Source organism: Coenobita brevimanus, chromosome 8, assembly GCF_032717465.1.
Source record: "Coenobita brevimanus isolate Jiangsu-jjx chromosome 8, ASM3271746v2, whole genome shotgun sequence".
Classification (NCBI taxonomy): domain Eukaryota; kingdom Metazoa; phylum Arthropoda; class Malacostraca; order Decapoda; family Coenobitidae; genus Coenobita; species Coenobita brevimanus.
In genome coordinates, this window is record NC_136961.1 from 39,856,982 (window position 1) to 39,929,070 (window position 72,089).

Here is a 72,089-nt window from a genome sequence, read left to right on the forward strand (position 1 = left end):
ACCTAAGTGTATGGTCAGGTATATAGAGTTTACTTTTGTAAAAAAGGATGAACTGTTAGGCCAGGGTTCATTATTGATCTGTATGTCACATATTTTGGTGCTGAATCTACTTTATCACCAATTATCCCCAAAATATATTCCATTGGGTTAGAGGTAGTATCACAATTAAGAGACTTTATTATGAATCTATATCCTACTGTATTGTATTGTCTGCATAAGTCATATGCGTAACCAAGTGGTGCATCTGTATCACCAGACATGATTCTTTCTGCATAAAACGTCTTCCTCTTCTTTGCAATAACAAACTTTATTGGAAAAATTCCCGACTCAGCCAAAGTTAGGTCTATACCTGTATTAATTCTTACTCCCAATAGGCATTTTACGAGCTGATTGTACTGTCGGATTATTCCTTTTGGGTTATCTGTCAACCAAGTCTCTGCGCTATATATAAGTGCAGAAGTTACTGCTGCATCAAATAGTTTACGCTTGTATATAAATGGCATGTCAGTATTCATTTCACAAAAAATGGAAAACTTATTAACAAGAGCTGAACTGCCAGACTCATGACATGAAAGTACAGTATTAGTCTTTCCATCGTCTGTGAACGAGGCTCCAAGGTACAAGTATATTGAGCTATATTTTATTTCTAAAGTATTGGTATAAAAAGAAGCCTTATCCCTGTAGTCATAATTAATCACAAAAAACTTAGATTTCTTTTCATTCAGATACATTCCATATTCATTACAGTATTTACTAGTATATCAAGTTTTCTCTGACACATCTCTCTAGAGGTGGCAAGAATGACGGTGTCATCCATTAGCAGTAAACTATGTAAATTACCTAAATATCCATCAGCTTGAATAGTTTCTTTTAGCATCTTCACCAACTTGTCTAAGTAAATTACAAACAACAAGCAACTGGTCGGGGCACCCTGTCGTACCCCTATAGTGGCAGAAATTATAGATGATTTCAGAACATTCTGTGTACTCTTATACATAGACTTTACTGCACCAAGCATCCTTCTCCCACAAACTAGCGATTTCAAGTGACTTATCAGTTTTCCTCTAGCTACCTTGTCATATGCTTTACTATAATCCACAAACATAATATATAGTTTCTTTCTTGTACTTATAGCAAAGTCAGTTAGCAATCTTAATGTCATTAACTGGTTTGTACATCCTCTACCCTTCTGCCCACCTGCCTGACATTTATCTATCGAACATCATAACCTGAGTCTATTGAGTAATGGGGGAGGCGGTGGCTCAATCGGTAGAGAGTTGGCCTGCAGTCCTGACGGACCCGGGTTCAAATCCCGCTGAGGCAGGGAACGGTTTAAGGATTTGAATTTCATAAAATCAGACTTTACTGATCTACCAGAAGACCCGCCGACATGCCGTAAAAATACCCCCGCTAATACCAATACATCAGTCCTATATGAGACAGCCCTAGCATGTATTCAGTATGGACGATGGGTGTTAGCGCCGAAGTGGTGACATGTAGAGGTGCGCGGTATGTAGGAGGACTACTGGGCCTTGAAATCAGGCTGTGAAGCCTATGCCTAGAGTCGGTCACATAAAAAAAAAAAAAGGGTATCACAAATTTTGGCCATTGTGTCCATAATACTATCTATCTATCTATCTATTGCCAGACGCCTCAATCCCGTTTGGGGTGGCCACAAACAAATCGCCTCCAAGTCGCCCTGTCCCCCGCCATTTCACTACCCTGCTCCCAACTCACACCCCCCTCTCTCATATACCTCTCCACCCCATCCCTCCATCTCATCCTCGGTCTCCCCCTCCCTCTTCCACCCTCCACCTCACTCACATACACTCTCTTCGTCAGTCTTTCACCCTCCATCCTCTCCACATGGCCAAACCACCTCAGTGTGTTCCTCACAACGCTTCCTATCACATCCACATCAACACCACAACGCTCCTTTATATCCTCATTCGTCAGCCTGTCTCTCCACGTGACTCCACAGGCTCCTCTTAAATAACTCATTTCCACTGCTCTCACTCTTGACTTGTGTCCTTCCAACAATGTCCAAGCTTCACTTCCGTACGTTAGAGTTGGTATCACAATACTGTCATGTAGTAACTTTTTTACTTCCATGCTCACTTCCCTGTTTCTTATCACTGCTTTCAAGGAACCAGCAACCTTTCTTCCCTGCTGTACCCTTTCAAGCACTTCACCCTCCAAACCTCCATCCTTACTCATCACACTACCCAAATACTTAAACGTACTCACATTTTCCAATTCCTCACCATCCAACCTCGCTATAGATTCACTGACTTCACCTCTCTCAAAGACCATCACTTTACTCTTCCCTACATTCACCTTTAGGTTCCGTTTCTTACACACTCTCTCAAACTCATCCACCAAGCCTTGCAGCTCCCCTTCGTCTTCACTCAACAACACAGTATCATCTGCAAACAACAGTACAGGGAGTTTCCAAACACTATCCTCTCTCACCAGGGCCACTCCAACATCCACTACCCTACCTTGTACCTCTTTTATTACCCCATCCATGTACAGATTGAACAACCATGGCGACATGACACATCCCTGTTTCAAACCAACTTTCAAAGAGAAAAATTCACTTAGTTCACCATCCACACGCACTGCAGCCTTAGCACCATCGTACATACTCTTCACAGCATTCAGCAACTTCCCATCTACTCCATATATTCTTAACACTTTCCACAATCCTTGTCTATCCACCCTGTCATATGCTATAACACAATCAAACTTATTACCAGACTTGAATATTGTCACTAGGCTATTGTAACACCAAGTTATGGGGTAACACATACCCAAAAACATGACATTGAATAAATGCAAGAGAAACAACAGCCATGTGCCTGGTAGCCCACACACACAAAAGAAAAAAAAAATCTGCGGTAGGTTCTTGTTATAAATCGTTTTTCTTTAGTTTTCGTTGTCTCGTTACCCCTTAATTAAAATGGCTTCCATTTATTACAGTCTTGCTAACTCGGAACGAATTTTTAATTTTCTTTCGAACTGAAAAAATTAGGTATAATCTTCATTAGCGAATTCGGTACTAGGCGACTCTACCAGTATTAATAAAATTGTGCGGTAATAGACAGAATAATCCAGGGGTGATACAGTGGTTAAGGGGTAGATTACAGGAATGTTGGTCGTAAAAAACTGACGTATTCAGTCCGTTGATCATATATATATATATATATATATATATATATATATATATATATATATATATGTAACTGCTGCTACTTCTTGACGATTTTTGTCCCCTTGTGAAAGTTCTCTCTCAATAAAAGAATCCATGAAGGCTATACCTAATTGCCTTCCCCAAAATGAGAAGCAACGTCACCAAGTGGCAACAATAAACTGTACCTCTTTCACCTTACTTGGCCATGGTTTTCGTGCTTCTGCAGTGACTAGCAACATATTCTAGTATTGATCTCTTATTCAGCCTCAGGATTCAACATTAACAGATAGTAATTTTTGGCCAAGTTTGAGTAGTGTTATAGGGGTAGGGTAGTACTAGTAGTAGTAGTAGTATTGTTCCCTAGGCAGTCTGGCCGAACAGCCCCGAGTCCCTTAGGAAGGCCATGGCCGAGACCGGGCTTTCCCACAGAGCTCTCAAAGAATGTATGTTGTGTTGTTGGCGTAGGTGATTGTGTGCAATGCAGTCTTCCATAATGTGCTTAATAGTATGGGGTGCTGTGTTGCATCCTGGACAGGCATCAGCGACGGAGTCATCCAGCCTCTTCTGGTAACTTAAGGGGGCTGGATGGTGCCCACATCTCAGCCTGGCCAGGTGGACCCTGTCCTCACGAGGAAGATAGGATTCAGAAGGGTGGATGTCAGGAGGCCGTGCATGCAGCTGTGTGTTGTCTTTAGTGACTGAATGGAGTGGCGAGTGATCTGAGTGTGGATATGCTTCTGGAACCTGGTCTGAGGTGAGCGAGGGGGGAGAGATGAGAGTATTTGTGTATGGTATCGTGTGCTGGGTGTTGTTTTGATGTTCCTTGGTGTGGTGGATGTGCTGCCATGTACTGTAGTGGATGTTGTGGGTTTGTGGAGGCTGCAGCAAGAAACTGGGTGCCTTTCATGTCTAAGTGATCCTTGACTTTGAGGACTTTGGTTTCTTGATGTAGGTGGTCTGTGGGTGTAGTAGCTGTGCAGCCTGTAATTATTTTTAGCGCCTTGTTCTGTATGGTCTGTAGAGTGTTGTAGTGTGTTTTGGTGAGGTTAGAAGCCCAGGCAGGGCTTACATAATTTATCACTGAACGTATGTATTGTATGTATACTGTGGTGGTGGTTTCTTTGTTGTGTCCGAATGTTGTATTGGCAAGTGACCTCAAAGCATTGAGTCTTGGTGTTATTTTATTTTTAATATTTGTGATGTGTTGTTTAAATGACATTGATGTATTGTACGTTACACCTAGGATTTTGTGTGTGTGTGTGTGTGTGTGTGGTAGTGGAGTGTTGTTTATGGTGAGGTGTGGGATGTGACTGTGTTCTGCTGTCCAGTTTGTGAGAAGAGTCACTGTAGATTTGGCTGGGGCTATTTTGAGCCTGTTTGTGGTGAACCATTCGTGTAGTGTGTTGAGGTAAGGTTGAATGATATGTGCAGCTGTGTTTGCATTTTAGTGCATACATGTAAGTGTTATATCATCTGCATAGGAAGCTATGTGTAACTGTGGTGTGTGGGGTGTCGGTACATTGTGCATGTATTGGTTAAAGAGTGTAGGGGACAAAACAGATCTTTGGGGGACGCCGTTTGTGAAGTTTCTGATGTTAGAAGACTGACCAGCAAATGTTACGTGTGCACATCTGCCTGCTAAGTAGTTTGCCAGACATCTTTTTGTGTTATTGTGCATGTTTGTGTTGAGTATTTTGTTCGTGAGGTTGTGGCAGGAGATGGCATCAAAAGCTTTGCTAATGTCTAGTGTGATTAGGAGTGTTCTGTGTGGTGGCCTAGCTGAATTCATGCCATCGAAAACTCTGCATAAGATCTGTAAGAAGGGTGTTTGTGGAGTGTAGTGGCCTAAAGCCATGTTGTGACTGGGCTAGGGTGATTGTGAGGTGTGACTAGTTGTAGTACCAGTCGTTCAGTGACTTTAGAGGGGGTGCAGAGGAGTGTGATGGGGCGATGTGAGGAGGGTAACGTGGGGTCTTTGTTGGGTTTAGGGATAGTGATGATATTGCCATGCTTCCAGATGTTGGGTATTATGTTGTGTGAGTAGCTGTAGTTTGATATGTTGGTGAGTGCTTGTATGCCTTGTGGTCCTAGGTGTTTATGGTGAATGTTGCTTATGTTGTCTGATCCACATGCAGATGAGTGCTTGAGGTTGTTAATGATGTGCTTCGTCTGGTTGTAAGTGAAAGGTGCATAGTCTGGCTCTGTGGGGAACTGTCTCTTACGTCGGATGATATGTCGGTCTTTGGGATGGGGGTTTAGATGGCTGACTTGTGAAAAGTGATTGATGAGAGTGTTTGCTTGTTGTTTGTTTGAGGGTATGGTGTCTGTTGTTGTGATGGCAGCATGTGATTGTGTGGTGTTGCTGTTGGAAAGTGTGATGCTGTTTAGTGTTTTGTAGAGTTTGCTGATGTTTGATTTGTGGTCAAATGTTTGGAGGTACTTTTTCCAGTTTAGTGTTTGCTATTCTGATATTTTATTGTTTATTTGAGTGTTGAGTCCTTGTACTTGTTGTATGGTGTCTTGTGTATGGGGTGTTGGGGAGTGTCGCAGTGTCCCGTTGTCTGATGGGGCCTTGAATTTCTGGTGTGAAGTTGGAGTTGTGTCTCTTTCTGTTGCCTCTAGGGATGTGTCTTTTATCTGCATTTTGTATAATTGTATTGAAAGTGTGCACAGCGGTGTTGATGTTCGTGATGGGTGTACTGTTTAGTGTTTCGAAATGTTGTTCTGTTTCAGTTACAAAGGCCTCCCAGTTGGCTCTCTTATAATTAGTGTATGGGTGTTTGTGGCCAACTGGGGTGATTCTGGGTTTGGTAGTGATGATGATTGGGAGGTGATCAGAACCTAAGGTTTTGACCACTCTTCATGATGTAGTGGGGGCGAGGTTTGGGGAGCAGAAGGTGATGTCTGGAGATGATGGGAGGAAGAGGGCTTGGTGTGGGATATGGGTATGTTGGTCTAGATTGTTCAGTATGAAAAGATGATCTATCTGGGAATGTAGTACCAGCCCTCTGTCTGTGTCAGGGTTGTTGACATGCCAGGCCGACGACTTGGCGTTGAAATCACCACCCAGGATGATGGGTATATTAGTGATGTGGTGTATCTGTGGAGAGTAATTGTGTGGTACTGTGGGGGATGATTGGAAGGAAATGTATATGTTAGCGATTGTTATGTGTGATTTATTACCAATGCGTATTTTAATTGATTGTATTTCTGTAGTGGTGTCATGTGGGGGCAGAAGTGACTTTGTGTGTGCACTGGTATCTGCAAAGTTGATGGATTTGTGTACCAGGGTGATGAGTCCACCGCCACCGCCGTCGGCCCAGTTTTGCCGAATGGTGGTGAAGTTATGAAATGTCAGTGTTTTTTGTGCTCTGTGTAGTTTTGTTTTTTGTAAGATGGTAATGTGTATGTTCTGTTGTTTGATGAATTGTGTGAGTTCTTGTTTTTTGGTGTTTATGCCATCTATGTTTAACTGAAGGATTTTTATGTTGTGTGTGTGATGTGTGTTGGCTGCTGCAGCATGGGGGATAGATGGTGTGGGTGGAGGGGAAGGGGTAGGAGGAGGTTGTGATGGAGGTAAGGGTTGAGGTGGATTAGGATGGGTTGGAATGGGAGGAGTTGGGGGACTGGATGGTGTGGGAGGGATTGGTGGGTTTGGCTGTGGAGGTGTGAAGGAAGTAGGAGTAGGATTGGAAGGGGGGTTGGTCGGTGGGGGAAAGGAGCATAAGGAGCAGGTCCAGGTGTTTGTGTAATGTTTTCTGGATGCAAGTGTTGTGCAGGTGTAATGGGTCCAGTTCTTGCAGGAATTGCACTGAACTGAACCCTTTGTCTGTCGGCTCGATGTGAAAGGTTTTGAGCATGTTGGACATATGTATATATTTGTTGGTGGGTCCTGGATTGCTCTCAATGTCCCCGCTAGAAGAAGTCATTGAGAAATGACAGCTGGGGAGTCATTTCTCGGTGTAGAAAAAACGGTGTTGTTGTGTGTGTTGTGTTGGGAGATGTGGTACTTGCCCGGGCGACCGAAGCCACTCCCAGGTACTCGAGCCCCGTGAGGGGCCGGGGAGGTTTGCGGTGGTTTGGCCCCCATGCTGTCCTCCTCTTCTCTTCGACAGCCTCTGGGGGGTAGACCCACGACGAAGATGCCACCGCTCCAGGGGTAGGGTTATAGAAGTAGACTGTAGCACCAGTCGAGCAGGGCAGTACTCCCAAGGTGGATGGAAAGCTGATGACAGGGAGAGCTAGAGCTCCCGTTTCGTCAGCCCTCGGGACTAGTTCCTGACCATCTCCCTTTGCTGAGCTTTTTCAGTGTCTCAGTAACACAGACAGTAAGCTAACATGCTCTCCAATACAAGTTTCTCTTACTGTCAACACCAAACTACGTGCACAGTACACACTGCACTTCCTTTTCAAAATTTGAAATGAAAAATGGCAACCAATAACCAAGTCTCAGAGTCCCCAGGGGGGGGGGACCATAAATGCCCCCACCATCCGCCTCTCTCTCGGTGACAACTCAACGAGCCGCCTGGAACCGCTGTCTGACTCACTTCTTCATTTCTGCAACATTCGCGGCCTTCCCTCTAACTTTCACTCTGTTGAGCACCACCTCTCCTCCTCTAAACCTCACCTTCTCTTCCTAACTGAGACTCAGCTGTCTGAGGCAACTGATAGCAAACCCTTTTCTGTATCATCCTACTTTCTCTATACTCATTTCAAAGCCAAAGCTGGCTGTTGTGAATATGTACTCAATGACTTATCTTGCTCTCATGTTCCTGAACTTGATTTTTCTGAATTCTCCACTCTCTGGCTTCGGCTTTCCTGTCATTATCTGACTATATATATCTGTGCTGTTTACTTACCCCCTAATTCTACTGACTACGAAAAATTCTTCGACTATCTTACATCTACGATGGAACACATTCTATCCATTTCTCCTTTCTCTGAAATCTCATTCTAGGAGATTTCAATGTTCACCACCACCTTTGGCTCTTCTCTCCTTTCACTGATCCATCTGGTGAACAAGCCTACACCTTTTCTATCCTTAATGACCTAGAGCAGCTTGTACAGCACCCTACCCATATCCCAGACCGCCTTGGAGAGAGCTACAACATACTTGACCTCTTCCTTACAATTATTCCTTCAGCTTACACTGTTAATCTTTCCTCTCTGTTGGACTTCTCCGATCACAACCTTATTACCTTAACCTGTCCTATCGCTAAGGTATGGCCTGTGGACCCTCCAAAGAAACGTCAATTGTGGCACTTTGGGGCTGCAGATTGGGAGGCCCTTAGGCAGCACTTCTTTGATTTTCCCTGGAATGATTATTGATTCCATGGCCGGGAGACATCTGAGAGTGCATTGGCATTACGGAGGTTATTCTCTCGGGCATGGAAGCATACATTTCCTTCTCATATCCTTTAACTAATGCAAGAAAGCCTTGGTTTAATCACACTTGTTCTAATGCTGTCCACAAAAAGGAGAGGGCACAGAAAAAGGTACCAGAGTCAAGCCACCCCTGAATCACATCTTTTTTTATGATCCTGCCCGGAATCATGCTAAGTCTGTTCTCTCTGTCAAAAATAATTTCATCCATACTAAATGCTCTCAACACTCCAACTCGAATTCTTCCCTCTCCTTCTGGCACCTTACCAAAAACCTTTCTAACAACGTTACCTCATCATCCTTCCCTCTGTAGCTATTTCTTCTACTGATAAAGCAGATCTCTTTGCTCAGACTTTCTCCTCCAATCCCACCTTAGACGATTCTGGTGCTGTTCCTCCATCACTTCCCCCCTCTGACTTCCACATGGCTGACATTAAAATTTCTTCAGCTGATGTATTTTCTGTCATAACTGGCCTCAGTACTAACAAGGCATATGGGCCTGATGGAGTCCCTCCTGTTCTCCTCAAGAACTGAGCTTCTGTGCTTACACCCTGCCAAGGTAAACTCTTCTGCCTTTGTCTATCAACTTGTACCTTTCATTCTTGCTGGAAGTTTGCTCTCATTCAGCCAGTCCCAAAGAAGGGTGACCATTCCCAACCGTCAAACTATCGTCCAGTTGCTTTAACATTCTGTGTCTCAAAAGTTTTCGATTCGGTTCTTAACAGAAAAATTTTAAAGCATCTTTTCTGTCCCAACCTTCTTTCTGATTGCCAGTATAAGTTCCATCAGGGACTCTTCACTGGCGATCTTCCCACCTACCTTTCAGACTCCTGGTCATCCTCCTTTTGGGAGGAAAAGCTTTGCCATTGCACTTGACATCTCGAAGGCTTTTGATCAAGTCTGGCATAAATCTGTCATATCCAAACTGCCCCCTTACGGTTTCTATCCTTCCATCTGTGCCTTCAACTATAGCTTCCTTTCTGGTCGTTCTATAGCCGCTGTTGTAGACAGCCATCGTTCTTCTCCTAGATCTATCAACAGTGGTGTTCCTCAGGGCTCTTTCCTATTTCCAACTCTCTTCCTTTTATTCATCAGCGACCTTCTAAGCTTTACATCTAACCCTATCCACTCGTACTGTAATGATTCCACCCTTCACCTTTCCATTCGGTTCCCACAACGTCCATCTCAGCAGTTACTTCAACAAACAAGGGAGGAGGCTATGGCACACTTAATGTCTGACTTGGCTTGTATATCTGGTTGGGGTAAAAATTATCTTGTTGTTTTTAATGCATCAATGACTCAGTTCTTAAACCTATCAATCCGACAAAATCTTCCACAGGTGTACCCACTAATGTTTAATAATATTCAGCTCAATCCTGCATCATCCTTGAACATGTTTGGGGTTTCATTCACTCGGAACTTATCTTGGAAAGATCATATTATATCTCTTGTAAAATCTCCTTCCAAGTGATTAGGTGTGCTAAGCCGATTCTGTACCTTCTTTACCTCCGCAGAGTTGTTGACATTGTACACGGGTTTTAATTGTCCCCATGTAGAGTACAATTCTCATGTGTGGGGAGGCTCCCCACATACAGCTCTTCTCAATAGGGTGGAGTCAAAGGCTTTCCGTCTCTTTAACTCTCCTCCTCTTACTGGCTCCTTTCAACCTCTGTCTCTCTGCCGCACTGTTGCATCTTTATCTCTTTTCTGTCGCTACTTCAATGGTCACTGCTCCTCTGAACTGTCTCCTTGCATCCCTCCACCTCTTCGACTGGCGCGTAGCACCCGTCTAGCAACAAACTCTCATCCGTTTTCTGTCCACCTTTCTAATGCAAGAGTTAACCGTTACTCCCAGGCCCTCATTTATGTAACAGTTCAGCGCTGGATCTGTCTCCATCTGTCTGTATTTCCTGCGTCCTATGTTTTCCAGTCTTTCAAACGCAGTGTGTCCAGGCATCTCGAAATGATCGGATCTTGAATTTGGCTCTCTTTTATTTTTTGTTTTTTTTCATGGAAGGAACAGTTTGCTGGCTCCTGGCCTTTAGTTCCTTTTTCCCTGCATAAGAAAAAAAGAGGGTATGGTAAAAATATATCACTATAATATAGTGGTTAAGACTGATCCGGGCTGGAGGTGGGAACAGTTTAGGGATCTGAAGAACTAAACCAGTGCCGCGGAGCTGTACACAGATCGTCTGTAATTATATCCATGTTACTCTAACTTGGCATAATATTATCATCTCTTCATATTTATAACAGGGATGTTAAAATATAATGCTCGTCAAGAAGGATATTGTGGAATGGACTTAGAGCCAAAACACTGTCATTTTCTGCCATTGATCTACGCGAATTAAACTACTAAAGGACGAAACCTGGGACAGGTTAGTGTAAAAGGATTACTGTATAGTAAAGATATCACCAGACTGAAAGGGTTAAGATTGATCTGGGATGGAGCTGGGAATACTGTAGTTTATCCATCCATCCATCCATCATCCAGTCCTACATTGCCCCATGAGGAGCGTAGGAGCCCCGGGCTAGGAAAGTTGGTCCTGACATTTAAGATGAGAGTGACCAGCCTCACATCCCTGAGTGGCATTGCGTGAGCAATGAACCCTAACCATCCCTTGGATATAAACCTTCACCGGCTCAATCCGACTGGAGCGCAATAATTACCCATTAAACCACCAGGCGCCAAAATTTGGTTATACGGTTACCACCCAGCGTAGTAAATGGTATCCTGGTGTACAGGAAACCATTTGGCTTGTCACTCAGTGTAGTCACCCACAGACAGAAGGAAGAGGAAAGAATGAAGGAAGAAAGACAGAAGAGGGAGTGTAAAGTCACCCGTAGGCAGAAGGACGAGGAAAGACTGAAGGAAAGACAGGAGGGAAAGAAGGATGGAGGAGAGGAAAGGGCAGACACCCGAGGGCAGCACTACCTACTACATCGAGTGAGTGGATGGTGAGCGCCTCCACCTACCACAAGGGAATAGTTTAGAGATTTAAAAACTTTACCAGTTTCGTGGAGCTAAACACAATTGGTCTGTTATTATCCTGCTCCGCCAGACAATTTGTCTCTTAAACCTTACCCCCTTGCTGAAGTCGTGGCCCCTCCCGTCCCCACCCACTCTCGGGGCGATTGGTGAGAAGGGGCAAAGCGGAAGACAAGTTACCTGGTGGTGGGTATAGCTGCATTAGAATACTAGGGTTTCTTTGACCATGAAAGGCCAATTCTATGCAATACTTACATGATATTTAACCCTGGAATCAGTGGACTATTTTTCTGAGCCAGGAAGCCAAGATGAGATGAGTTGTAGATGGTACGGGACACATAGAAGTCACACCGACCTGGAGTAGTATTACCGGGTAATAGAAGTAGTAGTATTTTATTATTATTATTATTATTATTATTATTATTATTATTATTATTATATTATTTACTTCCTCCAGGAGGTGTATGTTTTACCCCGCGTTGATTTCTTTGTTTGTCTCTCTGTCTGTCTGTCTGTTTGAGTTTAGCAGGATTGCAGAAAAAAAGTTATGAGCGGATTTTGCTGAAATATTTTGGAGGGATAGGGTATGGCCCAATTAACAATCGATTAGATTTGGGGTGTGATCCGGAATTTTGTTTGTTTGTTTGTTCGCACCATATATCCAAAAGTTCTCAAATAATTTCAATGAAAGTTTGTGGAAGGGTGGGCCACGGGCCAAGGAAGAATTCTTTATATAAATATATATATATATATATATATATATATATATATATATATATATATATATATATATATATACATATATATATATATATATATATATATATATATATATATATATATATATATATATATATATATATATATATATATATATATATATATATATATATATATATATTTTTAGGGGGGGGGGGATTCTACCACACAGAATCTCCAAAAGTTCTCAATGAATTTTAATGAAATTTTGTGGAAGGGAGGGCAATGGGTCGAGAAATATTTGATTAAATTTGAGGGCGCATCCAAAACTGGATCCGGTTTTGGCGGAGGTATGTGCTCTCTGTGTGCCCCAGTAGTTATTATTATTATTATTATTATTATTATTATTATTATTTTTATTATTATTATTAGTATATTGTTACTAACGACCTTATTACTGAAACAGGGCGTGCTAAGATGTAAGCAAGGACCAAGTTTATGATAACCATTTACGGAACATTTATATTTGTTAGCCTGGATCAACCTCCTTTTTACATCAAAGAGAATATTCATCCATAACACTGAAAGGTCAAGCATGTTCTGTCATCATCAAATGAATTAGAAATTATCGTCAACAACTGAACGCATGTCGAAATTATTTCCCTCTCAGACTCAACAGTACGGGCCTAAAAATCGTGTTCTTATATCAAAGGTCGCGCTGGTGTAGTCAAGCCTTCTTTTTCTTATATACGATTATAAAACCCAAAAAGACATTGGGTGCTGGAGAGTGAGTCCATGTGGTGGCACCGATATAACGAGGCGGCGGAGTTTTCCGATTATACAATCCTTCAACTCCCTCCCTATCCCCCGATGGAAGGATGGTGGACTGCAGGAGCCTGGCAGTTTCAGCCAGAAGCCTACTTGGTTAACGTTCAGATGAACTTGGGGTTGCAACTACTACCACTGCCACAACAACAACAACAACAACAACAACAACTACTACTACTACTACTACTACTACTACTACTTTTTTTTTTCTTTAAATCACCTCCATCCACTGGGAAATTATACTGTGAAGATCAAAACCAACCTTCCTAATACAGTTCTCCATTTGGAGTTGTAATGTGAAGGTTAACACTAATCCTCATATTACAATCCTTGTCCCCAAACGCGCCAACGGCTGTGGTTACCAACCATTTACTATTACTATTAGTATTTTATTTTATACTTATTGATATTACAGTGTAAATAAAGACATTAAACTATTGGAGTCGCTGGTCTATGAGATTTTCGACCACTGTAGCTTCGTAATCCATACCCGCCAGAGAGACAGGCCTGAGGGATGATGATCTTGTGCCCCTGAGACCTAGCAGAGCAGACCTCACGAGGAAGAATGACAGTCAACATCTCATCCAGGTCATAACAGAACTCTGCGGTTGACGTATCTTCTCAGAAAGAACCTCTGCAAGTCTCGAGTAGAATCTCACCAACTCTGAACCCATCCCACCCGATGTTGTGAAAACAAGGGGAGTGAATCGACCGTGGTCCACATGTTGGATCCTTTCTTTATAATTTCTATTTTTTTCTTGTTCATTCCTTCGGTGTGCTGCTTCGAGAGACCGTTCGCAATGAAATGCTGCCATGGGATCGAATATCCTGATGTCAAAGAACGCCCTCTGCCCACATGTCAAGAAACATCGAGCACTGACATCCACTCTTGCATCGTTTGATGTGTTTGCTGCTCTATGGGTGAAGTGCTCGCCGTCCAGGGGTAGCAGAGCTGGCTCAGTCGTGGCATCATGGCATATTTCCTGCAGCATTTTGGCAGTGAGGTAGCGTCCTTCGTCGTGTTGGATGCAAACAAAGCTTCCCTTCTTGCATACCATTGCATGGTTTGCATCAAAGGCTGTGCCATAGGCACAGCGTTGAGGTAGGTTCTCTATTGGTCACCCATATCTCAAGGCTATGGCATCAATAAATTCTTGTTTGTTGAAGTGGAAGCTTTTTGCCTTGAGAGGCAGGGTTGTGAGACAGTTCGATGCCCCAACCTCCTGTGAAATTTCAACTCTTCTGCAATGGTTTGGTGTTAGATGTTCGATTACGTGCTGCAGCTGGTCCTTTTGTCTTGCTTCACACTCCTTGCTTATCTGTGTCTTTATGTCTTTCTGCCTTTGGTGGTCGATTTCACTCGTCTCAACGTGGGCGCAAATCTTCTGTGACAAGAATTCGGTGGGCCTGAGTGAACTTCTGTGTTCGTAGCTTGCCACGGCTGCTGGATTTATAATGCCAAGGCCTCCCATCCTGGGTGGTAGTGCTAGAAGGTCCCTCTCTTCTGGTGTGGGGATGTGGCCATTGGTTAGAGATGGGAGGAATGAATCCCTGATAGCACCCTCCAGTGTCTATAGCAGCAAATCAATGTCTGGTATGGTCCTCAACACGAAGGTCCACTTGTGCTTCACACCATAGGTAAATGAGCTGTATGCTGCATGGGATTCTGTTTTTGCGTGGCTGGATAGTATATGAATTTCTTGTACCCATGTCTTTACCTTATCATTCACATATTTGTCTTTGAATTCCTTGGTTCCAATCACAGCACCTAGATGCCTCTGACCTTCCTTGGTCACTACCACGTTTGTGCCTCTAAATGCTTCCTGTGCATCTTGATAGTAATATGGCTTCACGATCAAGATGAACTTACTTGCATTATGGTAGTAACCAATTTCAGGGCCATGAGATGTTACAAGGTCCCACCATTTCCTCACATCTTCCACCTTGCCAGCACCAGTGAGATCATCTGCATAGGCTACCTGTTTTACATTGGTGGCCTCGTATTTGATCTGTTGTTGCAGCACTGTCATCGCCAGGTCGTACATAGCCATGGCAACGGGGTCCCCCTGGGTAGTTCCTTATGTGGACTGGATTACACCGACATCGTGAGCAGCTGTCTCACCTACAATGTAGAGCTCTGCTGGTTCTCTGTAGGTGTTTTCCATATATTGGGCAAATGCTGGGCATTTAACCTTGATGTTGTGCAGCATTGCCTCCCGGTTGATGGAATTAAATGCATTTGAGGCATCAACTAATAATACTGCCTGACAGTCCTCTTCCTCATATATTTTCCTTATGGAGTGAACTGCTGCCTCACCTCCTGCCTGCTAGCCTGCACACACTTGGATTTTGCCAACTTCCTGTTTCACATCATCTTTCACCGCCTCCATGATGCATTTTCCTGTAATCCGTCTTAAGGCTTCACCCACCCTGATGGGCCTGCATCCAGGATTCTTATCAAGGGGGATTAGTCTGCAAGCCGTCAGTGCGTCGATGTTTCTGCACTGACTTGAAGCCAGCTTCCTCGCCAGTGAGGCAACGGTGTTACATAGGTCTGTTGCTGCCTCCCCAAACTTGATGTTACTGAGGATTACTCGCCAAGATTTTGCATCCAGGCCTGACGATCCTGCCCCTCCCTGTGTGTACATTTCCTTCCGCCACACCATATCTCCAGGTACCCTGTCATATATGATGGGATTGGGAGGAGTGTAGTTGCTGTCAAGCTTTGACTGGGCACTTGCTTGTCGTGCAGTCGGATGTTTTTCTTTTAGTTGTTGCATTGTTTCATCTGTCAGGTCAAGTACCACTGCTACTACTGCTGCTGCTACTACTACTACTACTACTACTACTACTACTATTACTACTACTACTACTACTACTAATAATAATAATAATAATAATAATAATAATAAGAGCAGCTACTACTACTAATATTACTACTACTACTACTACTACTGCTACTACTACTACTACTGCTGCTGCTGCTGCTGCTGCTGCTGCTGCTGCTGTTTTTTTTTTTCAGCTCGGTCTTGAATGTGTTTTGTAAACAGGTAAGCAGGCTAACTACAGCTAATTCTCACAACTCTTCCATATATGACCATTGAAAATTGGGAATGTGACATTCCTCTCGTCATTTAATATTAAGTATACAGCCGTAATTCCTATCGACTGCACGAGCTTCGTTCGTGTATTCAGTTTTAAGTGTCGTGTTGCAAGTGCCTTTGTTGATTTCGTAATATTCCCTTCTGAACGATTTATTCTACATTAAAATTACACATCAGTATCCTGATGCATTTTTTTAAAGCAAACTATATTAATATCAATCCGTGTGGTAACACACATAATAATGTTAATGTGTAATCTCTTAAATAAATCGAAAACAAAATGGAACTACGAAGCTTACGATGCCTCTTTGAATAAAGTCCAAAGCCTTTATTTTCTCCTGAAATATAAGAAGATATAGTCTCTCTACATCCAGGTTACCAACTGTACCACCTGCTATACAACAACAAGGGGGAAATGTATTATGTTCAAAAGTCTGACATGCCAGAAAATCGAAGTTGAGACGAGAGCGCATTTTGTCATATAGTATATTGGATAAGTAGTCAGGAACAAAACATTGTCTACTGCTCCATAGCGTTTACTTCACATTTAGGGCATGTCACATTTTCTTCCCTAATGCCTTATACTAAGAAGAATCATCTTTCGACTGAACAATAACAAGCCTCTCTCAGTTCAGCAACATTGGCCTGCAGAGGAAAGTGAGAAGTAGGAGCGATGAAATATTAGGCCAACTTTTGACGGAAACTGCATATCTTCCTTCTCCTCCTCCTCCTCATCATCATCATCATGCTAATCTATGCCAAGATGCTTAAGCTATAAAATAAATCACATCTCTTACCTAGGTCAATTCAAATTGGATCACGTCACCTCTGTTTTTGGTACATTAACAGACAAAAGTTGGCCTACTTATTTACTCGATGTGCATCCCACTTATGACATATCGGTCACATTCTCTTCCTAACGCATTGTATAAAAAGACTGAACCCTGAGCAAAAGAAATACACAGTCTCTTTCAGTCAAGGAGTATTTACGAACACAGGAATGTGGGAGAAGTGGTGAAATATTTTATAAACTTTTATCATCGACTGTACATCTGTCACTTCCAAAGAGGACATCTGCAGCTCATTCAGGCAACTTTAGTTCCAGTTGTCCGAATCAGGTGCAGTGACGTCAGTTCAGGCCCATTCATAGTACTTTTGGCTTACTTTTAGCCTTTTAAGTCCTACAAGCTACTCCAAGTGTAAATATGGTGCAGCCTTGAGTAAATATTTGTTCAAACTTTCCTACCGGCTGTGCCGATGGACAGAGTTATATAAAGTATTTTGTGATAGGATCATGAATTACACAGCAAAAGAGTATGAGAAGGAAGAATGCTCACTAATGTTAAGGGAAAAATTAAAAACATGGGAGGGAGAATACAATACTAGCAATGGATTGCCGGTGTTTACTTGCTCATGGCTGTACCTCGGCTTCTTTTCAGTTTATTTAGGTCTCTCCAGACCCATCACAATTATTCAGGTGCAATATCCCCGCTAATACCAATACACCAATCCTGTATGAGACAGCCCTGGCATGTATTCAGTATGGATGGTGAGTGTTAGAGCCGAAATGGTGACATGTAGAGGTGTGCGGTACGTAGGGAGACTACTGGGCCTTGAAAGCAGGCTGTGAAGCCTATGCCCAGTGTCGGTCACATTAAAAAAAAAAAAAAAAATCAAATCAGTGCACAAGTAGTCGCGTCAAGTTTTATTCAGATCAAGAAGGTCATTACGCAGGGTGTTTATGATAACATAAACTCCATTTTCAGTGTGTTAAGGATGATGCAAGAATTCAAAACAAAATTCAGTTACCACATTTAGTCACTTTATTAGGTTACCAGAAGGTGAACTGACTTGGTTATGAAAAAAAAAAAAAAAAAAAAAAAAAAAAAGGTAAAGGATTAAGACCTGTATTGAATTCCTAATAATAGCTTAAGAGTAACATTCCACCTCCAGTAACCTTTTCTTAATATGGACTCAAATGACAGAAATAATCGCCGGTAAAAGACTGAAAACAATCTGGGGTAATTCGACGCTACAGACTCTTAACTTTTTTTTTTTTTAATGTGACCGACTCTGAGCATGGGCTTCACAGCCTGATTTCAAGGCCCAGTAGTCCTCCTACGTACCGCACACCTCTACATGTCACCACTTCGGCGCTTACACCCATCGTCCATACTGAATACATGCTAGGGCTGTCTCATATAGGACTGATGTATTGGTATTAGCGGGGGTGTTTTTACGACATGTCGGCGGGTCTTCTGGTAGATCAGTAAAGTCTGATTTTATGAAATTCAAATCCTTAAACTGTTCCCTGCCTCAGCGGGATTTGAACCCGGGTCCGTCAGGACTGCAGGCCAACTCTCTACCGATTGAGCCACCGCCTCCCCTAAGTCAGGTTAATGTCTGAAAGACTTTAGCAGCGGGGTAAAAAATGCAGTTGCTCTCTCTCTCTCTCTCTCTCTCTCTCTCTCTCTCTCTCTCTCTCTCTCTCTCTCTTTCTTTCTTTCTTTCTTTCACCAACCTGTGCGAGAGAAGTCGTTGGACAGCATATTATTGAAGAAGATATCGGCGTCTACCAATACATGGGATCCAGACCTCACGATGGTTCTTATGCTGTGTGTGGTGTCTCTGAACGTGTTGTAGGTGACTCGCTCCGTGTCCAGCAGGTCGCCCACCTCACGAAACACACCCGATGTTGCTGTCTATAAGGGGAATCAGGTAGGACACACCGTATTTAGTTGTCTGTAAGGTGATTCAGGAAAGAATATACCTGATTTTGCTGTCAGTGTGGTAATTTACAGAAGGACATACCTGATTTGCCCGTCTGTAAGGTGATTCATGGCAGGACATGCTGAATTCGATTGTCTGTAAGGGTGTTCAGGGTAGCAGGATTCCTATCAACTTTTAAACCTTCACTTCGACGAAGTATTTTTGTATTTTTCTTATTTAGTAGAGTAGCGACTGGATATATATGATTAGGAGCAGATAGTGGAAGTGGAAGACATGTGTAAAATATTCACAGAAGAAATATGTGCAACATGTGAGACAGTACGTGGGGGGATAATGATACGTAAAGCAGTGCCAGGAACAGCTGTGGCTGAAACGATGAAAGCATATAATGACTGGAATGTAGAGGAAGGGATGACGGAAAAGGGAACCATACTGTATGCAGAGAAGAGGAGAGAGGTGAAAAGACTAGTAAGGGAGTGTAAGAAAAGAGTTGTTGAATTTGTAAAAAAAAAAAAAAAAGAATCTGAACTTAAAGTGCCCCCCTGTGGCGGAGGAACACAATCTGGCCGCACTATGGGGTGGTACTACTACTCTGCGGCCAGGTTGTGTTAGGAAGAATACTGCCACCGTATTCCCTGCGTATCGTAAATGGCGACTAAAAGGGGCGGGGTGAGGGGACTAGGGATCCCCTCCTCTGTCTTCTAGTTTCTAAAAAGAGACAGGCCAGAGAAAGGGATGGGGGACTGAGTTATCCCCGTACCCTGAAGATTGGGTCTATGAATGTGCATGGATGTAGTACGATTGAGGCTAAAAGGGAGGAGATTGGGAAAATGTTTGTGAGAAGAAAGTTGGATGTGTTAGCTCTGAGTGAAACGAAAATGAAAGAGAAGGGTGAGTCTATGTTTGGAAGTGCAAATAGAAGATTGTCAAGTGTTGATAGGGGAAGGGCAAGAGAAGGTGTGGCCTTGTTAGTGAGTCCAGAAGTACAGCAGTGTGTAATTGAATGGAAGGAGGTTCATCGAGACTGATGTGGGTGAAAGTGAAATTTGAAAGTGAGTTGTGGGTGTTCGTGAGTGCATATGGGCCTGGTAATGAAAGGGATGGAGAAGAGAAGGAGTCTTTCTGGAATGATGTTGACGAGTGTCTGCAGAGTTTTGGAGCGAATGTGAATGTGGTAAAGATGGAAGATCTGAATGCTAAAGTGGGAAATGTAGCAGTTGAAGGTGTAGATGGTATGCATGGTGTGCCTGGAAGAAATGAAAATGCAGAACGAATGATAGGGATGTGCGTTGAGCGAGAGATGGTGATTGGAAATACGCTGTTTGAGAAGAAAGATATTTATAAGTATACATGGGTGAGACAGGAGGGTGGAAGGGTTGTTGACAGGGCATTGATGGACTATGTGGTTGTGTCCAGGAATGTAATAGGAAGATTGTTGGATGTGAGAGTTCTGAGAGGGGAGGGTGGAGGTATGTCTGGCCACTACCAGGTGGAGGGAGAGTTAAGAGTAGGTAAGAGATGGGTGAAAGCTAGGAGCGTTAGGTATGACAGGGAGGTTTTGAAAGTGATTGAGTTGGATAAAAGAGAGAAAATGATAGGGTATCAGGAGAAATTGAAAGATGTGTGGAATGCAGAGAAAGATCAGGAAAATGGCAGTGTGAAGGAGGAATGGCAGTTGTTTAAGAGTGCTGTGGTGGGGCATGCGGAAGAGGTGTGTGGTGTGAGACGTGTGGGTGGTGGTGTAAGAAAAGGAAGTGACTGGTGGTGTGAGGAAGTAAGTATGGCCGTGGCTGAGAAGAGACATGCATATGAAGTGTGGCTGCAGAGGAAGGATGAAGTGTCATATGAGAGATATAAGGAAAAGAGGAAAAGGGCGAGAAGGGCTGTGTGTGATGCTAAAGTGGCAGCAGATGAGAGGTGGGGTAGGCGGTTGACTGAGAATTTTCAATAGAATAAGGAAATGTTTTGGAAGGAGGTGAAAAGGGTGTGAAAAGGAGAGTCTGGGAAGGAAGAGCTAGTAAAAGCAGAGAATGGAAGGATGTTAATTGAGATGGATGCAGTAAGGAAGAGATGGGCAGAGTGTTTTGAAAGATTGTTAAATGTAGAGGAGGAAAGGGTGGCTGAGACCGTGGCCGATGGAAGGGTGCAAGGAATAAATGTGTTGGAAGAGTTGAATGATTTTTTGATCACGAAGGAGGAAGTGCAGGAGGCAGTAAAGGAGATGAAAATAGGAAAAACTGCAGGTATGGATGGGTGTGCTGTGGAATGGCTGAAGGGTGGTGGAACGACTATTGTTGACTGGTTAGTATGATTGTTAATGTGTGCTTTGTGAAAGGTATGATGCCAATTGACTGGGCAAGTGCTTGTGTGGTCCCGTTGTATAATGGCAAGGGTGATAAGTATGAATGTACTAGCTTTAGGGGTATAAGTCTGTTGAGTGTTGTAGGTAAGGTGTATGGTAGAGTGTTAATTAAGAGAGTTAGAGAGGGTACAGAGGGGGTGATTGGTGATGAGCAGTGTGGCTTTAGGAGAGGGAGGGGATGCGTGGATCAGGTGTTTGGTGTGAGACATGTGTGTGAAAAGTATTTTGCGAAAAGCAAGGATGTGTTTTGGGCATTCATGGATTTAGACAAAGCGTATGATAGAATAGATAGGGGGTCTTTGTGGACTGTTTTAAGATTGTTTGGCCTTGATGGTAGGTTACTAAAAGGGGTGAAAAGTTTTTATGTAAATAGCAGGACGTGTGTAAGAGTGGGAAATACTGTGAGTGATTGGTTTCCCGTGAGAGTGGGGCTGCGGAAGGGATGTGTGATGTCGCCTTGGTTGTTTAATATTTATATGGATGGTGTTGCAAAGGAGGTGAATGCAAGAGTTTTAGGTGGAGGTCTGAGTCTGGTAAATGTTGATGGTAGAGAGTGAAATCTGAAGCAGATGCTGTTTGTAGATAATACTGCACTGGTAGCTGATTCAGAGGAGACATTGAGACAGTTGGTAGAGGAGATTGGAAGGATGTGTGAAAGGAGGAAATTGAAAGTAAATGAGAATAAGAGTAAAGTGAAGAAGTGTACGAGGTCAGTAGATGGTAGGAGGATGAATATAGTTTTGAATGGTGAGATGCTTGAGGAGGCAGAGTATTTTAAGTATTTAGGGTCACATGTTGCTGTGGATGGAAGAATAGATCCAGAAGTGAAGTTTAGAATGAATAAAGTATGAAAGGTGCTGGCAGGAATGAAAAAAGGGCTGAGGTGTCGTTTGCTTAGACTGGATGTAGAGAGAAGGCTGTATGAGGGTGTTGTGGTACCGACTGCGTTATATGGGGCTGAAACATGGAATATGGGTGTAGCAGAGAGGAAAAGTATGGATGTAATGGAGATGAGGTGTCTGAGGAGTATGTGTGGAGTGACCCGTATGGATCGAGTGAGAAATGATGAAGTGCAAAGGAGAACTGGAGTTGCTCGGGAGATGGCTGATTGGGTTGAGCAGAGGGTGTTGCGATGGTTTGGGCATATGGAGAGAATAATGAGCGATTGGTGAAAAAGATAACTAGATCTGATGTGAGAGGTTTAAGGCTGAGAGGGAAACCACGAATAGGATGGATGGACAGTGTGAAGAGAGCGTTGGATGTGGGAGGGATGTCTGTTGAGTAAGGAAGAGTGGCACTGTGCGTAACAGAAATAAATGGAGAGAAATGGTGAATGAATAAATGATGACGCAGCCCTGAGGGGATATTCTCCCGCATTTGGTCTGATCAGCAAATCAGGTCAGGTGCGGGTAACGGGATGGGTCTATTATGATGTGGCAGGGGTAAACCAGCTCTATTGTCGGGCCCTGCTGCTGATGTCACTGATTGCACCGAGCAGTTGACCCTCGTGCGGTGTGGTGCGGTGAGGATCAGTCCTTTCTACCCTATGGGGCTAAGATGCGCATGAATGTGGTTGAATGGATGAGTAAATTGGGAGTGTGCCGTCCTGTCCCGGCTACCTCCCTTTCCTTGGGGGAAGCAGCCTAGGTATATAGATAGATAGATAAAGTGGAGGAAAGCTAAGTATCTGTTTTGGAAAAAGGTCAATTTATAGGAAAGCAGTAAAGGAGTGAAAGGTAAGAATGACAGACAGCTTCTGGAGAAATGGGAAAAATTTAGCAGATGAAGAGAACCCTTTAAAGAAATGTTGAAAACAGAAAATTATAATAGTTCATGTATAAGTGTTGTGGGATGACTGCGAGAAGACGAGAGGTGAGTATGGAGGAAGAGATCAGTAGAATGGAAGTATTAGAAACAAGGAAGAAAGTTAAAATGGGGAAAGACCAAGAAATTGAGGGAATGTGCAATGAGATGTTGAAATACGGAGGGGAGTTAATGATAGAATGGATATGAAAGATGTTCAGATTGGCTAGGAAGGAATACTGGATCCCAGAAGATTCTCACAGTTTCTCACAATTGACCTAATGGAAGAGGCCTGCTTAGACCTGTGTATCCAGCTCTGAACTGTCAACTAAATATGCGGTGGCAGTCAATATAATTTTGTCTAATTGTACTTTAGTTTCATACCCATACATCAGACTGTGATATTTCCAAGCTTTATCTAAAATAATTTCAGAATGCAAAACTGACATTGGTTCCACTACATACTGGAGTAATACATTCCAGATATTAAGCACTCTATTGCAAGATGAGTTTTTATTCTTATCCAGTTTCATTCTTCTCTTGTAAATTTTCTTGTGATGTTCTCTTGTGGTCTGTCTCTCAGTTTAAAAATATCCTAGCACACTTCTGGGTCATGAAGTCCACACAAAATCTTATAGGTTTCAAACATATCACCTCATTCTTTCCTACATGCCAATATGGGTAATCCTAGCTTCTTCAGTCTTTCTCCATAGCTCAGAGACTTCAGGGAAGGAACTAATACAGTTGCTCTTCTCTGTACATTTTCAACTGTCTCTGTATCCTTTAGTAAATAGGGACACCATACCTGATTGGCATATTCTATATGAGGGCTTACTACAGTAGTCAGATACATTGGTTTAATAAAATCCTCATCCAAGGATACAAAAACTCGCCTAATTAGTTTCACAATCCCATTTGCCTTAATGACTTTATCTGCCAAATGGTCCGTAAATTTAAGCTTATTATCCATCATAACCTCTGTATCCTGAGTTCACTTCCAGCATTTTTTTTTTCAACCATACTGTATCTATTGTTCTCAGTCTCTGATATTTATTTCTCATGTGATGACATTTCTTAGGGTGAAACAGAAGTAGCCTTTTTTCCGAGCATCTCTTGATGGCACATAATCCTCTTGCAACTTTAGAGTGTCTGTCTGGTTCCTAATCTGCCTGTAAATATCTGTATCGTCTGCATACAAGTATAGCTCGCTACCATTCTCAGTTACCTCCAGAAGGTCATTAATATAGAAGACAAACAACAATGGCCCGAGAACTGACCCCTGAGGAACTTTGCTCTTAACCACTTGCCACTTAGATTTATGACTGTCCACAATGACACATTGTTGTCTTCATTTAAAAAAAGCCTCGATCCAATTCAAATATATATATATATATATATATATATATTTTTTTTTTTTTTTTTTTTTCACGTAACTTTATATTTTTTCCGGTAATCATCTGTGTGGCACTTTATCGAAAGCCTTCATAAAATCACAATATGCCACATCCACTGCATCACCTTCTAGTATCTGAATCCACTGGCCAATCACATTGATAAGCTGGAGAGTTGCTGACCTTCCTGGCTAAAAGTCGAACTGCCTTTTACTAAATAATTTGTCTTCATATGGTTCATGATCTTTTCTCTCATTAGTGACTCTAATAACTTGCACACCTCAGACTCACTGGTTGGTAGTTCCCAGGGTTGTAGCGATCTCCCTGTCTGAAGATAGCTCTTAAATATGCAATTTTCCAATCTTGTGGTAATTGACTGTTATTGTTCGAATGCTCAAAAAATAATTTCAGAGGCTCAGCAAGCTAGTCACATCCTTCCTTAATCATTCTTGGGTGCAATCCATCTGGTCCTGGGGATTTATTTCCTTTCAAGTTTGTAATGGCATGTATTATCCGTACCAAAGGAAACTCTATTGAAGACAATTCTGGTACCTCCTTTGTTGGAAGTTGTGGCACTTCCACTTCTGGTTCCTCTGTGTACACCTCGCTGAAATACTTTGCTAAGACATCTGCCTTTTCTTTGTCTGCCTCTGACTTCACTTTACCTGTGTTGTTGGTATGTAATTCTGGGATACCTACCCTTCTTGTTAACTTTTCCAGTACATATTTCCAAAATATTTTGGAATTATCTTTCACAAGTTTGGCAATATTTCGTTCCTTATTTTTCGTCTCTTTCCTTTTTTCTCTTCCGACAAGATTGTTGATTTGTCTATATTCTCTCTCCACGTCTTGATACTCTCTGTCGGTTACAATTTCTTCATTTGCTTGTACTAACTTCTGTTTGATTTGTTTCATTTGGAACTAGAGTCTTTTCTTTTACCAAATTTTTGTCCACAATCTCCTATTACTTGGCAATTCTTTTTTAATCCTTTTTCTTGACCTTTCCTTGTCCTAAAGTCTCTCACTGGGTTACATTCCATTATCACTTCCTGGAGTTTAGTCGAAAACTTTTTCCACATTTCTTTGACATTACTACCACCAAAATAGTCTATCCACTTTATACCCAGCTTTTTCCTCATGAGCTCAAAATCTACCTTTTCATACCTGTGTACATATTTTTTTATGTGATCTTTCTTCTAATTCAATCCTGCAGGTGAAAGTTATACATGCATGATCACTCCTATGTAAGGGACTTCTTAATTCTGTCTTCCGCAGTTCCCTCCTCACTACTAAACGGCAAGTCTATTACACTTGCATTATCCCCAGCTCTCAGTCGTGTGAATTCCATTATACGTTGGGTCATAAAACAATCCCTCACTGTTTCTGAAAATCTGTGTTCCCGGCTATTAACTCCTGCTGCCGTGATGCTGTTTTTCCAATTGATATTTGGCAGATTAAAATCTCCCAATATAATTTTATGCTTAATTTTATGGTTATTTATCTTCTGCTACAGTTCAAAAAGCTTGTCACTCTCTACGTGTTATCACTTGGACTCCTGTATACGAATATGGATTCTTTCACTCCTTTCATTTCTATACACATATATTCAGTCCTGTTGTTTCAAGATTATCACATTAAAAGTTACATCTTTCCTTACATATATAAGCAATCCTCTACCTTCCTCCACACTTATGGCATTCTTGTCAGTCATCTCATAACCATCAAGATTATATTCTACTAACATCCTTTCAAATCTATATTTTTTCGGTCTAAATTCCTGTAGAGCAATAACATGTGGATCAATCATGTTTTCCAATAATCTGGCTTTTAGTTTATTGAGCTTATCATGAGAAAAAACATCCACATTACTAAACATTATAATGAATTTATTTACACTATTCTGATAGGTCTGGATCACCTTTAAACCTGATTCACCGATTCCACTAGGGGTTTTTCTTTCTCCATCATGACTCTCTTCACATTCTTCGTGGTGGTAATTGCTCTTCCTTCCGAGACGGTGGGTATCCTTATCCCATCCTCTGCTCCAGATATTTCTCTGGCCTTTGCAGCTGTCTTGGCTTTTTCTTCCACTGCAGTTCTTGCTCAGATTCTTATCGTGGTCCCTTCTTTTACTTCTGTCCCTTCCCTCCTTTTTTTTACCCTCACCATATGTCTGTCCCAGGGTTCCCCTCTTACCACATAAAAATTTCCCGACTCAATTTCCGTCATATTTTCGTTTTTATATTTAGCTTCCTCTCTTAGTTCCTTATTCTTTTGCCTTTTTTGCTTACTCATGTCTTAAGAGATAATCACCTTTTTATTATTTCACTTTTTCCACTCTTCAACTTGTAGGCTTTTTTCAGCACTTTGTCTTTTGCTCCTTACTTTAGGGTGATCAATATTGGTCTTCCCATAGGTTTCAACTTCCTCTACATATATGGCTCTGCCACCTTGTTGTATTTTCCAACTTCTTTATGTCAATTACATCATCAAGAAAGACTTCAATACCAAATTCATCACATACCTCCTGGAAAATCGCTTTGTCCTGCTTTATCTTGTCAGATTGAAGACTTAGGTTGTGGTTTTCCCTTACTTATTCTGGCACTCCATAAATGATGAAGTTGTTCTTTCTGTCAATCCTATTCTTTATTATGATTGCAGTCTTCTTTATCAGGTCATTCTCAGTAGCTTGATTATCACTAACATGTTGCTGAATTTGTCTTGTTTCTCTCTTTAGTACATCCCTATAGCTCTCCAGATCTGGTTTGGTCTCAGTGGAAACTTTTGCTTTTATTTCATTAATTTCACAGTGTCCTCATATTTACTCTCTGAATCTTCTGCAGTGTAAACTTTTGATTTTACCTTATTTATTTCCCTCAGAACTATCTAAGCTTTATTCGCTGAACCTCCTTCTAGTGCTATTAACCTAGTTTCTGTCTCATCCTGTCTCTTAGAAAGCGTTGCTACATGTGGTAGCATTTTGACTGTTACAACATTGCACATGTTACAATGCCAGTGAATAGAGTCCGCTGCAAAACTCTTCAGGAAATAATATACAGTACATCTTTTGCTGCATACTCACAGTCAATATGGTACCACATTCCACACAGATTACACTCCAATGCTTCATCCTTATTCTTTACCATACCTTTGCAGGTCCCGCACTTGAATCACCTCTTTCTTTACCTTTGGGTTTGACATCTCCATCCACCTCACGTCGACTCATCCTCACCACTTATTATATATCCTTTGAGAAAAAAAAAATATGAAACTTTTCTCTTTAGATTATATGTCTTGCTGTCCTTAGACCTCACACGAGTATTTATCCCAGTATGCAATGAATTTCAAGGGTTGAAAATGCGTTAAATCTCAGAAAATATCAATTCAGATGAACAGTCTACACTTGACCACCACCACTGCACACACCACAAAGCCATGCCAGGAGGCAGGACGTGTGTGCTGGGCAATCCCCAGGTCCTGTCCTCCTCCCTTACTATTTTTTATCCAGCCCATACCCCACTGACCTGGCTAATGTATGGCCCGGCCTGCATTATAGGTGCAGGAAATCTTTGAAAGAAAGAAAGAAAGACCACCACTGCCATAGTTCCCTATACATAGGAAAAAGGGAAAGAGAAGTGTGCGGCAGTCATAGGGGTGTTTGTTTACTCAGTGTAATAGGAAAAGTATATAATATTATTATATGGTGCGATACGTATCAAGAGAGTTAAGGTAATAACCGAGAAATTAGTTGGAGAAGAGGGGGGGATTCAGGATGCGAAGAGGCTGCAAAGATCAGATATTATTTTGTTCTAAGATGTTTAGTGGAGAAGCATCTAGAGAAGGGAAAGAAGCTTTGTGCTGACTGCATGCATCTAGGGAAGGGATATGAGAAAGTGAATTGACAAGGAATGTGGAAAGAGTTAAGAATATTATGGAGCAGATGGGAACTTGCCGAGTGCTGAGAGGAGTATATATGATGGCTCAAGGGCTGCAGTGCGTATGGCAAGTGAAATGATTTTATTTTTCCTGAGTGTTAGAGTGGAGCAGGGGTGTATCATGTCTCCGTGGTTGTTCAGTTTGTACAGTATACTGATGTAGTTATAAAAGAAATACTAGGTATGGCAGTAAATGTTGGATTGTCTGTAATGAAGAGGAGATAGGGTGTGGAAATTATCTTTCCTGTGGTTTATTGATGATACTATATTGTTAATTGAGGATGTATGTGAAATCCAAGGCTTGGTGAGTGAGTTTGGGAGTGTATGTAGGAAACGGAATTAAAAGTGAATGTAGTTTGCAAAGGTATGGTCTTTGAAAAAAATGAAGTCAAAGAATGCTCAGAGAGACTGGATGATAAGGAAATGGAGAATGTGAGTGCATTCAAGTACTTAGGCCGTGTCTTGGCTAATAATGGAAGTTTATAGAACGAAGTGTTTAAAAGGGTAGCGCAGAGCATAAAGGTTGCTGGTTCACTGTATGCAGTGATAAGGAATAGGGAAGTGAGCACGGAAGTAAAAAAGAAAGGCGCTGCATGACAATATTGTGATCACCACTCTAACATACGGAGTGAAGCTTCAGCCCTACTGGAAGGATCCAAGTCAAAAGCGGAAACAGTGGAAATGAGTTCCTTTTCTTTTTTTTAAATACCAGATCAGAGGAAGGAAAAACAAACGAATTTTAAAAATAATCCAAACACCAGATTACTGGTGTCCTCCATCCATTAAAAATCTGTAACAGCTGGATTGAACAGCTGTTGACTGAAGTTTAGGGGTTAACAACCTGGGGAAGCGAGTTCCAGAGAGATGCAGTTCGGGGAATAAAAGATTTCTGATAGACGGAAGTTCTGTAATATGGCGGTGTGACATTCCAGTCATGAGTGTTTACGTGTAGCACAGGGGAAGGCATGGAGAGGTGGCACAAAGGATGCAACTTCGTCTGAGCATTTTCGATAAAAGTATCTGTAAAATAAAGCAAGGGAGACAACATTCCTTCTTACTTGTAGGGGACATAGTTTCTTTGTAATAGTAGGGTTATTAATAATTCTAACAGCTTTGTTCTGAATTTTGTCTAGTTGTTTTTAGTGAAACCTCTCCACATCCATTCCACAAGGGTGAGCAATATTCCAGCTGAGAGCTCACATGTCTCTTATAAACTGTAGCTAACTGCTCCTCAGTGAAGAAGCTACGAACTCTGTACAGTAATCCAAGTTTCTTTGAGGCAATTTTAGCAAGTGATCTGACATGAGAGGTCCAGCTGAGGGCATTGTTAAATGAAACACCGAGAATTTCAGTCCTTTTGGAGAGAGGAATATTAGTAGCATTGATGGTAATATACGAATCTGGCAATGCCTGTCTATTAGTAAATTGCATATACAGTATTTGATTTTACCAGTATTAAATGAGATAAGGTTATTTTGTTCCTATTCAGTGATCCTAGATGTTTTGATTTGTGGAGATAGTTGCACTGAGTTGTGAATTAGAGATATTAAACTTTGTGAATGGGTGTTTGAGTGTGAATGAGCTGTTAAGTGTTCAGTCATCTGCATATGAATACATGAGATTATGTGTAACAGATCGCACACCACAAAGCCAGCCAGGAGACAGGACGTGTGTGCTGGGCAATCCCCAGGTCCTGTTCTCCTTCCTTAGTCCCTTACTACTTTTTAACCAGCCCATACCCCACTGACCGGGCTAATATATGGCCCGGCCTGTACTATATATGAAGGAAATCTTTGAACGAACGTGTGACAGATAAGAGATCATTAATATGAATTAGGAATAGGGTTGGAGCCAGAACTGTTCCTTGTGGCACACCGGCGTAGATTAAGTGGAAATTGGAATATATATCATCTACTTTTATCTTTCTGTCCCTGAGATATGAGGACATCAGAGGAGCAAAATACGCCACTCCATTGCATGCAAGTTTAGATAGAGGGGAACAGAGCCACACTCTGCCAAAAGCTTTGGATATATCAAGGGCTACTGCATGAGTTTCTCTGTGGTGGTCAAGTGACTGATGGATGGTGTGAATCAGGAGATTGAGTATATCAATGGTGGATCTTTCGTGGCTTAAACTATACTGCCTGTTGCTTAGTAAGTGACTGGATTCAAGATGTTTAACTATGTACTTATTCATTACGATTTCAAATACTTTACCAAGAGAAGTTGTGATAGCTATTGGCCTGTAATCAATGGGGTCAAAGGAACTTCTTTTCTTCGGTATTGAGTGGATATTGGCTTCTTTCCAAGAATTAGGAAAAGAAGAAGTACGTATGCAGAATCCGAGTAATTTGGCTAGAACAAAAGCAAATTCTAGGGAGCACTTTTTCAAAACAGTTGGGGAATTCCATCTGGGCCTGGCGTTGTGTTGACTGGTAAATTGTCTAAGATGGAGTTTAGATATCTAGTCCGTATTTTAAGGGGAACAATTTTGGGAGAGTCAAGTTCTAGTATTGGGACGTTCTGGCTGACTTCCTCCATGTGTAGTCAAATGAAGAGACAGAAAGACAGATGAGGAAATAACAATCGTTATGATGCTGATGTGGATGTGATTGAAAGAGAAATACTTTGAGATCATTTGTTCACGTGGAGAGAGAGAGAGAGAGAGAGAGAGAGAGAGAGAAGGAAGAGGAGAAGACCAAAAATAAGATGGAGAGATAGAGTGGAGAAATCTGTGAGGGACGGGTGTGAGTTGGAGTGAGGACAGCCAAATGACAAAGGACAGCGACATGGAGGCGATTTGTTTGTGGTTACCCCTTGCGGCATTAATGCATCCGACAATAGACAGACAGATTTTTGTAGCTTCCAGACGATTTTTTTCCCTCTAAATAAAGAAAGATCTTTCATTGTGAAAGTGTTTCTGATGACTATATCTAACCCCTCCAGCTCAAAAATTCTGTCTTAATGATTGTATCCTGTGTGTGTGTGTATGTGTGTGTGTGTAGAGAGTTGGCCTGCAGTCCTGACGGACCCGGGTTCAAATCCCGCTGAGGCAGGGAACAGTTTAAGGATTTGAATTTCATAAAATCAGACTTTACTGATCTACCAGAAGGCCCGCCGACATGTCATAAAAATACCCCCGCTAATACCAATACACCAGTCCTGTATGAGACAGCCCTAGCATGTATTCAATATGGACGGTGGGTGTTAGCGCCGAAGTGGTGACATGTAGAGGTGTGCGGTACGTAGGAGGACTACTGGGCCTTGAAAGCAGGCTGTGAAGCCTATGCCCAGAGTCGGTCACATAAAAAAAAAATATATATATATATATATATATATACTGTATATATATATATATATATATATATATATATATATATATATATATATATATATATATATATATATGTATATATATATATATATATATATATATATATATATATATATATATATATATATATATATATATATATATATATATCCTCCTGGGGAAGGGGGATAGAATACTTCCCCAATATTCCCTGCTTGTCGTAAGAGGCGACTAAAAGGGACACTTTTATCTACATTCTTTTGCTCTCTTTCTTTCCCTTGTACTTTGTCTGTCTAAACGCTCTGCATTTTACTTTCATTTAGTTAATTTCCTCTCTCCACTGTCTGGTTCCTGCGAGTCATTGGCATTGGTTCCAGGGTAAAATATTTTTCTGCCTAAGAAATCTTGATGAACTCTGGTGACGAAGCAATGGCCCTCAGTTCCGTGCAGCCCTTAAGTGGGCAGGGGGTGCTAAGAATCCCACGGTGTAAAAGTAAGTTTATACATCCAAAAAGAACCTTGAGAATAGGAAACTTGAATGTTCGAACTCTCAATTAGGCTGGTAAAATGGAAGAGCTTATTTCAGTGTTCAAGGAATACAAGATGGATATTTGTGCTCTTACAGAAACGAGGTTGCTTGGAGTTGATAAAATGAATTTGGAAGATGGTATTACTATGTTGGTTTCTGGTAGGAGTGATGGAAATCATTACCAAGGAGTAGGCTTACTGCTGAGTAGAGATGCTTGTAAGGCAGTATGTGAGTTTGAACTAATTAATGAGCGCTTGTTACTGTTTGCACTTTTTTTTTTCTTTGATCTTCATGATATTATACACGAATATACCGTAAGGTAACCTAGGGCACCTTGTACCCTTGTGCCAAATATAAATAACCTTGACCTATTTTTTTAAGGTCGTATACTCATTTTTATTCTAAAATTGTATATTTACCAACCGCATTAGTGAAGCTACTGTTGTTTTCAGTTTGTCTGTCTGTCTGTGTGTCTGTTAGCACGAGAACTTCGCAACTGCTCAAGATATCATCACAAAATTTTATACGTGTGTAGTAGAGAGAGAGAAAAAAAAAGATCACAAGTTCTAAACTGGTGGCAGTAGGTCAAGGTCTGTGTGTCTGTTACCACGATAACTTAGAAACTACTCCAGATATGGTCAGAAAATTTACAGGTGTGTAATAGGGATGAAAGTCTTCTACGGGTTCAAAATTGGTTAAAGAAGGACAAGGGCAAGATCATATTCCGAGCCGCGCTAGATATGTATCCGCTTGTGGTTGGTGTGATTCCCCCCTTGGGGGGACCTCTAGTTAAAAATGAAGTATCTCATAAACTAATTGAGATACAGCTATTTGATTGAAAATCCTTTGATAATAATGTTTGCTGAATAATGTTGGCTTAATGTTTTGCCAATTATCCTAGTTGGAAAGCACAGAATTCAATTTTTCTCAAATTTTTCTTTACAACACGTTTGAGAGAAAACCACAAAAGCTTTAAAACTGTAACCTTCCAGATATATACCTGTGGTCCCTCTTATGAACTGAGAGGGATGTAATTAGCTAAGCACACAGTTACCCAGCTAATGAGACGAACGTAAAATTTACACATGCGTTCTCCGACACATTGCCTTCAGATCTTGTTGATCTAAGTCTACTAATACCAAGTCGGATCACTTCCATATAAAACGGGTCCAAGCTGGCGCAGGGGGCGGAGCATCGGAGTGACGACAGCTTGCACGAAACCCAAAGTTCAGTTGACGCCTGACCGTGGTGGTGAGTGGGTGTATGCTGCACTCTCCAGATCATGACACATTTTCAGTCCGAAGTGAGGGAAAGGACTGAAATGTGTGAAGGAAGGCGTAGGGGTGTGAGGTAACCTACTGCAATGTTACACGGTTAAACGAGTCCACACTTCTTCCCCTTCTTCGTTTTCCCTTATTATAAATGTTTATTTTGAGTCTGCTCTTTCATACATTTTCTGTTACTTAACCCGACTGACGTCACACACAAGCCACGCCTCCCTGCGCACTGAGGGAAAGTTAACTGACATGGTATTACTAGACTTAGTTGTTGATGTTACACAAGAAGTTACCTGGCTTAGGGTCTTCAGACCTTGTTCATACTGTTCACACCTTATAAATCATAAGCAGTCATGGCGAAGCTTTCGTATTGTGGCTACACAATATGAATAGGTAATCAGTTATTATTATTATTATTATTATTATTATTATTATTATTATTATTAATATTATTATTATTATCAGGCATCATTCAAATCATGAGGTTAGTTTAATATCATCAGGTTCATCGTCATCATTAGTATCACCATCATGTTTGCAATATTATAAATAACGTGGACATGATCGAATATTTGGAAAAGAAACCCACGAAAACTAATGATCACACAGCCTAGAGGACAAGGAACCCACTTCTATTTCGTTATTACTCAGGCATTCCAGCTGTTGTATTGATAGAAAATGCCTTGCGGATCTTATTAGTATGAAAAAATTAATATTCTTATATAAGTTTAAAAATACCTTGTGCATAAGTCTGGATTTTTTTTTTTTTTTTAGACGCCTTACGTGGCTCATCATGGAGTGGTTTCGTACGGAAGCATACGACGCGAATCATGCTTATTCTGTATCTCACGTATTTAAATAAAAAAACAAAACAAAAAAAACTAGAGAACTGTAACTTTCCCGGTTGCTTTGTGCAGACGGCACTATGCAGATGAAACGATGGATATCATCAAAGAATTTTGCGGATTGTTTCTATAGCTCAGTACACATTAAAAAGAAAAAAGAAATGAAGAGAAAAACCTGTTCTTAAGTAGCAAGATCAGTGACAGTTTTATTTACCATCTCTTCCAACGTGTTTTCATTCGAATTAAGTTAAAAAGTTTATGACGCAGTGGAATAGTAATGAATGTAGTGTAACAGTATTTGCACTTACATGAAATACATTCCTGTGTAGGCTATGCACCATTATTTCATTGGTAAAAAATACATATTTTGACGATTGAAGATTATACAAATGAAAGGCTAACCATAACTAATTCATTATTTTTGGTAAAAGGACATTTTCCCCAAATATGCTTTTCCCTTCAAAGTAACACTTAACTTCGCTGGGTGGCAATAGTAACATGGTGTATAGTTTTGAAATGAATTGGCCATCATTACTTACACGAAAATAATGATGAAGAATAGAGTTTTCCACAATAACAATCTTAATGTCATCATCCAGAACATCCCTGAGGCTCTGGTAAGGACTATCGATGTGTCTGACGGCCAGAAGTGACATGAGGTTACCCACATAGCTTTGTGTCAGCACCAGTATTATCATCATCAAAACTCCCAGCGTCACACGTTCCCACCACCACCATTCCCTAGTCGTCCTTATATCTGTTGGCCAGAACAACATACAGTATATTCATTTCTTGGTCCTAAAAAATCATGACTGCACAGTTTCTTTCGTTTCGTTTTTTAAGGCTCCAACATGCTTTCATGCGTCCGCCTTGGCCACCTAATGGCGGCTCTTCATGCTGCACGATCTATGGCAGCCTCCCTGTTCAGTCCCTTAACCCTCAGGTCACACGTAATGACCTCATCCCACGTCTTTCTTGGTCTACCTCTCGCAACCCCACCCCCAATATTAACACTTCTCACCTTCTGCACCCAATTATCATCCCCCATCCTCTCCACATGCCCAAACCATCTCAATCTACCTCTCCTCATCACATCACCAATACACTTCAGTCCCATCCTGCCTCTCAACTCTTCCATTGTAAACCCAGCCCCCCCAGGCCGTGCACGCAGGGACGTACTGCACATCCACCTAATCATTGTCATTTCTGTACTTTGAGCTGGCGAATATCCTCTTCCTTTACTGCTCAACTCTCAATGCCATACAGCATTACACGTCTAATACATACTGCATACAAAGATCCCGTAGCATGCAGGAAGAGTCCTTTCAATGTCAGGAGAGGCAAGAGCTCCCTGAACTTCTTCCAACCACTTCTCACCCTAGCCACAGAGCTAGCTCCAGCCCCACCTCCAGCACATAACACGTCTCCCAAACAACAAAACTCTTCCACACACTCAAGAGACTCACCAGTAAGTTCAATCTTCTCATGCCTGACAATCTTCACCTGCTCTCTCCAACACGCTGCATACATATAATCAGCATTATCTCGCAGTCTACCTCTAATACCACTACATCTCTTGTGCACCCATTTATCACAAACACTGCACAAGATGCAATTACTTCCCACGCCCTTGTGGCAAACTGCTCATGGCCGCTCTCCCTCTTCTTTGACTGTACCGCCACCAACCCTAGATATCATCACTTTTGTTTTATTGGCATTTACCCTTCAGCCCTTGTGCCCCATACCATCTCTCCACTTCCTAAATCTTTCCTCTGCCTCCCTTTCATTCTCTGCAATCAACTCCAAATCATCAGCATACAACATCTCCCATGGGAGTCCGTTTCTGACCCCTGATCCACACCAACATTCACGGAAAATTCATCACTCAAATCCTTCACTCTTACCTGGGTGCGAGCATCCACATACATGGCCACAATCACCCTAACCAGCCACTCCTTCAACCCAAGCTTTCTCATTGGCCACTTCACCACCTCTGTAGGGACTCTGTCAAAGGCCTTCCCCAAATCAACAAAACAAAATAAGGATCTCTTTTCTTCCCAATATATTTATCCTGAAGCTGTTGAATAATGAATATGGCATCAATGGTCCCCCTGCCTGGCATAAACCCAAACTGCATCTCATCAATATTCACACTTTCTCTAATCATACCTTCTAGAACTCTCTCTATTACCTTCATTATCTCATCAAAAAGCTTTATACCTCTATAATTTCGTCTTTCCAGGGCATCACCGTTCCCCTTGTACACATTTACACTCTTCAGCCGATCATCTGGGACAACACACTCATATATAATCATATTTATCAGGTCAGTGACTAACCTCACCCCTATATCTCCTGAGGCCTTCAACATTTCGGCAGTCAACCCAGACAAACCTGCTGCCTTCCCCACCTGCATCTTGCCTCTTGCCTCACTCACAGTAGCAGCGTCAATCAAAGGCCAAGGGCCAAACACTGGATCTGCTGGCTCCAAACCTTCCCTGTCCCAGTCAAACTCCTCATTCAACAACTGGCTATAATGCTCTCCATCCAACTTTAACCCGCGGTGTCCCATCGATGTTCTTTAACGTCCACACGTTTTGTCACTGCCAATCCCGTCGACGTACATAAATGCGAATCAATTGCAAGGTCCCTAATTTGCACAATTTTCAATTTTCGCAAGTGATTTTTGGTACGTATACACGTGACACCTTCCTCTACAAGATGCCAGGCAGGGACAATGCCTTACCCAGCATGACCTCCTCCCCCTCCCTGCACGCCATTGTCTCAGCAATTCACCTGTTATCAGTGACCTGGTCAGTATAGCCATGTCATGCCACGGTACGAAATTCAGGGCCAGAGTGATTCCCCAATCAATGACAATGTGGAGGACAAACTTTACATAGCATTAGAGGAAGAAACAGTCAGAAATGATGATCAGGTAATGTGGCAAAAAAAAGGTCAGGTATGGTGATGAGTTAGTGAGTGAAACAATGCTTATAATGCCTATATTACTGCTTGAAAACCAATATACTCTCGTACTACATATAAATTCGTACCAAGTAAATAAATAAATACCGTTTATGAGTGGTGTGAAATAGTTATCCTCCCATAGAACTCGTTTTCTTTGGTGCCAGCCTGTTAGAAAACCCAGTAAGGTAAGGAGGTACTCCTACCTGTATCGAGTATTTTAAACCTCAGGTGAGCGATTTCTCTATGAATTTTCGATGTTTCTCACCAAAAGCGGAGGTTTGAGCCCCCAAAAATTTTTTCCAAAAATAGTCAGGATTGGGGGGAGTCAGTGGTGGAAAAGTGGTCGAGATGGGGCTGGTTAATATCCCCACTGTTCACCACTACCCTTCCTTCATCATTCTCCACACATTGCTCACCTATAATATCCCGATTATCCCTCTTCATCTGATATGCCACCTTAAATATCATATTTTTCCTTTCCCCACAATTTAGGTTATCAAGTAAAAGTCTTTGTGACTCAGACTTCGCCCTGTATACATCAGGTTTCCCTGTATGATATGAGGCTGATAGTCTGTTACTTGCAAGTAATTAATTCTAAGCTGTTTAACCCCTTAACTGCGGGGATGTCAGAGGCAGTCCTTGCAAGTCCCTTTGGGGATATTTGCGCTCCGACTGACTTTAAAAAAATATTTGCCAAAAATCAGTTATTAGTCCTAGAATATTATAATTTTATATGCTTATGGCACATACATTTAGCATTCTCCTGAGATGTTTGCTGAGCCTTCTTCGACTACCGTAGGACTTGTGGAAACTTCTGAAGTTGGGTAACGAAGTCTCCACTTTACACTTCCTGACACCCCGTAACATGATTACCACAGCTTGATATTATCACTAGAAACACTATTCTATGATTTTCAAGTAGTTTCGAATCCATACTCCAAAAAAAAAAAAACTGTGAAAACAATGTAAGTTACGAGCACGTACAAACTTCCCACCCACGCTTGTTCCCCGCTGGTATTCTGTCATTTATTATTCATAAACACACACTTTATATTCCTAGTACTTTATTAGACTCATATATATTTACGGTATTTATCCATAAGTTTCCTTCAGTAATAGTAGTTTATTTTCACTCCAGGCATTCACTTTCTCGTTCAGTAAACTAAGTAGAGAGCGAAGCTTTCACTTTCACTGTCATTACTCCAAGTATTTGTACTCATATTCTTATATTACTAATTATTTACATTTCTATTTACATTTTCTCTTGTATTTACATTATTTACAATTCTAATTTATTTACACTATTTTATGCACTGTCACTTGCAGTAACTTATAAAACTATATTCCTCTGTTCAATCATATTTACATCCATTGCTTTCACTTGCTATTTACACATTATTTACATTTCCACTTGCACTGTTTTAGAACTGCTTCAGACTGTGGTAATCAAAGAAGCATGTTACGCAGAGGGGAACCTGGCACTCGGCGCACTGCAAAGAGGTGCGTCTGTGCTCAGGTGTGCGTCTGGTGGTATGTGCACACACCTGGCACCTGCAGATCGCAGCCTTCCTCTTCGTTCTGGCAGGCATTTGCACCAGTCTGTGCCGATCCATGTACCCCCTCTGCTCAAGTCTGTCAGGAAGTTTAACAGAATGGCGCCTTGGAGCTGTTGCTGTCACCCTGCCATACGTCTCAAGCAGCTGCTGAACACAAGTCCTGGCGAACAACCTCAGGGAGAAGGACATGGGTGGCTTTACCTTCATCTTGTACAGGATGAAGGCGTTCAGCATCGTCATGTCAATGAGATGCAGAAACATTTTCCTGTACCACATAGTATTCTTCCTGAGGCAGTCGGTCTCTCCAGTCATCATGTCGGACTTGTCCACCAGCCACATGTTGATACTGTAGTCGATGACAGGATCAGGTTTCATCACAGGTTTGCCTGTCCTACAGTCGACCTTCCCACTGCCTTTCAGTTCCCCTTTGTGTACGGTGGTGAGCATGTGCACGACCCTCTTGTCATACCACCGTATTGCCAGCATCTTCTCAGACTTACGTAGGTGCTTGTCTCCTTGCTGCAAATTTCCTGCCTCGGGGAATTTGGGGAAGTGGGCATGATTGCTCTTGACAGTGCCGCAGGAGCCGATCCCGTGCTCTGAAAGGTATTTAGCAATTTTCGGTGCTGTATAGTAGTTGTCGGTATACAGCACATGAGTCCCACCAAAATACATTTCAAGCAGCACTTCCACTTCAAAGGCTGAAAAGCCAAGGGGGTGTGTTTTGTCCAGATCGACAATGCTGGCTGAATAGATGACGAAATCAAGGATGTACCCCCTCTTATAGTTGCACAGTACAAAGAACTTGATTCCAAAGCGATGACATTTGCTTGGAATGTATGGTACGAACCTCAGACGTCCTCTGAACAAAACCACGGATTCGTATATGACAACCTTCTGAAATGGGTGGAAGAATGACAAATTTGTCCTTCATGCTGTTCAGAATCTCCCGGATCTTCCAGAGTGGGTCAGTCTGGGAAGGTACATCGTTGTTGGTAAAATGCATGTTTCCCATGATGTTACAGAAGCGATCTCTGGCCATGTACTTACTGAAGGTGGGTGAGGGTAGTAAGGGTCCATATACTAGTATTCTTCCAACTCATGCTTCTTTGAATGGGGCATGAGAAGCATGAGGGCGAAGAACACAAAGTTCCTACACTCCAAGCACGGCCCACTGTTGCATTTGCGCTGCACCTGCACCACTTGCAGCATGTTGTGATTTGTACCTGTTGGTCTCATCACATATGTGCTTCATAACTTCGTCATCATGGAAGGCCAAAAGGTAGTCCACACACTTAGCATCCTCGTCAAGAGTGAAGGCAGACTGTATCCCTGAGGAACTCTCATCAAAGTGGAGTTGTTCAGGGACGAAATCGGAACCTTCCGTCCACACGAAGGCAACCAGGGTTCCCCCTCGTGGCGGTGTAGGCTGGGAGAGGGTGGATGAGGGTGGCTGTAAGGTAGACTGGGCCATTTCAAGGTCATTCCAACTGACTTTAGGTTGCCATGTACCACTAGCAGCCCTTACTCTAGATGGTACTCTACTTTCACGATGAGTCAGGGATTTACCTCATCCCCTACGGCCTGCCTTCACTGTAGGTGCTGGTGGAGACTCTGACGACGAAGACTCAGGAGAAATTTTCACTGAAGAGGTGGAAGATATTAGTGAAGTGGGGCTGGGAGAGCAGGGAGGTGATTCACCTCGGGACTCATGGCAGGCTGGGTCATGCAGGGCCATTGTTCTGGGGCTAACCCACCTCTTCCTCACCACCTTCCCAAATTCCTTCCCTTGCTGCACTAATGGCTCCTTTCCCTGGAGCTAGGACGAACTTGGGACACTGAAGCACTCGTACTGGCAGTTTCTGTCACGATTTCCTCCTCAGGCTCATCACACGATTCACCCGAAAGATCAAAGTCACTATCCATCATTATCATCGACAATTCAGCCAGTTCATGTTCAACAGCAGAGTCACTTAGTCCTTTACCACTTCCCACATGAGGTTTAGTAGGGGTAGAGGTCACAGGGCTCTTTGCAATGAGCGCAGAAGCAGCAGAAATGGAGGGACGCGAGTGCGACATGGTTTCACCTCAAAGGATGACACTGAACTGAATGACGTGGCGTATATGGGCAGCCAAGGGTTGACAATGTCAGTGTGGTGACAGCTGCTAATTTATATGCTATGAAATGATTGGTAGGAAATCTAGACAATACATAATAAATTAGGTAGTTTCATGTGAATGTCAATATCACTTAGGCTTCTCCCTTCCTTTCTTATATATATTTTTATTACAAGAATAGGTCATATGGCATATTTCAAGGGGAAATAAGCAGGGAAAATTAATGAACTAGTGCACATGGGGTGTTGCCAGGTGATAATTAGCCAATTCCAAGTGTATGGCACTATCATTTACCTTATTTCTTTTATATGTATATGTTATTTTGTATTAGAATAGGGCATAAGGCTCATTTCAATGGATGAAATCAGTGGAAAAATCTGGGGAAGATTTCTGTAGTGTGGAGCAGCCGGGCAGGCAAGAATGGAAGGGAGGTATGGAGGGGAGTCAAGAACGGGAAAAAATGGCTAAATTATCAACAATGGATGGGAGTACAAATTACATTAGCAGTGCTGACTATTGTTGGACACTGGCAATACTGATAGATGATACAAGTCACCACTTGAAAGCCTGGGCGAATTCAAAATAACACAGAATCACAAAAGTGACTTTCTGCAGTATGATCCATTGGGCCCGAGCATCACCAAAGTGACACCCCGCGGTTAAGGGGTTAATAATAACTGTATATGGTTTTTTTTAGAGCATATCCATCAACTCTTTGCCATATAGTGTTACCAGGTCACAGTCTCATATCATAAAAGGAACATGAAACAAGTTTCTGCTTTCGATTTTGCCATTCATCTATTTTTTTTTTTTTTTTGTAGTCCACTCACCTAACTAATTAAGAAGTTTACCTTCTTGAAGGAGGACCTGAACACAGTTGAAGATGTTGGTCTCTTGCCTGGGTGGCTGGTTAGCATGTTGGGGAAGGAAGGATGGCAGGACCAGCATGACAGTGATCACTGCCACCAATGCTGTGAACACACCCGCCCATACCTGCGGTGACAGAGGAAGCAGGAAGCCCCACGGGTTCGCCTTAGGGCAACCACGGGCAGCAAGAATACCAAAACCTCCCGTGAAAATATAAGAACTGTAGTCTGTTACCTTGCTGTGGACATGGCCCATTAAAACTGGTCCAGGCGTCATCTCAACCTCCTGACAAAAACAGTAGATGTACTTTAAGTGTTGTGATAACAGGTGGATGTTTTCTTTAATATTTTGCCGGTGCACAGTACAATACAAATCCCTCAAGTTGCAAACCACACACCATATTAAGTAACCAGGTTCGACTGTGAACAGATGTAGAGGATAATCGGTTTGTTTTTACCTGATCAAACTGGATCACTTACTTCAATACACAGTAGTGATTAAGTTTGATATGCTCTGGTTATGAAACAGGAATAAATCTCCTTGGTTACTGGTCAAAATAATATGTTCTCCAACCAATCTTTGCCTTCTCATGAACTAAGTTGAAAAGGAGTTGCAATATTGTCAGTGGAACCTATTCTGAGCGAGCTATCTCCTTGTCGACATTTAGGGAGGGGTCAGCGTGAGAATATGCCAAAAGTATTGATGAATTAGTGTCAAAACTTTTTTCAGTAATATTTTAAGAAACAAGTATCATAATGGGCATTATGCTGTGCCTCCACAGTGTCTCACCTCGTTTATCGATAAATTAATGTCAAAACTTCCCTGTGAGTAATATTATATGATGCAAGTATCACAATGGGCATTATACTGTGCCGCCGCAGTGCCTCACCTCGCGAATGATGAGGCCTATCATGCCAGTCCAGGATCCATCACTCTGTAGAGTACCCCAGCTGTTGTCTGCAGGCCGCCTGTACGTGTACCTGAAAGTAAGTGCAGTATTAATAACATTTTCAACTGAATTACATGAATTTTTATTCAAATAGGATACATTTTGCAAACTGGAAAAGAGTTTGATATAACATTCATTAAGCACTGCAGTACAAGTGGCCTACTCGAGTAAAATAATATTAGCTGTAAGTAGCATGAACAAACTACAAAAGTTTCATTTGATTCAAAGTTTATAAACTGGGATCGCAATGGGTAAGGCAGCCTCCAGTTTTTTTCTTTCATTTGTGATAAGCATGTTGAGGTTAAAATGTATCTGTACTTTTTATCTCATTGTTGGATACACTGTATAACATGGCATACAGGCTAGCCTCATCTAAACATCACAGTTGTTCCTTGGATGACCTGAAACTACTCGGCTTACAAACAGCTTCAGCCATTCAGATTAGTAATTTGGCCGTTAGTTGCATTTTACTCGTTGTGTCATCTGGGATTAACCAATGCCCTTCTGACCTCATAGAAACAATCACCACTCATCATGAGATGTATATTTTTTTTTTTTTTATCCCCCTCGAATCACAGCTCATCTCCCATGCATGCATTTGACACAGAGTTTGGATGGTAACGAAGTCAGGACTACCTAGGATATTGATTTCCGTTCTGTGTACTAGTTTTGCACTTTTTTTTTTTTTTTTAATCCAAGAAAGTGTAAGTCAAGTTTGCTTTCTAAGTATCAGACTAGGTTGGTCAGTTAGGTTAACCTGTAAGCCTGGGTTAGGTTGGGACAGGTTAAGTTAAAAAATGGAAGGGTCATCATCCAGGGAAAATAAACTTTGCATATGTAGGAAAAATGTTACACAGAACCGAAATCAACACCCACGACATGAGTCACTATTTAAAACCAACAAAGTAATGCTGTGCTAGTAGATAGTAACATATTGCAAACAAAGGATGATGCTGTCCTTTTCTGGTCGGGAAGGGCCCCAAATCTTGTGTCGTGTCTGGTGTTCAAGAGTTTGATGTGGCAGTCTAGGTCTGAGAGTATGGGGTGTTGCCATTATGATGTATGGCACTAGGAGGTGTCACAGTTATGGTATGGAAGAAGTGTGACGGTGTGAGTTTTATATGAAACTAGGAGAGGTACCTGGTATTGCCAGGCCCAAAAGGTGAACACTCTAATGCAATTTGTTCTAGTCCAGTCTTTGTTCTACTCCAGATATACCATGTACATTTTATGCTTTTGAAGAAGGATATATAAGGTCCAGGAACTTTCTATTTCTGGATTTGCAGACTAACGCACAGTATTTGTGTACATTTGTTTACTATTACCGTTGACCTCAAATTACCTCTGATTGGTGACCTCAAATGACCTCGGTCAACCTCACAATGCCTTTGTCTGAACTGAAGGTCATGAGAGTCTCCATGCCAAAATTGGACTACTGGGCCCAGTCGTTTAAACATGTATTACAATGACCTCAACTGATCTCCAATTGGTGACCTCAAATGACCTCGGAGGTCAACCTCACATCCCGTCCGAACTGGAGGTCAAGTGAGTCTCCAGGCCAAAAATTGGGCAGCTGGGTCCAGTCGTTCAAATGTGTATTACTGGTGACCTCAAATAACCTCTCACTAGTGACCTCAAATGACCTCATAGGTCAATCTCACATACCTTATGTCCGAAATGGAGGTCACATGAGTCTCCATGCCAAAAATTGGGATGCTGGATCCAGTCGTTCGAGTGTGTATTACCAGTGACCTCAAATGAACTCCTACCTGTGACCTAAGATGACCTCGGAGGTAAACCTCACATAGACTGTGTCCGAACAGGAGGTCATGTGAGTCTCCATGCCAAAAACTGGGCTGCAGGGGAACCCGGCGTTGCCCGGGCCAAAAGGTAGACACTCAACTGGTGACCTGAAGTGACCCAGATCTGAATTTTGAACCCCCTAAAACCATCCTTTGGTCACCCTGATTCAAAATATATATGGGTCCGGGGGTCTCTAACTCCTGGTTTGGGCGTGAATGAAGGACAAACAAGCATACAATGCGACTGTGTAACTTATAAAGAATGATAGTGAGTGACATTATAGTGTGTGGTGTGTCCGTGAGTGCTGTTTGCAATAATGTAATCACATGGAGATAGCAAGAATTTAATAGAAATTACATCATCACACTGATAGGGTTAACAACAACCGTTGTAATTTGGGCTCATCACTCACTAATGTAGAGGTTGGTCTTATATTTTTCCTGCCGAAGCCTCGAAAAATCCATCATCATTGCTCTGAACTTCCAGGCAGGTAAAAATTACAACGCTTTCAGAAAAAGGAAATAAACAAAACTAAATGATCAAGCATTGGAGTGTCCAGCAGCTATGTGTCACACCCCATCCACTCGTCATTCCAGCTTCATTATTCTTGGCTACTAATATTACTCACAAGAAACACATCTAGCATTCCATTAGGTTCAAAGAGAGATGATGTGCATGAAAAACTCGGGGTTAACTCATTGAATATGTGATACATATCTGAAGCTGGAAAAGCTAAATGCATTATCCTCCTGAAGAACCTCATAAACATTCTAACTCTGTGGCAAAACACTTGACAATTTTTCCAGCAGTACCAAAGGCAACCTGGATGTCAACCTACTAATATGTATCATGTTCTAATGGAAGACTGGGATTGAACAAAAATAGATTATCTGCCTGAATGATCCTCGTGTACTTAACTGGCATCAAATCTAAGTCTTCATATTACTGATGGATAATAAAAACTTACGTGAGGTTCATGTATCTTGCAACAATCTGCATGACGTTGTCTGCCGGACCAGTGAAAGATAGTCGCTTGCCCTCCTCCGATGTTGGGTCGTCCACCATTATGGCTTGTTGGATGGGCAGTTCCTCAGCCGTAACCAGAATGTGGGGCCGGTTTGGATACCTGGATCCAATGGTAAGTGTTGACAATAAAACGAGAAATACTGTCAATAATGTATAGGCTGATATAGAGAGCACACACACACACACACACACACACACACACACACACACAGGGATTCAATCTAGGCGGACGTGCGACACCGGCGCTCCGTACCAAATCATCACGGCCAGTGGCATTACCTAAATAGTATCTTTGTATGAGTCAAGCTCAGTACCAGGTTAGACTAAATGATTGTTCATTATTAAAAGGAAAAAAAAAAATAAGTTTAAACAAGACTTGTTCAAACAGGAAATAGAACCAATACGATAGAATATGCTGAGTCATCTCTGAGGTTTGTTTAGACTACAACAACACGGAGATTGTAAGTACATGCTTTGCACTTTAAGTATTGCAAAATGGATACATACTTCAGTAAAACAAATCTGGAAAAGAAAAGGGATAAAGCTAAAAAGCAAAATGATGATTTCTACCAAGAACTGGTTGAAGTAGAGACTCACAATAGCCTGGTTGAATGTGTAAACAAACTAAAAATGGCTTTCAAAAATGAAATTGATGAAATAAAGAAGCAGATGCACTTGCAAAAGGAAGAAATAGAAAAACTAGGAAGGGAGGCCAATAAGAAAGACACAACCATCAGTGAACTAACAGTGGAATTGAGTACACTTAGGAAGAAAATGAGTGAAATGGCAAGTACAGTAGTCAATCACGAGAGTGTTATGGAAGAGTTCAAAAATGACACAGAGACAATTAGGCAAGTTAGCAGTCTTATTGACCAGAACAGTGATATTGAGGAGAAGATAACACAAGTGAATGAAGCTGTGCAAAGCTACAAAAATGTAGAAACCACATATGCTGAAATGGTGAAAGTAAAGAAAGACTTAGAAACAAGGGTGGAGGGAAAAAGCATTAAAAAGGAGGTGAAAAGAATAATCCAAAACAATCCAAAGTTAGTCAGACATTCAGTAGATATAAACAAATCTATAGTAATCACTGGTATAGAAGAGGAAGAAGTTAAAAACAAGATCACAAGAGACAAAAAGGAGATGGCAAATGTAATGAGCTTACTGAAAGAAGTATCAGAGGAAATCTGTAGTAAAGACATAGAGGAACACAAAAGGTTAGGGAAATACGAGAAAAGCAAGACAAGACCTCTAAAGGTGACTTTCCAGAGTGTAAACACTGTGGAAGAGATACTAAAAAATGCAAAGAATCTTATGGAAAAAGAGGAGTTCAAAAATGTATGGATAAAAAGATGCCTAACACAAGAGGAACTGGAATTACTGAAAGAGAAAAGGGAAGAAGCAAAAACAAAAAATGAGAGAAGATCAGAAGAGGAGAAGAAGAATTTTTTTTTTTACAAAGTAATTGGCTTACAGGTACGAAAGTGGGACACAAACAGGATGGAAGAAAAAGGAGGAAGGTAGTAGAACCATGTCATGACAAGTATATAAACAAGATGATAAAGTTGATGTACTCAAATGTGGATGGAATGGTATCTAAATTACTAGAGATGAATGATTATGTCAGAGAAAATGAACCACAAATAATATGCCTAACTGAAACAAAATTAATACCAAGGATATCAAATGACATACTAAACTTAGAAGAATACAATATATGGAGAAGAGACAGATATTTAAAAAAAGGAGGAGGAATTATAATATTAACTAAGAAAAATCTAAAAGTCAAGGAAATAAAACTAGATATACCATCACAAGTAGAACTGATAGCAGTAGAGATCGACACATCTGAAGGTAAAGTAATTGTAGCCAATTTGTACATGCCACCCAGATCAAACACATGGGAAAGAGACGAATATGAGGACCTGGCAGAGAGTACAATTCAGAATGTAAGATCATTGCTACATAAAATGGAAGAGAAATCGGAAAGAATTATACTAACTGGGGACTTCAAAACAAATATAAATTGGAATACTCTAGATATAAATAGCCAAGAAAGCTGTTGGGACCAAAAGCTCCTGGATCTCGTACAAGAGTTTTTCTTAACGCAACATGTGAGGGAAACCACCATAAAAAGAGAACTTGATGTACCTTCAGTGCTAGATCTAATATTTACAAGGCAAGAAAATGATATTGACAGTTTAATATATCACCCTCCACTCGGCAAAAGCGATCATGCAGTACTAAATTATAACTTCAGGATAGCATATGACATAGTAAACAGCAATGATAGTTACAAAAAGAGCCTAAACTATAAAAAGGGAAATTATCAAGACCTAAAGAAGTATTTCTTAGAAGTTGATCGGGAAAATGAGCTTAGAAGACAAGATTTAAATGCTGTATATAAAATTTTTCGTGAATTTTATGAAATAGGAGTCCAGAAGTACATTCCACAGCACAAGGAAGCAGATAAGAAAATACAGAAATGGTTCAATACAGAATGTAAAAAATCAAAAGAAAGAAGAGATTTGTTGTGGAATAGATACAGAAGACACAATAGTGAAAGGGAGTTTAATAATTACAAACAGGCAAGAAACGACTATACAAGAATCAGGAGGGAAGCCCAGAAACAGTTTGAGGAGGATATAATAAATAAAAGTAGTGATCAACCAAAGCTGTTTTACAGCTATATCAGAAGCAAAACTAAAGTAAAAGATATAATGCAATCCATTACGGACGAGGGAATCACTTATACACAAGAGAAAGATATTTGTGAAGCACTAAATAAGAATTTCCAATTAGTTTTTACAGAAGAAAAAAATTTTGAGAGGGACTATGTGGAACACGCATGTCCACACATACTACCAGATATACAAATAGCAGAAAAAGTAATGCAGGAGGAGTTAAGTAGATTAGACATAGGAAAAGCAAGTGGTCCTGATGAAATTTCATGTTGGGTATTACGAGAATGTACAAAGGAGTTAAGTAAACCATTATTTTTAATTTTCAAGAAATCCTTGAGTCAAGGTAAACTACCTGATATTTGGAAAAAAGCAAATATTGTCCCCTCATTCAAGAAAGGAAATAGACAAAATCCACTCAACTACCGACCAGTATCACTGACCAGTGTTGTAAGCAAGGTATTAGAAAAACTTATAAGAAAAGCTTGGGTAAATCATCTAGAAGAACACAGTATGATAACAGAAAGACAGTTTGGTTTCAGAAAAGGAAAATCATGTGTTACTAATCTGTTGAGCTACTATGACAGAGTAACAAACACAATACAGGAAAGGGAAGGATGGGTGGACAGTATCTATTTAGATTTCAAGAAAGCTTTTGACACAGTACCACACCAAAGACTTTTATGGAAACTGTACCATCAAGGAGGAATTCGAGGCAAACTGTTTTGTTGGATGCAAGACTTTCTCATAAAAAGAGAAATGAGGACAGTACTAAGAGGAAACTACTCATCATGGAAAGAAGTGACTAGTGGAGTACCACAGGGTTCAGTGCTGGCACCAATCATGTTTTTAGTGTATATAAATGATATAAACAGTAACACTGGAAATGAGAGCTATCTGAATATGTTTGCAGATGATGCAAAAATACAAAGGAGAATTACTAACACAGACTCTTGTAAAGAGCTACAAGAAGAATTAAATAAACTTCATGAATGGAGTAGTACATGGCAAATGGAATTCAATGTGGACAAGTGTCATGTAATCAAGTTTGGTAAAAGTGGAAAAAGACCTGATTGGGATTATAAGTTAGGAAATAAAACCCTATACACATCAGAAAGAGAGAAAGACCTAGGTGTGATTATCAATAACAGACTATCTCCGGCTGACCACATCAGTGAGAACGTGCGGAACATGTGTACACTGCTTGCAAATATGAGAATAGCATTCACATACATAAATGAAGACATGCTAAGAAGGATAATAATATCGTTCATTAGACCAACCCTGGAATATGCATCATTAGTCTGGAGTCCTCATCTCAAACGGCATATAGACAAGTTTGAAAAAGTTCAAAGGGCCGCTACAAGATGGATACCAAGCTTAAGGGACCTAAGCTACGAAGAAAGACTAAATAAACTGAATCTACCAACACTACAGGAGAGAAGGAAAAGAGGTGACATGATAATGCTATATAAATGCATATCAGGAGAGGAGAAAATAGACATAAATGATTACTTAACATATGGAGAAGCATCAGCAAGAGGACACTGCAAAAAACTGCATAAGAAGAGAGGTGATAAAGACGTAAGGAAATTCAGTTTCCCAAACAGAGCAATTGATCAATGGAATGCACTACCGATTGAAATAGTGTGTGCCAAAACAATTCACAAATTTAAGGATATGTACGATAAATATGGTTTAAGACACGGGACAGTACGAGCTTGACTCATTCCTGTAAAGAACAATTAGGTAAGAACACACACACACACACACACACACACACACCAATCACACACACACACACACACACCAATCATGTTTTTAGTGTATATAAATGATATAAACATTAACACTGGAAATGATAGCTATCTGAATATGTTTGCAGATGATGCAAAAATACATATGAGAATTACTAACACAGACTCTTGTAAAGAGGTACAAGAAGAATTAAATAAACTTCATGAACGGAGTAGTACATGGCAAATGGAATTCAATGTGGACAAGTGTCATGTAATCAAGTTTGGTAAAAGTGGAAAAAGACCTGATTGGGATTATAAGATAGGAAATAAAACCCTATACACATCAGAAAGAGAGAAAGACCTAGGTGTGATTATCAATAACAGACTATCTCCGGCTGACCACATCAGCGAGAAGGTACGGAACATGTATACATTGCTTGCAAATATGAGAATAGCATTCACATACATAAATGAAGACATGCTAAGAAGGATAATAACATCATTCATTAGACCAACCCTGGAATATGCATCAGTAGTCTGGAGTCCTCATCTCAAAAAGCACATAGACAAGATTGAAAAAGTTCAAAGGGCCGCTACAAGATGGATACCAAGCTTAAGGGACCTAAGCTACGAAGAAAGACTAAATAAACTGAATCTACCAACACTACAGGAGAGAAGGAAAAGAGGTGACATGATAATGCTATATAAGTGTATATCAGGGAAAGAGAAAATAGACATAAATGATTACTTAACATATGGAAAAGCATCAGCAAGAGGACACTGCAAAAAACTGCATAAGAGAGGTGATAAAGACGTAAGGAAATTCAGTTTCCCAAACAGAGCAATTGATCAATGGAATGCACTACCGATTGAAATAGTGTGTGCCAAAACAATTCACAAATTTAAGGATATTTACGATAAATATGGTTTAAGACACGGGACAGTATGAGCTTGACTCATTCCTGTAAAGATACAATTAGGTAAGTACACACACACACACACACACACAGTATGTATATATAGATAGAGAGATAGAGAGATGGGAATATATATATATATATATATATGCAGTGGATTATCAAATTTCGATGGACATGTGTACCGAAAAATCGAAGTGAAATTCAAATAATCGAAATTTAAATTGAACCTCTTATGGGAAAAATTAATTTGGGTCCGGGGACTCTGAACCTCACTACGTAAAATCAAGATTTTTTGCCCACATCCCCTGTAAACTTTATGAACTATAATTGTGGTTAAGTACTTTAGTTCTGCATTGTTTTGCCATATTGCAGTGTAGAACACAGATTTTCGCCTTGTCAGCAAGGGTATGCTTGGTGTATTTCTGCCTCTTCCTGTATTCCCTTTTCTCCTTTGGCTGCGAAGATTTTGAGGTTCCAGGCTGCTCTCGTCCATTACCACAGCTACCTGAAGAACCACTCTTGTTTGTCATCTTGAAACAGGTAAGTTGCAACGAAAATACAACAAAAATATATACAGCAAAACTGCAGCAAAATGCATGTCCACACGTGGAAGGTACAGGCTGAAACTGCAGCACTTGGCTGTAGAGGGCTAGCAAGACAGTTGCCAGATGGCCGCCGACAATAGAACATCGTCGTGCACATGATTTGTTGGTGGTGGTGGTGTCTACTCCCATCTGGGAGTTCTTGTCTCCCGTCACGTCCCGACCGATTTCGCACCTCTGATACCCCCCAATCCTGAGCTATTTTGGAAATTTTTTTTTTTGGCAAAACCTCCGCTTTTGGTGAGAAACATCGAAAATTCATTGAGAAATCGCTCACCTGAGGTTTAAAATACTCAATACAGGTAGCAGTACCTCCTTACCTTACTGGTTTTCTATCAGGCTGGCTCCAAACGAGTTCTATGGGAGGGTAACTATTCCACACCACTCATAAACGGTATTTATTTATTTATTTGGTACGAATTTATATGTAGTGTGAGAGTATATTAGTTTTCAAACAGTAATATTGGCATTATAAGCATTGTTTCACACTAACTCATCAACATACCTGACCTTTTTTGGCGACATTACCTGATCATCATTTCTGACTGTTTCTTCCTCTAATGCTATGTAAACTTTGTCCTCCATATTGTCATTGATTGGGCCAGGTTACTGGTAACAGGTGAGTTGCCAAGACAATGGTGTGCGAGGGGGGGGAGGTTATGCAGTGTAAGGCATTGTCCCTGCCTGGCATCTTGTAGAGGAATAGAGGAAGGTGTCCCGTGTATATGTACCAAAAATCAAGCGCAAAAATTGAAAATTGTGCAAATTATGAACCTTGCAATTGCGCAACGTACCAGTACGTTGACGGGACTAGCTGTGACAAAACGTTGTGACTTACCCACGCGTCGATGGGATGCCTCGGGTTAAACAAGATTTTTTTTTTTCTCAGTCTCTATTGTTCATTTCTGTGTTGCTCCTTATATTCATAATTACTTCCCGTCATTTCAGTATTCTGCCTACTGTATTAGCTACCACCTGTAATTCTTTTTGTTTTAGTATTTCTATTATTAATTCTTTTCCTTTAGTTTCTCTTGTTATCTTCGTATGCTTCACATATGAATGAATGATGTTGAATTTCATTCTCTTCATGACACATGTCACATATTAGGTTAGGCTCATACTTTTTCTAATAATTTTCCTTCACTTCTAGCATTTTGGTTCACATCAAAAGTATTATCTTTGCTTGCTTTGGTTGGAGTCGGGCCCAGAGAGCATCGAAAAATGCGATTTTGGCATCGAAAATTGAGATAGGCGGACCACTTGAAAATGCATCAAAATTTGAATCGTTGAAATCTAAACTGTCAAAAATCGAGAATCAACTGTATGTATATATATATATATATATATATATATATATATATATGGAGCTTCTGTGGTAGAGTGGTAGAGTGTGCGTTTTCGTACACGGGTGAGCCAGGGTTCACGCCCTGCTAGGGCAATAAAATTTGGGGAGGTAAACCCAGCCACGTACTGCATTGGCGAACACAAGGGGTGCTGTGGTTGAACCAGTGTCGCTTACGATAAAGTATGCTTGCACCCAATCGGCTTGTGCGGGCTGATTATACTTGGTTCACAGACTATACACACATCCAACGCCACTCCAACATTACATTTGCACTTACAAGCACTTCTAACCCTACATACAATCTCTACTACAAAGCCTAAGCCACTTGGTAGAGATACATTGGCTGTATCGTCCCGACTTCGGTCGGTATAGGCCAGTCTTGCAGTGGATACTCAAACGGCTGATGATAATGATATATATATATATATATATATATATATATATATATATATACACATACATATACATAGATAGATAGATAGATACAGTATAGATAGATAGATAGATAGATACAGTATAGATAGATAGATAGATAGATACAGTATAGATAGATAGATAGATACAGATATAGATATATAGTTATATATGGAAGCATATGAGGTTAAAAGCTATGGCACATACTCCTTTATTGACATTCTTATGTCCAGTTTCTATTTGCTGTACAATTTTTTGGTGATCTTCTTGGAGTCTTCTCAGCAGTTCCCCCAAAGACGTTTCAGAACTATCTTGTTCTTTAGGCTGGAGGTGATGTTTCTGTTGGTTGGTTTAGATTCATCCTGCCAGACATCAATAATGGAGGACACTGGCAGACAAAGCCCATCAGGATAAAAGTCAATAAGGAGAAGTGTTGAAAGCTAGCGAGGGGGCAGGCAGGAGGAGACAACATCAAATAGATCAGTAGCAGATGCATGTGGAACTATAGCTGCAGCATTTCCATAATCATCCACTCTCCTGACTAGATGTCCGCCCAGGCTGGAGCGAGCACGGGCAGTCATAGGACAATCAAGAACTTAATGCAGCAATGGCCAGTCACTGTGGTCAAAGCAGTGACAGCACGGCTCAGGGTCTGTGCCGGCCAGGTGGCTGCAGCAAGGAAACCCCAGACGTAAATGGTGAATCCATACAGTAAGGTAGTTAGGCGTACTCAATGGAACGGAAAAAGGCATATAGGAAGTTGCAGCAGCCTACCAGGTGGCAGAATGGGAGCCCTTGCACACGTAGAACTCAGGTTTCTCACATGAAAGACGTACAGTGGTGTTTGTCACCCTCCGCATGACATGGGAGAGATGGTGGAGAACAGCAGGAAGAGAGGCCCAGAGACATGCCATGGCAGGTGCAACATGCTGCATCACAGGTGGCAGCCAAGGAGGACCTGGGGCATACCCAGGGCCAGGTAAATCAGGACCACCCTGGATGGCATCAGTGTCATGAAGCCAATGAACGGGTCAGAAGCAAGGAGTATCCAATCACCCCCAGGGTGTGGATTTCGGGGCCAGTCAAGTATAGACTGGGGGAGTGCAGACACATGAAGGTGGGGCCAGCACCTGCAAAGCTGTGCAACAATGGCTGTAGTTCATATCCATATGTGGTACTGCAGGGATGGAAAGCCACTCTCAGCCCCTTGGTTGACTAGTTGTATCCAAGGAGGTGCACCAAGCATCACACGCAGGGCAGTACTCTGCAGGACCTCCATTGAATGACGGAGTGACTCAGAGACACCAATAAGGGATATAGAGCCGTAATTCACTTTAGAGCAGATAATGTGAGTAAAGAAGGTCCTTAGGATGCAGTATGAGGCACCCAGGCTGTGGCTAGAAAGGGCTTTGAGGGCAGAGGTGAGGGTAGCAGCCCATTCTCGTAACAGACTTGGCTGGCAAACGTCAGATGGCTGTCGAACCATAAACCAAGGCATTGGTGACAGTGAACAAGGCTAACCTAATGACCCCCAAGAAGGAAGAGACAGTCAGGGTGGCAAAGACCAAACGGCAGACATTTAATCTTGTCAAAATTGATTTTAAGTCCAAGTTCACAACATTTGTCATGAAGGCAGGAGAGCGCAGATGGTGCCTGGGTATAGCAGTCCGTTGTGAGAAGACCAGCGCCAAGCCATCGGCATAGCAAAACAAAGCACTGCCGCGGCCATAGTCAACTATTAGCAGACCCTCGATCAGTATGTTCAATAGGATAGGATTAAGCATGCTGCCCTGGGGGTTGCCGTTTATGTGATGGTAAGGGGGGGATAATCGACCCTGGAAATGGACACAAGCAGCACGGCTGAGGAAAAAGTCACTCACCCACGGGAGGAGTCCATCACCCACACCCTTCACTGTGAGGGCTGCAAGGACTGCATCTGGGTTGGCAAGCTCGAACGCCTTATCGAGATCGAGAAAGACAGCCATACCACAACCGCTCCTCAGCTCACCAAGAAAGGAGGCCATGTATTGCTGAGCACTTCTGTCAGGGAGGTAAGTAAAAAGCCGTGGGTGGAGAGAGACCAACCTCCAAGTGAGATAAGAGAAGACAAGCTTCTGAGCAGTCTTAGCCATGCAGCTGAGGAGAGAATCGGCCTCATGTAGCCAGATCACGTGGTTTAGGGACGGGGTGAATAATGGCTGTCTTCCACAATCCCAGGGGATGCCCTTCAAGCCACGAACGATTCAGAAAGTCAAGGATACAGGCCTCCTCAACCTGGCTGGTGCGAGCCAGGAGGGAGTAGACAAGGCCATCAGAACCTGAAGCTGTATCCTTCCTGCAGCTGAAAGCCTGATCAAGTTCCCCCACAGTGAAGAGGTGGTCAGCAACATTAGGATGACAGCAAGTAGCCTTAACAGCATCCCTTCAGGGGCCTGCAAGATAAGCTTGCATGTCACTGACAAACTGTGGGAGGTTCGTGGATGCAGTATGGGCAGCAAAGTGGGAAGCAAGGCAGTTCACCTCACCAGCAAGGTCAGTGTGGGATGTTGGTCTGGCTGATCTGGGAGAGGAAACATGCTTTATCCTCACCCACATCACCCTAATGGTAGAGTGGGAGTAAAGGGACCGACACCACTGTATCTAAGCCTCGTCCTGGATGAGGTGTTTTTCCCGAGAAACATGTCACACCACTGCAGCCAGGTATTTCCTAGTTGGAGAGGAAGGCCGCCAACGGTAGGTCTTGCAGGCCAAGTTCAGCCGATGATTCAGCTCTTGGACCCTCTCGTCAAAGTAACAGTGGTCCTTGAAGAAAACCGTGGGGTGCTTGGTGAGAGGAATACTGGCAGCAGCCGTGCAACAAGAGGCATGGGTGACATGCTCGGCACAGTACTCAAGGGAAGGTGGAGGAACGACAGTGTCAAAGGCAACCTCAACAGCCTGCATGTACTCACTCCAGTGCGCCTGCCGTAAGTCCCAGTGGGGCAGAGGAGGTGCGGGAAGTGGAAGCTGATGCTAGTTCCAGCGTCACAGCAAAGTGATCGCTGGTGAGGAATGGGTGCAGGGACAAAGTGAACACACTGGCAATAGACATGGAGACTAAGGAGAGGTCAGGCCTACTGCCACTTATGTGAGTGGACTTAGACAAGTCGTATAATGAGACCCCCACAGTCTCCTGAAGGGCAATGGCAACATGCCAACCTGCCTCGTTTATCTGGAGGAGCAAGGAGAGGACAGGATGGTCAGCACTGAAGTCACCTCCAATGAATATAGGCTCAGCCACTGCATGGTCCAGAATCTCTCCCAGATCCAGGGTCCCATCTTGATTTTTGTAGATATCAAAAATAGTCAAAGAGGTTGAGGCAAGCTGCAGGACGACAACCTGCGCCTCAATGCCCTCATCGCAGTGGATAGGAGGGTCATCGTCAGAGCACAGGATGTGATCCCTCACCAGGCTGGCACATCTCCGTGTACCTGGACCCAGGGGAGAAAATGGCCCCTGAAATCTCTGAGTCTAAAAGAGGAGCGATAGAGAAGGAGTGTCTCCTGAAGGAAGAAGACATGCACATCGTCCTTAGCAGCCACCTCCTGTAGGTAAGCAAGCTTGTTCCGTGTCCCTGAGCAGTTCCACTGCAAGACTTGGACGTGTGCAACAGAGTCTGGGACTGAGGAGGAAGACCAGCTTTTACCTGGAGGCCATGAGCCTTGCGTTCTGCTTTGATCGCAGCCAAGACTGGTATGAGCCCTAGACAGGCAACGGTTGGGCCACGAGGGCAAGGTTGCAGAAGCAGGGCAGAAGGCGGCTCGGTTGCAGTGACAGGTGCTGGAGGTGATGTTTGAGGTGCTGAGGGAGAGGGGCAGGGTTGCTGCTTTGCCTCAACTACCTTCACAACTACGGGATCTGCAGTTTTCACCAGAGGCTCCATGTCGAGGGTCTCACCCAGAGCTGTCCTCAGTAATCCAGTCAGGCTCAGGGTGATCTTGCCCAGCATCTGCAGCTCCTCCATGATGAAGGCAAGGCGTGTGTAGGAGTGGGAGCAGGTGTGTTTGTCGACCATGGGACTGGGGCGGGGGTCAAAGGAGGGTGGTGGACCTCTGTAGACGTTATGACGCAAATGAAGCCTGCGAGAGAGGGGGGAACGCCCCTGTGTCGAGGGCCAGAGGAGGAGATGCCTCCACCTGGCATTGTTGGCCCAATATGAAGGTACCAGGGGGTGCAGGAGTGGCACTTGTGGTCTGCTGCTCTCTCAACCAGGCTACTTGTCGCTCATGACCCTGGCGGACATGCACCATTCTGGTGGGACAGCTGGGGTGCCAAGCATGATCCCGACCTGAGCAGCTGGGGCAGCAGAAGGTGACCAGCTCTTTGCCTTGAATTTCGCCAAGCAGATTTTGGTGGGTGTGCTCCGCTGCACATACCGCACACAGTTGGGCAGTGGCAGGCCGCTAGGTTGTGACCATACTGCTGACATAGTAAGCAGAGGAGAGATTCTGTTGTGAAGGGGAGGAGGTGGTAGATGGCCCAGTTCCCCAGATCTGTTATCGAGAACAGAGGACTAATGATGGTGATGACAACCTGCTGGGTCTCCTCCCTGGTTCAGGCTCATTGGCACCGAGTTGCTTCTTCTGCTTGAGGATGGCACAGCAGGAGGGCTGTTGGGATCTTCATGGGGTACCTCATCATGACTGCCTTCATGGTTCTCTTGCCTGGTGCCAATTCGATGATGCTGAGGGGGGGGCTTCGTCGAGCGCACCAAGCTGCGATCCCTGCCAATGACGTTTGACATTCAAAGCCCTGGCAGATGATGTTCATGGGGATGCAACAGCATCGTAGCTGGTCTCGTGCCCGTCCTGAATCGGAACCCAAAAAGCAGGGTAAGGTGTGCAAGATGGAGGATGGACAGCCACTGTCACAGTGTGCATAGCAGTGGGTGAAAACTGATGAGGAGCCCAAGTACATGGTGCCAGAGAGGGTTCATTTCCCTGCCCACAACGTTTAGGTCTCTTAGAGACGAGGGTAAAGCCTTTGTCATCAGCAGAGGCAGAAGGACCAGCAGACAATGCAAGAGGGGCAGCAGGAGCAGCAGGTTCGTCAACCATCCATTCGTGGATACTGCTGGATTTAGCAGGCCGAGATCACGTGGTAGGGGGCACAGGAGTCAGGGCGAGAGGAACGAGAGGAATGGCTGGGAGCACAAGACTGAGAAGAGGACAGAGGGGTGCAAGCAGTAGTTGCTGTAGAGGAGTGAGAGCTCAAGGTGGATGGGCGTCTCTCTCTTTTGCATCCTATAGTGCGAGAAGGTGGTGCAGGAACTAGCACATGTGACACAGATCGGGGGATGAGGGAGGGCCCCAAAGATCGGGTGGCCTTAGGTGCCTGTATGGTAAAAGAGCAGGCAGACACACAAATAGACTAAACACACACAGATGACATACACAGGCAAAACACTCACACTCAATCACTCAAAATACAGAGAAGCCGGCCAATTCCCTAAAATGAAGGGGGCCTACACTCCCCACCCAGTAAAGGGTGTTGTGGGAGACCCTGTCACTTCGCCATGAGGGACTTCCCTAAGTTAGCAGTGCCAGCTCTTACCACCTCCTTTAACCCCTTAACCGCAAGGCGTCACTCTCGTGACGCTTGGGAGCAAGGGATCATACCATGGGGCATCGCTTTTGTGATTCTGTGTTATTTTGAATTCACCCGGGCTTCCAAGTGGGGGCTTGTATCATCTATCAGTACTGCCAATGTCCAACACTAGTCAGCACTCCTAATCTCATCTGTACTCCCATCCATTGTTGACAATTTAGCCATTTCTCCCCGTTCTTGACTCCCCTCCCTACCCCCACTCCATTACACTATCCTCTCGCCTGCCCGGCCGTGCTACGCTAAGTAAATCTTCCCTGGAATTTTTCACTGATTTCATCCATTGAAATAAGCCCTATGCCCTATTCTTATACCAAATAATATATACAAGAAAGAAATAAGGTAAGTGAGAGTGCCATACACCTGGAATTGGCTAATTATCACCTGACAACACCTCACGTGCACTCGTTCGCTAATTTTCGCTGTTTTTTTCCCCTTGAAATATGCTATATAATCTATTTTCGTAATAAATATACATATAAGGAGGGAAGGGAGAAGCCTAAGTGATATTTACATTCACCTGGAACTACCTAATTTATAATGTATTGTCTAGATTTCCTGCCAATCATTTCAGTGAAATACATAGCTGTTTCAAGAGCTACGTTGGTAGTACTGAATAACCCCTAGGTAGGCCTCAACCCGGGCCGGCACTCCTTTATCAGTTCTCTCTCATCTTCCGAAGAGGAGGTACGGCTCATCCTCTTGCTGACTTCAGGGCCTTTTTTCACCCCCATGCAAAGGGCCCTGTGACCTTTACCCCCTACTAAACCTCGTGTGGAAAGAGGTAAAGGGCTGACAATTGATAAAAGAGTGACTACGATCTTTCTATTGAGTAAAACAGTGCAAGTGGAATTGTAAATAATGTGTAAATAATGTGTAAACAGCAAGTGAAAGTAATGAATGTAAATATACGTGAACAATGGAAAATAGTTTTATAAGTTACTTCAAGTGACAGTGCATAACACAGTGTAAATAAAATAGAAATGTAAATAACGTAAATAAAATAGAGAACGTAAATAGAAATGTAAATGAGTAGTATTATAAGAATACGAGTATATACCCTAGAAGTAATGAAAGTGAAAGTTTCACTATAGCATGTCTGAATACTATGAGTTATGAGAGTGAAGATGAAAGTGACATTCACTCTCAATGCCAGTATACAGGACGAGAAAGTGAATACTACGTATTTTACTGAAAGAAATTGAATCCCTACAGTGACAATAAACTAATACTACTGAAGGAAACTTATGGATAAAGACTGTAGATATATATAAGTGTTATATAGTAATAGAAATAGAAAGTGTGAGGGGTTTTATGAATAATAAATGACAGAGTATCAAGAGCGAATTAGCACAAGTGCGGCGGTGAGACGCGCTCATAATTTTCATTGCTTTAACAGTGTTTTTTTTTTTTTGGAGTATGGATCCCAAACTACTTGAAAATCATAGAGTAGTGTTTATAGTGTTAATATCTGGCTGTGGTAATCATATTACGGGTTGTCAGGAAGTGTAAAGTGGAGACTTCGTTACCCAACTTCAGAGGTCTCCACAAGTCCTACGGTAACTGAAGAAGGCTCAACAAACATTCCAGGAGAAAGCTGAAGGTATGTGCCATAAGCATATATAATTTTAATATTCTAGGACTAATAACTGATTTTTGGCAAATATTTTTTGAGAGTCTGTCGGAGCCCAAATAACCCCGCGGCACACGCAAAACATCGGTAAACATGCCCGCGGTGTAGGGGTTAACCAGGCCTCTAGGGCCCTCCCTTCATGAAGGTACCCCAGTGGTATTTCTTCATGGTGCAGCGTCGTACTATGGCAGGAACACTAAGTGGCAGGCTGAAAACACACACACACACACACACACATACAGAAGTCTACCCTTCTGAGACAGGGTCCCAGCAGAAAGCCAAAAAACACAAATAATTCCCACTCAGTATCACAGACTAAGTCCGAAAAGTGGCAAAGGTAGAAAGAAACTGGATAAATCATCCTTTATAACTGAGGCAGAGTCCAGTGCAGGAGAGAGATGGGCCAGAGGTCTGTACACTATGGTGGCTGGTCTGGGAAATGATATTTCTGTTGTGCTTGGCTGCTCATATACAGTTCATGTGAATCAGATGAAGAGAGGTGGGTGGAGCTGATCAGCTGAGTTGATTGCTTATTGACTGTTTCGTTGGCTCAGCTTATGTGACGTTTTGATGATGGTAGGAATTGGAAATCTTCGACTTGTGTGTTTATTGTAGGTTGTTTTGTGATAATGTAAATTGCATCTAGAAACAAGAGACGGAGAGGGTATTGTTCTCTCTTGATTATTTTGGTGTTCTCATCCAGGTCTTGTCGTGTCAGGTGGGAGCTGTGTAGGGTGGCATAGTGGCTCTGATTGCTCCATTATGTAGGTGACAGATGAGGCACCTCGACAGTCTGGTCCATGTCATTCCACTGTATGAGTGAGGTCCACACTCCTGACTGTTGCAGTTATGCTGGTAAATGACATGGTCCTCCTGAAGGGGCGGCTTGGTCATAGCGTGGTGGTTACAAAGCAGAAAGTCGAGTGTTTTCCTTGTGTTGTAGTAGATTATGAGATCAGTGTGTTGTTCTGGGTCTGTATGGTGTATATTTCTTTGTACAATGTTGATGATGATCTCATCCGTCTTGCAGTTGGCAGAACTGTCGTTTCTGTATGTGTTCCCCGGTTGTGAGTGAAGTGGTGTCTTGGTGAGTATACCATTTGTCCATGTCTCTCTTAATTATGTCGGATTCATCTGTGTTAGTGTAGCCATTGTTAAATAGGACTGAGTCATGTGTTCTAGTTCCTGGTGGGCATCTTTCCAAGTGGAACAAGGGCTCTCCTGATGTAGCACTGATGGTGGAGCCCAGGTAATGTCTGGAGGACTCATTATCTCCAATCAGGCAGTCCTGTGTTCATGGGCTTGGTGAATACTGTAGTCTTGAATCCTACATGGTGTGCAGTGACAAGTATGTCCAGGAAAGGGAGGCAGCCGTTGTTGGCTTCTTCATAGGTGAAGTTAAGTCCAGAGGCAGGAATGAATTGCTGTCTGAGGTCCTGCAGCTCCTGAAGGTCCTTGATACGAACGAAGATGCCGTCGACTTAGCAGCAGTATATGGAGGGGCAGTTAGTAGCTAGAGTTTTGATTCCATGGTCCCCATGTAGAAATTAGCAAACAGGACTTTGAGGGGGCTGCCCATCGCTGCACCATCGATCTGCTGATACCTCAGACCACTCGGGCAGATGAAGGGAGCTTCTTTCATGCAGCGCTCCAGCAGTCTTCAGGGCCTCCTCTGGGATGTCAAGGGACTTGGTGTCTTAGCAGCGGTATACATCATTGAGTATGAAGTCAAGGATAGGCTGAAGGTGTTAGGCACAAATGGTGTCAGGAGTTCATTGAGTTTCTTGGCTATGGTGTTGGTGGTGGTGGATATCTGGGAGATGATCGGACATAGAGGGTTGCCAGGCTTGTGTCTTGACGTTGCCATAGGCATAACCAGGTGAGTACTCACCAGTTAGCTTCTGAAGATATAGGCTGTTGGTGGTGGCATTGATAGTGGAGATGATGGCACTAACTTGCCTCTTGATGGAGTCTCATGGGTTACGAGCTCTCTCTCTGAACTTAGAAGTGTCACTGAGGATGGCATTGATTTTTTTACTGTAAATGATAACGAAGAAGCCAGCAATGGACACCTCCCTTCCTGGACATACTCATCACTGCACAAAACGTAGGATTCAAGAGTACAGTATTCACCAAGACCAGGAACAAAGAACTGCCTGAATGGAGATAGTGAGTACCTCTGACAGCGGCGCTCCACCAGCAGCACTTACATCTGGAGAGCCCTCTCCCACTACTCCACTTGGAAAGACATCCACTAGGATGAACGTATGACTCAAGTCCTTGTTAACAACAGCTACGCTAACACTGACGTATCCAACATAACTAGAGATGCATGGACATATGGTATACTTGTCAAGACAGCACTACATCCGCAGCCAGCAAACACATAAACAAAACAAACTACATGTCTACAGACTACAAGACGGATGAGAAGATAATCAAGAATACTGTATACAGAAATGTTTGCCTGACAGACCCAGAACAACACATTGCTCTCATCACCTACTACAAAAGAAGAAAAACAGCCCACCTTCTGCTAAGTAACAGCCCCACCGTGACCAAGACTCCCCTTCAAGAGGACAATGCCATTTACCAGCATAACTGCAACAGTCAGGACTGTGGACCTCCCTCATACTCTGGAATGACATGGACCAGACTATTGAGGTGCCTCACCTGTCACCTACATAATGGAGAAATATAGAACCACTATGCTGCCCTACACCACTCACACAGACACAACAAGACCTAGATGAGAACACCAAAATAACTGGCAGAGAACAAGACCCTGGCCATCTTTTGTTTCTAGAGACAATCTACATCATCACAAAACAACCTACAGTAAACACACAAGTCGAAGATTTCCAAATTCTACCACCATCAAAACGCCACATAAGCTTAGCCAACAAAGTAGCCAATGAGCGAACAGCTTAGGTGATCTGCTCCACCCACCTGTCTTCACCTGGTTCACCTGCATCGTATATAAGCAGCCACCCACGATAAAACCACTGGGACTCTTCATCTGTTGCTTGGCTTGGCCAGTCGTCGCTCTGCCCGTCAGCCAGTCGAAGTTTTCCAACTTACACTGTGTGGTGATCATCACTAGCTCAGGCTAGTTTTCGGGTTGGTGACCACCTGTGAACACCGGCTACTGTTGAGATTGTTTTCTATCTTTTTAACAGACTTGTCTGTATATTCCGGCCTGCCACTTAGAGTCCCTTGCTGTAGTACGACGCTGAACCCTGAGGGAATACCATTAGGGTATTCCCATGATGGGGGGCCTTAGAGGCCTGGTTATAGGAGGCAGCAAGGGTAGACACTGATACATTAGGGAAATCCTTCACGGGGCAGTGACGGGGTCTCCTGCGGCACCCTTTAGAGGATGGGGAGAATAGACCCCTGTTACTGTAGGGAATTGGCCGTTTTTTGTTTTTTTTTGTATCTGGTGTTCTTTTGTGCAGTCAGTGCCTGCATTAGCTTTAGGCCATGCGGGCACCCACGATACCTAGGCCTTCAGAGCCCTCCCGTATCCCCTGCCCTGTGAATTCTATGCCTCCTGCGCCTCTTCGTTCTTCTGGCTGCAAACAGGAACGACACCCTTCCACCTCCAGCTCACTTCTCTGGTGCTGTGGATGTCCTCACCCCCCTTCCCACCTCCTCAGCTCCTGCTCCTGGCCTTTTGTCTCAGCCCAACACCTGCACCTCCACTTCTACAGCCTGGCCAGTCAGATGTGCTCGCATTGGGATGACTGTGGATGACTGTGGATGCTGATGCTCATGTCAGCCCTTTCGTGTCCTCTGCTGCTGCTCCTGCCCGTACTGATGGTGAGGGCTTCACTCTTGTCCATAATAAATGGACAAGGCATCATGAGCAGGAAAATGGTCCCACTCCAGCACCACGTTCTGGGGCTCCTTGCAGGCCTCCTCTTGTCACTCGGCTCTTGGTAACTGTGGGTGTGCCCCCTCCACCCTGCTTATCATACCAAGTCTTTCATGTGCCTCACCAGGATGGGCATGATGCGGTAGCTGCTTTGGAACAACAGCCGCCAGAACTGAGGACCTCAAGCATAATTGGCAAAGACAGAAGCTCAGTCTTGGTTCTAAAAGATGAGGCTGCATACAACCAACTCCTTGCGGCAGCTCTGGACGAGGCCAACCGCATCAAGCTTGTTGAACTAACTCCAGGGCGGAGGTTGACCAAGGCGATCGTCATGGTGTATCCCATGACGATGCTGGTCAACTTCCTTTTGTGACACCCTCAGGTGGAGGAAGCCATGCGGTGCCAGAGGATACGCATCAGGGAGGAGATACGTCAGGTCCTTATCACCCTACAAGGTCCTCTACTGTCCTCCATAGACCTGGGGATCTGGGGCATTTATTTTCTTCGCCATTACACACCCGGAACCACTCCGATGCTACGGGTGCCAGAGGAAAAGGCACCACAGAACCACCTGCAGCTGGCCTGTCATTTGCTGGATGTGCAGTGGCCCACATGAGACAGAACACTGCCTGGCAAAATTCAAAGCCATGGAGGCAATCACCTCCCGTTGCCCCAACTACTCTGGCTCACACCATACATGACACCCCAGCTGTCCCACCAGAGCTGCACACGTCCAGCAGGGTTGGGAGTGTCAGGTGGCCTGGGTTCAACTGCAGCAAGCTGCCAGTGTCACGCCTGCACCTCCAGGGACCTTTGTCCGGTGCCAGCATTGCCGTGCAGCAGTGCCTTCTTCCCCAGCTGTAGTAGACACTAGCACATCTCCACCTTTTCCATCTGTTGCCACTCGTCAGGCCGTGACCGGGGAGGTTCACCACCCTCCTACAACCACAGCCCCACCATTGGCTGACAGGTCTGTTCCACATCGCTTTACACCCTGGGCTCTCCTCCGGTTCTCTTCGCTGTGGAGGACCTGCTGGTGATTGGCAGGGAGATAGCTCTGAGCTTTGCTCAGTTACTGGAGGCAACAATTGGCAAAAATGTCGACACAACACCCCTGGTGGCCACTGTCAACAAAATCCTTGTGGACGTGGTGGAGGCAAAGAGGTAGCTTTGCCCGTCTGCCCCTGCTCCTCGGACTTCATCTTCCACCCTGTCAACCAGGGCCAAGGCACCTTCCATCCCGATTCCCCAGCATCATACTCAAGGCCCGCCCACTAACTCACCAGGGCCAACTCCAGAATCAGCAGTGGTAAAGGCAGAGCAGGGGGCTGTTGGTCTCCAGCAAGAGGCTGCTCACCCTCCAGAGTTCCAGTCAATGTTGACCACCTCTGAGTCCTGCAGTGGAATTGTCTAGGGGCATGGAGCAAGCTCCCCCACCTCCTGGAGGTGGCAGCTTGAGAGGACATTCACATCTTCCTCCTCCAAGAGACGCTCCTCTCCCTTGGCACCACTTTCACCTTCGAAGATACACCACTTATTTCCTCCCTAGGGTCCGTGGTGCCACAAGAAGGTGTGCCATTCTTGTAAGAAACCACATCCCCTACACTGAGTGCAACCCTCCTATTTACTGCGGCAAGCGTGTAGAAGTACAAGGGGTCGTCCTACAGCTTGTCTCGACCTCCTTGACCATCTACAACATTTATAAGAGCCACGGAGGGACCCTAGATATTGGGGAGCTGCTTCATCATGCCACAACAGAGTCCACCCTCACTGGAGGGGACTTACGCCGACCACCCAAGCCTCTCCTCGCCCCTTCCATTGAATGAGGCTGGTTGGCATGTTGTCGTGGCTCATGAGGAAATCGTGTGGGATTTCTCTGTTAAATGATTTGTCTTATCCAACACACATTGGTGGTGGGAGACTTGATCTCACCTTTCTCTCCACACCCCTTGTCAGTAACTCTGAATGGTCACTCTGCCCTTTTGTCACTAGTGACTACTTCTCTGTGGTGGCCAGCCTTCCCATGGTCCCCCTTCCTCCCTCCTCCATTGCCTTAACCTCGATGGGATTTTCGCAGGGCCAACTGGGCACGTTGTGAACAGACGGTCACTGCTGGTTTTGCTGCTGCTGTCCTCCCACGTATCCTCGAGCCTTGTGCTGAGCAGGTTGCTCTTGTTTTACATCAAGCTGCCTCATATGCCATCCCCCTTAGTCAACTCTCTGCAACCTGCTACAAAGATGGCTGGTACTATGACGAGATGATTCAGAAGCTAAATCACAGACTTAATGCAGCACACAAGAACTACTGTAGGCGACGGTCCTCCCTGAATAAAAGCTACCTCGTTACCATCTTGCACCATACAACCTGAGAATAAAGCCGCATACGGGACGAGGCGTAGATCGAGTGGTGCCGCACTATTGACCCCCACTCCATGCTTAGGGAGATGTGGACAAAGATTAGATCCATCTCTGGTCCTTGTCCCTCCCGTCCAGCATCCTACCTTGATCCTGTTGGTGAGGCCAGCTGTCTGACATCCATTTTGCTTCTCATATCACCATGATCAGTCTTCTGCTGACTGTTCAGATTATGCAGGCATGCCTTGAGGGCCCACACACTGAGGTGGTAGTAGTAGTAGTAGCAGTAGTAATTGTTCCCTAGGCAGTAATAGACATTGCCTGCTCTCGACTGGACAATGCGGACTGCCCCCTCACTATCAGGGAACTTAACAAAGCAGTGCGCCACAGACAAGATACGGCATCACATTCTCCCTCCTATCCCATCCTGGCCCATTTGGGAAGGCACTTATCCTTGATCTACTTAACCGTTCATGGATGGTAAGCTGTCTCCCAGGGTCATGGAAGACAGCCATCATTCACCCCATACCCAAACCTCGAGATCCTGTTAATATGCGGCCCATTTCACTCCTCAGCTACATTGCCAAAATGGCTGAGAGGATGTGCACACTAGGCTATCATGGAGGTTGGGGCCACTTCATCCACAGCTCTTTGCCTACCTCCCAGGCAGGAGTGCCACCCACTGTCTCGCCTCCTTTCTTGGAGGGCTTCTATATGGGCATGGTATGGCTGTTTTCCTTGACCTTGAGAAGGCTTTTGAACTCACCAACCCTGTGACTGTCCAGGCTGTGCTCACAGCACGTGGGGTGGGGAGTAAGCTCCTTATGTGGATATGGGATTTCTATGCCAGCAATGCTGCCAGTGTCAGATTTCAGGGCAGGCTTTCCCCCCTATATCCACATGAAAATGGCACCCCTCAGGGGAACATGCTGAGCCTGCTTCTATTCAACATGCTGGTCGAGGGGCTACTCATCATTGATTACAGCCGTGGTGTCGCCCTCCTCTGCTTTGCTGATGACCTACCACTTATTTTCTCGAGGAAGGACTGCTTTGATTAGGCTCCTGTGCCTCTTTCCCACCTCCTTGTCAAATGCAAGGAACTTGGCCTCAAGATCAATTCTAATCAAGCAAAATGCATGCCATTTAGTCTCCAGCCCCCTGATCTTCCACTCCTCCTCGGAGGTCACCAGCTTGCCGTTGTAAGCCTGCTTCACTACCTGGGGGTGTGGTTCGACGGTGACCTAAAGTTTGACAAACACATCCGGTTTATGAGAGAGCATGCTGCTACATGCACTTCTGCACTCTGTGGCCCATTTTGCTCCTCAGCTGCATTGCCAAAATGCCTGAGAGGATGGTGCACGCTAGGCTATTGTGAAGGCCGCAGCCTGGGTGTATCGTACCACATCCACGTCCATGCCATTCTCTTGTTAGTGGACTACAGCGCCATCTGTCTCACAGGGCATTTTCCATCTTCCAGTCAGTCCTTGGAGGTCCTCCAAAACATCGCACTCTGAGTCATGCTGGGTGTACCTCCTTGGACATGACTTGTCAATCTACATGTGGAGAGCAGCTATCCCTCCCTTCAACACCTCACATGGGTGCGAGCTTCAGCAGTTGTCCTCCAGCTTTGTCATTGCCAGCCTCACCTCCAAGTCACTGCTCTCTTGCAGCACATACTAGGCAGGCCACCCGATCCTCAGCCAAGGGGAGATTGGGCCCGAACTATAGCCAACATCGTCCACCAGCTTGGCACAGCAGACGACATTCGTTGCTGCCCTGACTTGCCCTGCCCCTCCATGGACCTCACCTGTATTTCATTTTGCTGAACCCGCAGAGACAAGGCCAAGGTCCTTCTTACCTGCAGTTCTTTGTCAGGACAGTCTCTGTTGGGTGGCCATTGCCTCTTCTGTAAGACGCCGATTAGGTGAAATAACACTTTATTGGCTCCCAGGGTTTATTGGGATAGCAGACAATGATAGGGCTGATGATTCTGCCCGAAATGCCTGCTCTTTCCCTGCTGTAACTTTTCACCTACGCCCCAGCCTTTCCCTTGTCATGTGTGAGGTGGTCATCACCATCGGTCACTTTTCTAATGAAGATCACCGGTCATAGGTGTTGGAGGGCTCCCATTCCGCCACCTGGTATGCAATCGTCACGTCCTATTCTCCAGTTGGGCTTGCCAAAATACCTGTTTGTGCATCTTCACCGACTTCGACCGGGGTTCATCGGCTTCTGCCAGCTGTCAGATGAGGCACCTCAGCCTTGTCCCCACTGTCTCAGTCGGAGTGAGGAGCCTCTGCTACACTATGTTGTAGACTGTCCTACTACTACTCAGTTGCAATCTCGTCCAGGCTGGCGATTGTCTGTGGTGGTGACGACCTTGCAGATGCAGTGGGAGTCATAGCCAAGGCACCCACCAACGTTTTCTTGGAGGTAGTTTCTACCTCCCTGCCTCCCTGCTGATTTCTAGCTTGCATTAACCAAGTGCGTTTTCCCAGACAGACTCTGTGTTTGTCCGTGTCGTCCTCATTGAAGAGGCAAATCTCAACAGGACAGAACAGACAAAACCTTCAGATCCGGCCTAAGGATGGAACAAGATAGTTCCACAATGTTGCTGCCCTTTGGGGAACTCCTGAAGAAACTTCAAGATCAACATTTGTACGGCAAACAGAAACCGTACATAGGAAAATCAATGCATAATGGTGCTGGCAGAGGGAAACCTTTTTTCAGGCCACTCGAGCAGTAAGTGATACTCCCATAACAGTGTGGAAAGGGTAGTACTTCGAAGTTACACCCAGTTGACAGACACTGAAATTACTATGCTTGTCATCTATATAATGGAGTTCTAAGCAATTCTGCTTCTATATACATCCATTGGAAATGTGTTTTATTAATTATGACATCCACATTAAAATTAGGGTAGGTCTATTGTGATTAGGTTAGGTTAAGTTGGGACATCTCAATCTGTTATGATATCTAGTTTAATATAAGTCACGGCTGGAAAGGTCAGATTTGGTTAGATTATCTCCTTCCGCTGTGGGACTTACGTTGTACTTACAGTAGGTTAGGTCAGGTCTAATTTGGTTGGGTTTTGTATTGTTGGGGTATGTCAGCTTAGGTAAGCTCATTTTAATGTACGTGCAATAACGGATGGAATTAGGAGCTGGCGAATCCCCCAAGCCCTCCAAATTTACGAAGTACTGTACATAAAAAATCCCGAAAAATTTTTATAGGAGATAACTTGCTTAGAACCTCATAAAGCAAATGATGATCGTATTAACTTCAGTGTAAGGTAGTGACTGAGGTTGTGGTTGCTTATTTAGCCCGCCGGCGTTTACGTCGGGAGAGAGGATTTAGAGACCCCTTAGACCCTCTCATTGCGTCAGATGAACATTTATTAAGATTCTATCGGTTCCTTCCAGAGAAACATTAGTTTGTGAGGGGAACTCCATCAACTAATTGGTTATCGAACAAGGGATTCTCATGCAGTCCCTGCACACACACACAGTTAATGACTATAAGGTTTTATGCCGGTGGCACATTCCAAAGTGTTGTTCCTGATTCTACAGGACTAAGCCAATCTTGTGTTAGCAAAGTAATCACCCAAATGAGTTATGTGCTGTATGAAAAATCTAGGAGAGAAAGTAAGGCTCAGAACAATGCGATTGAATAACAATTAATTGTAAGTATTTAGTCAAACAAGCAAGTATTCAAAGGAGATTGGTACAACTAATAGGACCTATATTCCCATGAAGGTGCCAAACGAAAATGAAAGTAATCTCTGTATCTATCTATCTATCTATCTATATATAGATATATATATATATATATATATATATATATAGATATATATATATATATATATAATATTTCCTCCTGTCTCATGGCAGTTTATTAGTTCGCCGCTGAAAAATTGGGACATCGTTTGACAAGTTCTGTAAGGCTGGGAGTATTCTGTCCTTTTCCATGTCATGATGATGATCATCATCATCCAAACTTCCTTTCCCACCCTGGTTAGGATGAAGTTAGCTAAAATAAATAATGAGATGACTGTGTTCTTCCGTACACTGGTGGAAGGGCGCGATTGGCTTCAGGGAAAAACAGCTAACAAGAGAAAGACTCCATGCTTAGTTAATCGTGCCAAAGGTTCGCTTGTAAGAGCTCTCATTGGCTAAGCGAGAATCAGTCGGCGTGACATTGTTTAGGGCGGCATGATTTATTTCCTTATCTTACGAACATGGAAGTGAATCAGGCTCCAGACCTTGATTTTGTCTCTTTTTTGTTACATTACTTCCCAGAAAGAACCCTTTTTTTTCTGCTACTTTTGGCTTTTTCCATACTTTTCTTGGAAAGATCACATTACATCTATTGTAAAATCTGCTTCCAAGAGAATGCAGGTAAGTGTGCTAGGCCGACTCCGTACCTTTTTAACCCCTGCACAGTTGTTAACTTTATACACGGGTTTTATTCGCCGCTGTGTGGAGTACAACTCTCATGTGTCGGAAGGCTCCCCACATACAGCCCTTCTCAATAGGGTGGAGCCAAAGGCTTTTCGTCTCATTAACTCTCCTCCTCTTATTGGCTCCCTTCAACCTGTGTCTCTTCATCGCACTATAGCATCTTTATCTCTTTTCTATCGCTACAGCAATGGTCACTGCTCCTCTGCACTGTCTGCTTGCATCCCTCCACCTTTACGACGGGCACGAAGCACCCGTCTAGCAACAAACTCTCATCCCTTTTCTGTCCAACTCTGTAATGCAAGAGTTAACCGTTACTCCCAGTCCTTCATTTATGCAACAGGTCAGCTCTGGAGCTGTCTCCCCCTGTCTGTATTTCCTACTTCCTATGATCTCCAGTCTTCCAAACGCAGTGTGTCCAGGCATCTCGAAGTGAACGGATCTTAAATTTGGCTCTCTTTTGTACTGTTTTTTTTTTTCTTGAAGGGAACGGTTTGTAGGTTCCTGGCCTTTGGTTCCTTCTTCCTTGCCTTTAAAAAAATACATAAAGTATGAAAATTAAGATCAAAGACTCAATGAGTTTGAAAGATGTTGGTAGTAAGCAGGGCTGAATGGTCTTTTAGAACTGGAGACTCGAAGATTGCAAACTACTGGAGTATTGTTAAATCCTCTTGTCATACTCTCTCTCTCTCTCTCTCTCTCTCTCCTCCCGCAGCACGACATTACTTAAGAAACTTCTGCGGGAAGAAGTGT

The 72,089-nt window shown here is 43.1% G+C and overlaps 1 pseudogene; it reads right to left on the reverse strand.

Moving 5' to 3' along the window:
• Positions 1-13,525: 13,525 nt before the first annotated feature.
• On the reverse strand, positions 13,526-45,708 carry LOC145406114 (uncharacterized; annotated as a pseudogene).
• Between the last annotated feature and the right edge of the window lie 26,381 nt (positions 45,709-72,089).